This window comes from Helianthus annuus, chromosome 10 (assembly GCF_002127325.2).
Source record: "Helianthus annuus cultivar XRQ/B chromosome 10, HanXRQr2.0-SUNRISE, whole genome shotgun sequence".
Lineage (NCBI taxonomy): Eukaryota > Viridiplantae > Streptophyta > Magnoliopsida > Asterales > Asteraceae > Helianthus > Helianthus annuus.
This window is the reverse complement of record NC_035442.2, coordinates 23,398,141-23,470,229: the sequence shown is the minus strand read 5'-3', so window position 1 is coordinate 23,470,229 and position 72,089 is coordinate 23,398,141. Positions and strand designations below refer to the sequence as shown.

At 39.3% G+C, this 72,089-nt stretch overlaps 2 protein-coding genes across 2 annotated transcripts; one reads left to right on the top strand and one right to left on the bottom strand.

Moving 5' to 3' along the window:
* Positions 1 to 43,831: 43,831 nt before the first annotated feature.
* On the bottom strand, positions 43,832 to 44,800 carry LOC110880792. Its single transcript, XM_022129244.1, has one exon. It carries the CDS (start codon positions 44,798 to 44,800, stop codon positions 43,832 to 43,834), a length of 969 nt encoding a protein of 322 aa, XP_021984936.1.
* A 2,322-nt stretch (positions 44,801 to 47,122) lies between these two features.
* On the top strand, positions 47,123 to 48,124 carry LOC110880959 (nuclear transcription factor Y subunit B-4). The gene has a single exon (XM_022129372.2). It carries the CDS (start codon positions 47,123 to 47,125, stop codon positions 47,693 to 47,695), a length of 573 nt encoding a protein of 190 aa, XP_021985064.1. The 3' UTR covers positions 47,696 to 48,124.
* Positions 48,125 to 72,089: the final 23,965 nt, after the last annotated feature.

Here is a 72,089-nt window from a genome sequence, read left to right as displayed (position 1 = left end):
GAGTTTATAGAACACTTCTGTAAACATTGAGCTTGTAACCGAACCCTCATTGCATTAATACAAGTTGTGTTAATCGGTGAACTTGTGTGTTTGTTTCTCTACTTGCTACTAACTCGGTTTGCTTGCTAGCTTGGATTCCGCACTCGCTAGTAGGTTTGTATAACAAGGTTTAGGTTCGTAATCCTCCGCGAAAAGGGACCTACAAGTGGTATCAGAGCCTCGCTCTTTACCTTGTTTAAAACCGGGTTTTTACAAGTTTTGGTGTGTTGAAACACTTGGTTTTGCACCTGTTTTTACTTGGTTTCTTGCATTTTCTTTGAGTAAAAACGTGTCTAAACTAACCGGGAGTGTTTAAAGTGGGGTTGGGTAACTTGAAAAATTGTTTTAAGTGATTTTGAATTTTCCGGCTATATTCCGGTTCAAAATTCCGGTGACTGGTGTTGAAGATAAGATTGTCATTTTTGGCAAACTTTTTTGGCAAACTTTCAAAGTTGGTGGTGATAGGACAGCCTGCACATACCATCTTGCCGAAAGTTGACCTACCAACCTGTCACCTTTTCACCAACCTTTCACATCAGATCAGTTTGTGTCAGAAGTCTCGAAGGATATCTTTCGATATCGAAAGATCATCTTTCGATCAAGAAAGGGTCGAAAGATTACTATCCTTCTATTCATCTTTCAAAGTTTGAATTATATCCTTCGAGAAAGGAATCTTTTCGAAAGACTAGTGTCCGAAAGATTAGGATCCTTCGTATTGGTGAATCTTTCGAGATCTGTTGTTCGAAAGATAAGGATTTAACACGAAAGATAAGGATCTTTCAAAAGGGAATCTTTCGTGTTCTTGAGTCTTTCGAGATCATTGTTCGAGAGTCAACAGTAATCTTTCGAGTACTGTTGATCCTTCGAACAAGGTTATATCTTTCGATTGTGGTCTGTTTATAGTTCACAAGTTTCTGTGATTGCAGATTTTTCGACCAGGATCTTTCGTTTGTGTTATCTTTCGGATCATTCTTACTTAGCATTTATTTTGCTCATTAATCATGAATCCGAGTTGGTGGGGAAGTCCGGCTCCAGACAGTGGAAAATACATGAATACCAGTCAATCTCCATCATGGGCCGAATCGCCAGTATCTACATCCTCACAAACAAATGCCACTCAAGCTGGTCAATGGGCGTTTGTTTCAAATCAAACTCCGAGTATTCAAAGTCTTCTTCTAAGCGAAAGTGAAACCGGAAGTTTGAACAGGCCTCCAAAGTTGATGCATCTTAATGAATATCCGGGATGGGTTGATCGTTTCCATACATACATTCTTGGTCAAAATACTGAGTTATGGTTGCGGTTCACTACGGAATTCGATCAAACTATCGAGGTTGCTGCTTCTTCGACAGCTACATTTGCCGATCTTCCTGAAGATCAAAAGAAGACGTATGACTTAGAAAAGAAAGCATACGCTATTCTCACTCAAGCACTGAGCAAGGATATTTATCATCAGTTCGTCAGTTTCAAGACTACGAAGAAGCTGTGGGATGCATTGAAGACAAGAGGAGTAGGTAATGAAGCCACACGTCAACTACGACGAGATCTACTGAAGAAAGAATTCGATGGTTTCACATGTATGGATAAGGAGTCCTTGGGAGATATGACAAGCCGTTTCTATCACCTGCTTACTGAGCTGACAAACTTTGAAGTCACAACGACTCCAACAGAGGTGGTAAAGAAGTTTGCCGATGCATTGCCTCCTCAATGGAATAACTTCCTGGAAATCTTGAAGTACAACGGAACGTTGAAAACTACAAATATCAACGATTTCGTGCAGCTTCTGGAGAACAAGGATCGGGAAGAAACGTTGAAGGCAAAGAGAGTTGCAGTGCCACAGAATCCAGAGATGTATTATGGCACCTCCACTACTTCATCTGCAAAAGCCGGTTCACATGCTCCACTTCAAACGGCGTTTGTCACAAGCACGGATATGTATGGCAATCCAGTGCAAGTTCCTGTAAAGCCGCCTCCAACCACAGATCTGTATGGAAATCCAATACAACCACCTCCTCCTCCTCCTGCTCAACAACCTCAATATGCGTGTTATGGAGGAACATCATCTGCTGCAGGTCAACAATCAAAGTCAAGTACAGTACAGCTCGACACGTCAAGCTTCTCTAAAATCAGTGTAGAAGTAGCTAAGGAACACATGGAGCTGCTTAACACTGTAGTGAGCGCGTACTGTGGGTTGATAGAGGGTCAGATTGGAAACATTAATCTGACACAAGAAGATTACCGGCAGATTGATAAGGAAGAGATGGACTTGATGGATATCAAGTGGGCCTTTGCGAGTGCTGTGAGAAGAGCAAAGGATTGGATGGAAAGTACTGGCAGAACCAGCTTGGAAAGTAAGCGAGACACCAAGTATGGGTTCGATAAGCAGGCTGTTAAATGCTTCAACTGTGGTGAACGGGGCCACTTTAAAAGGGAATGTACAAAGCCAGCACAGCACGGGAATCAAAATCCCTTCAGAAACCGAGGCAATCAGCAGAATCAAAACAGAAACACTGAGCGTTCATTGGTGCCTGCAAATAACCAAACCAACCGAGCACTTGCAGTTCAGGTGGATGAAGGTTGTGACTGGTCAATCCAGTTGGGTGGTGATGCTCCTGATGAAACAGCATGTTTTGCTCAGATTGGGAAGGAGCCAGTTCACACCAGTGGTGGAGAATCTTCTGCCAGTGGTGGTGAATCGTCTGAAGATGAAGACTCTTCTGGTTATAGCAGGAGTGTTGATGAAGAGTCATCCAATTCTGGTGATGATTATATGGGTGAGACCTCAAATGCAACAATCGATGCAGATATTGATGAACTCTTGGAGGAAGCTGCAGCAGAAACTCAAAGAAGATCTATTCTGGTGAATCAAGCTGCTTATAGTTCGTCTTCTCTCCATTCAGCCTTTATGGCTAATGTCGACAGTTCATCAAGTCAGGTATGTGTCGATGAACCCACTGCTGTTAATTGTGATGAATGTGCTAGGTTGCATGCTAGATGTGCTGATCTGGAGAAAAATATGTCTGAGTTGCAAGGCAAACATGATGCTTTACAAGCTAGTTTGTTTGACTTGCAAGACAAACATACTACTGTGAATGAGAATTTGAGTGACTTGCAAAGTAAGCATGACGCTTTGCAAGAAAAATATGATGTGACCTTTCTCCACAATCAAAAATTGACTGTGGATCTCTCAAAATGCACAGAAGCCAACATGTTTCATGAAAATCATGAAAAAGAATTTAAGTCAATGATTGAAACATTAAAGAAAGATAAAACTGAATTGACAAAAATGGTTTCAAGAAAACAGACGGACATTAATTTGTATATCTCTCGTCTTGAAACAATGCAAAAAGAGATGGCTTGTGTGAAAACCGAAAGTGATGCGATCCGACTCAAGCTAGACAGTTATTTGAGCTCTAGCTATGTGTTAGATCACATCATTGATGTTCAGAAGGAAAAGAGAGATGTCACATGCATAGGGTACAAGAAGTGTCCACCACCAGTGAGACATAATTATGATGCCATGCCTGATGAAGAGGACAGAGTATTCTTTGAACCTTCTGTGCCTCTGGATGTTAAGGAGTTTGCTGCAGGACTCGGATACCAAAAGGAAGTATCCTCAGATTCAGATGTGTCAGCAGATACATTTGTGAGTGCTGAACAGAATCAAGATCCTCCAGTTGTGATTGAGGATGCTGATTCGTCTGATGATGAATCTGACGATACTGTCCCAGCAAAGTCTGATGCGGTAGCCAAAAATGAGGACATACCTCTTGAGAATCACATTCTATGTGATCCCCCTGTACAACCCGCTAAGACTATTGCAACCGAGTCCTCATCTGCAGGAGAGCCGGAGAGTGTGAATTTGCTGTACACTCTAGTTGGTGATGATAAAATTTACTCAGACAAAGATTTTCCCATTAAGAATGTTAATCAATCCTTAATCTGCAAAGTCTTTGAGAATTCGACGAGTAAGTTCTTGGGAAAGGCAGGACCTAAAGTTACAGTTACACAGTGTCCTCCTATTCCAAAGGCTGAAATTCGAAAACAATTTGGTAACAAGAAATTACCAACAGTACCAACACAGCAAAATCATACCAAACCCAAAGGTAAAACACCGGCTCAAGTTAACAAGAAGCCGAACCAAAAGAAGAAGAAGAATGTTAACTTTGTGAAATCGACGGGAACAGACAAAATTGAAAAGTTTGAAAATCAATCTAACTTAGATTTTGTCAAGAAAACTATTGTCGAGAAAAGAAATGAACCAAGCAGTTCAAAACCTAGTACCTTGGGTTCACAAAGTTCAACATCATCGGCTAGACGATCACATGATTCTTCGGGGTTTGTAGAACGAAGATCATGTTTTGAGTGTGGAACCATTGGGCACATTATTAGAAACTGCCCATATCTTCATAAGCAGAAAGGAAAGGTTGATGATCCCCGTGGCAAAACTGACTGTAAGCCTACTGTTTCCACAAAACAAGATCCCCGCCTTGTAAAAGAAAGGGAAAAGAAACAGAAACGCCAACAGGTCAAGAAGATTGAAAAAGCGATTAAAACCGATGTGGTTCAAAAACAATCTGTTGTTGTAAAACCAGAAAATTCTAAAACTTCAAACCATCAAGAAGTTAAAATTTTAAAGAAAAACACTGGTGAAACCAAACAGACTTGGAAACCAAAAACGGTTGTTGAATCAGGGGGACCATCACAATTCACCAACCATCAAAGACAAGAAGTGATTGTCATTGATGAAAATGGAAGACCCAAGACCACAATGGCTTGGGTCCCCATCTCCAACTAATTCATTTGAGTTCATGTGCAGGGTGCTTCAGGAGGAACTATCAGTAGTCATTGGATTGTTGATAGTGGGGCATCCAGGCACATGACAGGCGACATGAAGCTTCTCTACGACGTTAAATCTATTAGAGGAGGTTATGTTGCTTTTGCTGGAGATAAAGGTGGATATATAACGGGTGAAGGAATGATATCTAACGGGATTGTCAGCTTTGACAAGATCAATTTTGTGCAACAACTTGATCACAATCTTCTTAGTGTTTCTCAAATTTGTGACAAGAAATTTTCAGTACACTTTGATGCTAATGGATGTTATGTGCTGAAACCCGGCTTCAAAATTCCAAAAGAATGGATTCTCTTGTCGGCTCCAAGGATAAATGATTTGTACGTCCTTGACATGAGCCAGGCTATTACTACGTCTGCACAAGCAACTTGTTTCGTTTCTAAAGCCACAGAAAAAGACACTATCTCTTGGCACAGACGAATGGGTCACATTCACTTACGCAAAATGAATCATTTGGTTTCAAATGAATTGGTGAATGGTGTTCCCCTCAAAAATTTCCATCTTCAAGACGTCTGTGTTTCGTGCCAGAAAGGAAAGCAAACAAAGAAGACGCACCCTACAAAGAAGATCAACACGGTGGCAGTTCCTCTTGAACGTTTGCACATGGATTTGTTCGGTCCTGTCAAGCACAAGAGTATTCGGGGTGATCAATACTGCCTCGTTGTTACTGATGACTATTCAAGATTTTCTTGGGTTGCGTTCATGGCACACAAGAGTGAAACCTTTGGCATTATCAAAAACCTGATCATTCAGATTGAGAATTTGTATAAGTTGAAGGTTAGGCGGATACGTAGCGACAATGGTACTGAATTTAAGAATCATTCCATGGCGGAGTTCTGCACTTCAAAGGGTATTCTTCACGAGTTTAGTGCAGCCTATACTCCTCAACAGAATGGTGTCGCTGAACGTAAGAACCGCACATTGATCGAGACTGCTAGGACAATGTTGGTAGAGTCGCAGCTGCCCATTCCATTCTGGACTGAAGCTGTGGCCTCTGCATGCTATACGTTGAACAGAGTCCTTACAGTCAAAAGACACAACAAGACCTGCTTTGAGCTTCTTCAAAAACGGAAACCAGATTTGTCTTATCTCGAACCGTTTGGAGCTCCATGCACAATCATCGATCCTAATGGAAAGTTTGGGGCAAGAGCAATTGATGGATACTTTCTTGGGTATGCCACCCCTAACTTACGAGTCTGGAATCTAGAGACTAAAAGGGTTGAGGAATGGTCTGAGGTCAGAGTACAAAGGCACACCTTGCCAGTCAAAAATCCGGGTCAACCTTGGATGTTTGAGTACGATGACTTCTTCAATTCGATCAATGTTGAAGCCGTTGAAGAAAATGCTGCGGCTAGGATGTTTTTCGAGAGTGACAATGCAACAGTTTCACCGGTGGTTCGTCCAATTCTTGTGAATCAAGAACCATCTTCTTCGGTGAACAATAATACTCTCAACAATGAGGATTTTCATGATGCAAACGAATTGAACGAATCTTCAGAGGATGATGAATTTCTAGATGCAGATCAAGAAGCTCCTACAACAGCAGTTCATGGTACTTCAGAGGGTACTCCTCCAGTGGATACACATAGAACAGCTGAGACTACTGCATCATCCTCTTCGTCAATTCCGGGTCTTGAATTGGTTGTTGATCTTAATCTTAACAACCTGGGTATAAATGTTCCAGTTCCAGATAATCCAGAAACAAGGATTCATAATACCCATCCTCAGCAAAACATCATTGGAAATGTGCAAAGTGGCGTACAAACAAGAAACATGTTGCGAAACAACAACAATGCAGGCTTGTATGCAGCTATTCGAGAATCCGGGCAACAAAACGACTGGTCCTTCGCGTGTTATGTCTCACAAGAAGAACCAAGAACGTGGAAAGAAGCCTTGAAAGATAACGCTTGGGTTGAAGCAATGCAGGAAGAACTGCAACAATTTCAGAAGCTGGGTGTCTGGAAACTCGTAGAGAAACCTGCTGGATACAAGAAGATTGGTACCCGTTGGGTTTTCAAATGCAAAAAGGATGACCGCGGAGTTGTTATCCGAAACAAAGCTCGTTTAGTCGTTCAAGGTTTTCGTCAGATTGAAGGGATCGACTACAACGAAGTCTATGCACCAGTGGCACGTCTCGAAGCAATTCGAATCTTTCTAGCCTATGCGTCCTTCAAAGGATTCAAGGTTTATCAGATGGACGTGAAAAGTGCATTTTTACATGGTGTGGTTGAAGAAGAGGTGTACGTCGAACAGCCTCCAGGTTTTGAAGATCCTATCCATCCCGATCGGGTTTGGTTGCTCAACAAAGCTCTTTATGGTCTTCATCAAGCACCACGAGCTTGGTATGCAACCTTATCACACTATCTGCTGGAGAACGGTTTTCGCAGAGGTCTTATCGACTGTACTCTTTTCATCAAAGAACAAGATGGAGATCTTCTTCTGGTACAGGTATACGTTGATGACATTATTTTTGGTTCTACTAATGATGTCTTGTGTAGGGAATTCGAGCGCATCATGCAGGATAAATTCGAGATGAGTGCTATGGGGGAGATGACTTTCTTCTTGGGCCTACAAGTACAACAAACGGAGTCTGGGATATTCATCCATCAGACTAAATATGTTGGTGACATCTTGAGCCGGTTCCAGATGTCTGATGCAACGCCCATTGGTACCCCATTGCCAACTAATCACGGAATTACTCCAGACTTGAAGGGGGAAGCTGTTAGTCCTTCAATCTATCGCGCTATGATCGGATCTCTTATGTACCTCACAGCATCAAGACCAGACATAATGTACCCGACGTGCCTGCTTGCCAGATATCAAGTTAATCCGAAGGCCTCACATCTTGCTGCTGTCAAAAGGATTTTTCGTTATTTGAAGGCGTACCCTGACACCGGTCTGTGGTACCCTAGGGATAATAACTTTGACTTGGTCGCATTCAGTGATTCTGATTTTGGCGGATGCAAAATCGACGGTAAATCCACAACGGCTGGATGTCAGTTTTTAGGAAATCGCCTAGTTACATGGCAGTGCAAGAAGCAAACGTGTGTAGCTACATCAACATGCGAAGCTGAATACATTGCTGCCTCAAGTTGTTGCTCCCAAGTTCTTTGGATCCAACAACAAATGCGGGACTACGGTTTTGAATTCCTAACTACTCCTATTTACGTTGATAATTCTGCTGCTTTAGATATCACTAGAAATCCTGTGCAGCATTCAAAGACCAAACACATCGAAATCAAATATCACTTCATACGTGATTGCTTTGAGAAAAGGCTAATCGATGTTGTTAAGGTCCACACCGATGACCAACGTGCCGACTTATTTACCAAAGCATTTGACAAATCAAGATTTGACTTTTTATTATTGGTAAACGGCATTAAGGTCAAGCAAGAGTAAAACCAACATCGGAAAATCATTTTTGTAAATATCTTTGTGTGTTTTTAAATTTATCTTAGTTTATTGATTTTAGGGGGAGTAAATCCAAAAATCTGAAAATCCAAAAACATCGAAAAATTTCAATAACACAAAAACAATAGAAAAACAAAAATGAGTTTCCTGGCGAGCAAAAGAGAAAATGATAGTACATCAGTGGTCTATCCAAACCTCTTTAAACCTTAAATGAAAAACGATAAGCAGCTCTATATAAGATGTATCGGTAGGCTCACAATCATTTTAAAGTGTGCAGGGTGATATAAATCTTAATCGACTGAAGACCAGGTGGGAACCATTCATTGGCATATGGTCTTAGTACCGAAATTTCGTTTGATAGATTGCCGAGGTTCTGAGATATTCGGTCTTTATGCTGCTTATCATCTGGGTATCATGGTTGTATCTTTTACCGAAAAATAACGGGGACGCAAGTCTAGATCTTCCATGATACTATACATACGTGTACATATTACATACTGCATTCGACCTCAATAAGTGATAAACAATCACATGTCCATATCAAATAAGTGATAAAAATATCACATTTATCCGGGTGTCAAGTTCGTCTCTCTGCTGTACGGAAGTACTGACCTGTTCACGGACTTGCACCTGTGCCCTCATGCATTCGAAAATCAAGTTCCTCATCAATAAGTGATTATATCACATAGGACTTGTCTTCAAATCAAAATAAGTGAGTATCTCACATCATATACGGTCAAACAGATGATAATCGGTATACTCACCGGTAAGATGAACCCTCGTGCATACCTTGATACGGGAATGTGTCGTGATGTGGATGAACACCGGTCGGTAAGTATAAATCATACATTAACGTATCCTCTAAACATGATTACATCTGATAAGTTGAGCTTAGGTGGACAACAATACCGATAATTGTTATAGGATGCTTATCTTAACCTTAATATTAACTAACTGAACAACAAGAGTGTTTTGGCATGACCGTACACTGATATGATTCTCTTACCCTCGAAACTCGCAAAAAGAATGTCTGTATATATTTATTTACTTACTGCTTAACTTTTATTATTATTAAACAGTTTCGTCGTTTGGTGCATATCAGCACGACATTAGCGGTGATGTCGTTTGATAACACTCAAAGGATTTTAATTTGTTGTCTTTTAATTTCAAAAATACCAAAAAGATTTTAGGCGTGTTTTAATATAAACTTTATAAAAGCCAAAAAGATTTTCTTTCTACTTTATTTTCGATCGTACGATGTTGGAGCTCAAGTCTTCGTTACCTGAAACCTGACTGAAAACCGAATTGACTAAATCTTCATAAACGGTCAAAATTTGCATGTTTGAAAGTTAAAATCTAAAGTTGACAAATTTAAACTTTCAAACTGTCGGACGGTGTTTGATTATGATATGGTCATTCGTGTGTCATGTGTTTATGTTAACTATATTCCAAGCAGTTGTTCTCATTACGCGTTTAGATTTCTTGCATGTGCAGATTCTAAAGGCTGGGAGAACATGGTCGATGACAAGTTTTGGAATGAAGACACAACGTGAAGGCACTCTAGTGATGAAGATGAACGAGTTGCCGCTGGCCATCGTCAACACCACAAGGATCTCACTTCATAAAGATAAAGTCTTATTCACGAGCATAACTCAAGAGGGAGCTTATGTTAAGGGGGAGTTTGTCAACACACTTCCTACATGATACGGGTAGTTTGTTGATACACTCTCTGCTTTCAAGACGTGAAGACTTTGAAGATCCTCCGACATTGAAGACTTGAAAGGACATCAGAGTTTTGATAACTCGAAGACCAAAGACCGTCGAAGTCCAAGACGAGTCTACATTTATTGGAAGACAAAGACAAAGCTACAGCCAAGGGGGAGTTTGTTGGTGCACTTGTGTCTGTACTTTGTCTGTATTCGGTCTGATATAAACGATGTCCTGATTTGTGTTGTAAGTTGACCAAGTCAACCATCCTCCGGTTTGACTTGGACAACAGTTGAAAGATGTTCTGATCGAAGGATAGCCTCGAAGGATACACCTGATCCTTCGAGGTGATCGAAAGATATGGTTCGACCATGGTTCGACCATTAGACCTCGAAGGATGATCCTTCGAGGTCCATGCTGATCTTTCGTGTGAACTATGATCGATAGATGATCCTTCGGACCATCTATCAGATCCTTCGAGCAGACCTGCTGAGCTGGGTATATATACCCATGCATGTGTTGAGTTTCAGAAAATAGACACACAGACAGAAAGATACCGAGAGATAGGTTGAGAGCATTCTGTCCAAAACTCACACACACTTAGAGAGTTTATAGAACACTTCTGTAAACATTGAGCTTGTAACCGAACCCTCATTGCATTAATACAAGTTGTGTTAATCGGTGAACTTGTGTGTTTGTTTCTCTACTTGCTACTAACTCGGTTTGCTTGCTAGCTTGGATTCCGCACTCGCTAGTAGGTTTGTATAACAAGGTTTAGGTTCGTAATCCTCCGCGAAAAGGGACCTACAGACACGAAGGTGGTCGTATGAGGGTTGACGTAGGTAAAGTAGGGACAAGGGAGTATGAAATTTATGGAGCTTTGTGGGGAGAATGTTGTGGAGGTATGAGGACGTATGGAGTGCTTCAACCTAAAAGGGGGAGGGTAGGGAAGCATGTGTGAGAAGGGTAAACATTATTTCATTAAGTCTTTGAATCATACGTTCAGATTTCCCGTTTTGTTGTGAAGTGTGAGGACAGGAAAGACAAAACTATATGCCATGTTTGGTTGCAAAATTTTGAAAATCATTGTTGGCAAATTCACCCCCCATATCACATTGGAGTGATTGGATAGGCATTTTAAATTGTGTGGCAACAAATTGGTGAAAATCGGTAAATTTGGTAAAGGTTTCGGATTTAAACTTTAAGGGATAGACCTATGTATATTGAGTAAAGTCATATGTTAGAACCATGTAGTATTTATACCCAACATGACTTAAAATAGGGAATGTCCACAAATCACAATTTAATATAGCAAAAGGTAATAAAGTACGTGTTGTGGAATTAAGAAACGACAAACTCTTATGTTTAGATAATTGAAAGGCATGACAAACAGAAGATATTTTTAACTTATTAAAAGAAATAAAATTCTTCAAGCGTAAAGACTCCATGACAGATTGACCGGGGTGTCCAAGTCTATGGTGTCACACCCCCAAAATTCACCATGCGGAGTACCACCGCTTGGAGGCGTGACGTGACCAGGATCGAGCCACAATCATACTGAACAACGTATTTAAGTAAATAAAGCCAACCACAATACGATTGGTGACCAAAAGCTAGTTAACCAAGTTTTAAATTAAACAGCGGAAGCATAAACGTAAAATCCAAAAAACATAAGTCCATAGGTTATAAGTTTAAAGTCCATAGCATAAGTTTAATAGGTTCATAAGGATTTAAATATTTAAGCACGGAACATAACAGTCCGTACACCACAACGACTCCTTCCTCGTGCAAGCTCCAAGCATTTAGCGACCTGTAAGGCATGTAACAAAGAGTCAACAACAAAGTTAGGTGAGTTCACGGTTGGTTGATTAGTTTTAAGTTGTTTCTGAAAACGTGGTTTGACTTTCGTTGGCGTAATTGCCGTGGGGGTTACCCCGTAGTTGAAAGTAAAATTAACCAGTTCATTCCTTATTACCCAAACCATATCCATGATTAGTGGGGGCTTCCCCATGTGAACTACTAGACCGTATGATATCGACTACTACGCAAGTAAGTTGTGCCCTACATCAGTGTCTATCATCACTGATGGTTTGCCATAGTCCATTAGTACACGCCCGTCCGACTGGCACAGTGTGAGGTTTGTTAAACCTAATAGCGCTATTAACTAATGACCCGCTCGCCATTGGCCTCGGTGATTAAGTCGATATAAAATGAGGGACTTATGATAGAGTTTTGTCTAGTAAGTTTTAAGGTTGTTGTCCTACCCAAGGAGGACGAACGTACGTAGTTCTCCCAAAGAGAATACGCAGGATTAATATTGGCATCCTACCCGAAGAGGATGGCCATACATATCCTACCTAAGTAAGATATGTGGATTCCGTTTTAATTCTTTAACCCATTCCCAAACCACCGGGAATCCCATGCCTTAGAAAGTGTGTGAACTCACCTCGGTTTGCTCGGTTAGATTCTCAAATACAGCTAACAGTCAAGGTCGGTCAATCACGTCCTAATATGATTACCAGTTAGTCATTTAGTGGTTTTCAAATAGAGCACAAAGTTCCTACACGTATCTATCACATAACATGCATTACTTTAACGATTTATGCCCATGTAACCTCCCCATCTATTCCCATTCACAAATAAACATACGACATTGCACATAACACTTTTATCGACACATAACATGTTAGATCATTCACAGATAGCATGCTCGACATTTAGACACGCAAATTACTACTTATCTCATTTCAACTTAAATATACAAAACTGGGCTGTTTTCGAGCATTATGATCCAAGTATTATTGTGTAAAAATCTCGGGATGTAATTCATCACCAATATTTTATTAAAAATCATTTTCCGGATTGCACTCAGATTTATCTTTTTCTGACTGCAGTCTACAGAATAATTCACTAAAAATTCATTGTAAGTCGGATTGATGAAATTCCAGTGGGATAATTACTACGACATCAGTGTCCATCTACTATACAGATTTCATGGGCTGATTCGACACAGAACTCAAGTTATGACTAAAAACATATCGCCCATTTTCTGCAGTAAAATGCAGCTCTAGCTGCTGTTACAAATCGGGTCTTTAAAAATAGTAAACGAAGTCCAAAAATTACGATTCCGGTGCCATTAGAACCGTATTTCATAATACATAAGTCTAGGCTTCAGAGAATACATTTTTCGTTAGGTTATGGTCTGGTTACAGCCAACTGAAGTTGGCTGTAAACACCAACCAGCTTTCTGTTTTAGTTCCTTAACTTCTAATGCATGTTCGATTGATTTTGTTAACATGTTTAGTGATTACAACAACATCAAACACCAATATTAACCAGCAAAATCATCAGAAAATCAACAAGAATCATAACAACACAAGATCTACATGATTTACACACATATCTTCTCTTTATCCATCTTTTATTCCATATGTTCAAGACTTTAGTGCAAGTTCTTTAGTGTTTCATAAATTTAATCATTAAATCAGCTATTAACCACTTAAATATCATGAAGAATGAACGGATCTAAGTTCTTACCACTAGCTCAAGGCTAGGGAAGTTCGGGAGTAGAAAAGTGATGGTTAATAGCGAATGGAAAAGGTACTTCCACTTCCGAGAGCACCGAGCTTCGTTGTATGACCCGTAGCACCTTTGAGCGTATGTAAAATGACTTGAATGGAAGTTGATGTTGGTGGTAGGGTGGTTAGTGGTGGCTGCCGTGAATGGGGTAGAGAGGAAGGAGAAGGAGTTGTTGCTTGATGTGTGGAATGAAAGAGAGTGAAGAACCCTTGTTCAAATTTATAGACCATGTCTCCATATTATCCATCATACATTGTGTCTACTAGATACTTAGCAAGATTAATAAAATAATCAAGAAAAGGATGTGTGTCACCCGCTTGGGTGACCGTCATTTTGAAGGAGGGGGGGGGTATGGTTGGGTTGTAATGTTATAGTTATAAACTAGTTGGAATCTAAAGGTTTAGTTAGTATGTTTAAGTGTAGTAATTAATATAATGGGTGTTAGGGTATTCGGGGACCCTAGCTAGCTCAGAAAAGTGTAAACTATGTCTTTGGCAATATTTTTTTGTTCCGGGTAAAGTCCGGTTGTTCGGTTTGACACTGTTCCGTTAAAGTGCTTAATTAATCCGTAAAGTGTCTTTTAGATATATTTTACACTTTTAATTTCTAACACTTAGGAAAACACAAGGGACTATTTAATGACTTTTCTGTATACTACTAGTGTGTTAACAAGCGCTTGTAAATATAGCACAGAAATCAGAGAGCAGTTAAGTAATTCCACACAGTTGTCAAACACTTTAATTATCAATAATAAATTGTACGGAATACATGGAATTTTGAGGGTTGTCACATTCTCCCCTTGTTAAGAAAATTTCGTCCCGAAATTTAGCTCGTGGTTACTGAGGAAGCTAGTTAAGTTGCGTTGGTTTCCTGGTTTTCCTGGGGTGTCACATCATCCCCCCATTGATTTGGAATTTCGTCTCGAAATTCTGCAGTAGCTTCGGCCTTAGTAGTGGTTGCATTTTTCTTAAACAACTGGGGATACTTGAGTTTCATTTGGTCTTCTCGTTCCCAGGTGTACTCTGGGCCACGACAGGAATCCCAACGGACTCGGATGAGAGGTATTCTGGTACGCTCGAGAATCTTGACATCTCGATCCGTAATCTCTACTGGTTCCTCGACGAATCGCAGCTGGTCGTCGATAGTGAGCTCCTTGAGAGGAACTATGAGGATCTCATCTGACAGACACTTCTTCAGGTTTGACACGTGGAATACGTTGTGAACTCCGCTGAGTTCTTCAGGTAGATTCAACCTGTAGGCCACTTTGCCAATCTTCTCAATGATTTCAAAGGGTCCAACGTATCGCGGGTTGAGTTTGCCTCGTTTGCCAAAACGAACTACATCTTTCCAAGGTGAGACTTTGAGTAGCACTCGATCCCCAACCTGGAACTCGAGTGGCTTTCTTCGCTTATCAGCATAGCTTATCAGCCCTCGGCCTCGGTTTGACCCGGTCTAGAGCCGCGAGGCAGGAAATCCCGTGGTATCTATTTAAATGACAGCGGAAGTCTTTTTAAACAGGATCTCTTTAATATCAAAACTGCTCGTTTATATAATATAGGGATAAATTCCATAATTTACAATAAGGTGATTTCCCGGGAAATCTTTATTTCTCAAAACATGTTTCTTTATTTATTCACATTGAGCCACTTTTCTAAGCTTGTAGTGCGTTACAGCACTTTTCTTGGATCACAACAGATCACCTGAAACATGTTTGAAAAAGGTTTTGTCAGCGGGGAAATACTGAGCGAATCATTCAGTTTTAACTAAAATGACACGTTGTTATAATTTACAGCATTAAGAGCGATTACAATGTTTCCATATCAACCAACTACCCACAGTACTTGTCACTCGACCGGATCTGTGACTGTGGTCATATCACTGTTGGGTCCGTTCACCCACAAGTGACGTAAATCACTATTTAGGTCCGACTACCTAATAGTGAATATCATGATTTAGGCTCGCTCACCTAAAATGATGCAAACAATAGTAATGTGCACAATACCCCACATACCGGCTATAATTTGGTGATTACAAAGACTTAATCCCAGTAATTATAACTTTTGGAAAATAATTTGGAGTATTGTAAAAACAGTTGATAAAAAGAGAATGACTCACATTGCAGATTTTAACGAGCAGAGTATAAGCCTACTGATTATCCTTGATTAACCTAATTAAAATAACAATGCACACACAAACGGGTTAGTAACTAATACAGCAGTTACGACAATTCACGAGATTAAACCCTCACAACGATTTACAAGTGCAATACTTAACAATTCAGTGGATTCACAACGAATGACAGAGTATAGTCCGAGTTCGAACAGCACTCAAACATTCAAGTCGAAATCACGGTGAATAACAAAGTATAAACTCAATTTGAGCGGCACTTAAACAATCGTTGGATAGTTATAATATATCGGACGTTGAATCGCAATAGCGGTCGAGTTATTACCCTGATTGCAGTAGCGTTTCGAGATTAGTGTGTGTTGTGTAGTAATCGAACTATAACTCAGTGAATATTATGAATTTGTACGTCGAACGAACAGTAAACTTCAAGTGCCAACCCCACCTATTTATACTGAATTTTTGTTCCCCCCACGTGTCGCGACAGAGCCATAAGTCCTGTCGCGTGTCGCGACGGATGACAATTCTAGGGTAGGGTAGGTTCGTGTCCAGGTAGCTTGGATGAGTTGACAGTTTGTGAATTTGAAAGTTAGACAACGAATTATTATGATAATTATCAGCTAGGGTTATCCCCCCCCCCCCTGAGTTTTAGGGGCCCTGATCCTGATTTCCGATTGTTATAAAAATTTTAGGGTTTATGCAGAATTGCTTGGGTTTCTCAATTAGGGTTTCCTTAATAGATAATTAACCTACTAAGTATTAATTTTAGTGAGAGTTGTTACATCCTCCCTACCTTAAGAAAAATCTCGTCCTCGAGATTTACTGGAATAAATGAGGATATTTCTGCTTCATTTCTGATTCCAGCTCCCAAGTATATTCCGGTCCTCTCTTTGAATTCCATTTGACTTTGACTAGCACTAGTCGCTTGTGTTTGAGAAACTTGACTTTCTTGTCTTCTATTTGCAGTGGTTTCTCTACGAACTTTAACTTTTCATTTACCTCTACATCTTGAAGAGGTACTACCAGGGATTCGTCTGATAAACATTTCTTGAGATTGGATACATGAAATACATCATGTACTCTAGCTAGTTCTTCTGGTAGTTGTAAGCGATAAGCAACTGGTCCTATTCGTTATATTACTAAAAATGGTCCTACGTATCTTGGACTCAGTTTTCCTTTCTTACCAAATCGTACTACTCCTTTCCAAGGAGAGACTTTCAAAAGTACTTTATCTCCGACTTGAAATTCTAGTGGCTTGCGGCGATTGTCTGCATAGCTTTTCTGACGATCTCTAGCAGTCTTTGGTCTTTCCTTGATTTTAGTTATCTTGTCCGTAGTTTCTTGCACAATTTCTGGACCTGATAATTGACTTTCTCCTATTTCTGCCCAACAAACTGGGGTTCTGCACTTGCGTCCATACAGTGCTTCGAATGGAGCAGCTTCGATGCTTGAATGATAACTATTGTTATAGGAGAATTCAATTAAGGGTAAGTGGTTATCCCAATTACCACCAAAATCTATTACACATGCTCGAAGCATGTCTTCCAGGGTTTGTATCGTCCTTTCACTTTGTCCGTCTGTTGGTGGATGATATGTCGTACTTAAATTTAGTCGAGTTCCCATTGCTTTCTGGAAACTAGTCCAGAAATGGGAAGTGAAACGACTATCCCTATCTGATACAATGGAGAGTGGAACTCCATGTAAAGATACCACTTCATCTACGTACAACTTTGCTAACCGTTGCATGCTAAAGGTTTCTTTCATAGGTAGGAAATGAGCTGATTTGGTTAATCGATCCATGATTACCCAAATCGCATCATTACCTTTTCTGGTTCTGGGTAACTTAGTAACAAAATCCATTGTTATAAGTTCCCATTTCCATACAGGCATTTCTAGCTGTTGTAGTAATCCTGAAGGTTTCTGGTGTTCGGCCTTAACTTGTGAACAAGTAAGACACTTTGATACATAACTAGCTATATCCTTTTTCATTCCTATCCACCAGAAATGGTTTCTTAAATCTTGGTACATCTTACTGTTTCCTGGATGTACGGTATACCTAGATTTATGAGCTTCTTCTAAAATTTTATTTCTTAAATCTCCTTGCTTAGGTACCCAAATTCTCTTCTTATGGAATCTCCAAATTCCATCACTTCCTTGTTCCAGTTTCTTTATATATCCTTTCATGTCTTCAGCATCGTCCTTGATTGCGGTTTCTTGAATTTTCTTTAATTGCTCCATTAAATCTATTTGTAAATTTAATCTAAGAGCACGAACTCGCTTTTGCTTCTCCTGATACTTACGACTTAAGGCATCTGCGACTACGTTTGCCTTTCCTTCGTGATATTGAATATCACAGTCGTAATCGCTTAAGATTTCCATCTATCTTCTTTGCCTCATATTTAACTCTTTTTGCCCAAATATGTATCTTAAGCTTTTGTGATCTGTATAAATAGTAAACTTACTTCCGTACAGATAGTGTCTCCAAATCTTAAGGGCAAAAACTATAGCTCCTAATTCTAGGTCATGAGTCGTATAATTTTCTTCGTGCTTTTTTAATTGTCTAGAAGCATACGCAATTACCTTTTTGCGTTGCATCAACACACATCCAAATCCTAATTTTGAAGCATCACAATATACTTCAAAATCTTCTGTTCCTTCGGGTAAGGCTAAAATTGGAGCATTCGTCAATCGGTGCTTTAAAATTTTAAAAGCTTCTTCTTGTCTAGGTCCCCATTCAAACTTAACGGCTTTACAGGTCAGCTTAGTCAAAGGTACAACTATCTTAGAGAAATCCTTAATAAATCGTCTATAGTATCCGGCTAAGCCTAGAAAACTTCTAATTTCCATAGCTGTTTGCGGGACCTTCCATTTGGTGATTGCTTCTATTTTAGAAGGATCTACGTGAATTCCTTCATGGTTCACCATGTGACCTAAGAATTGTACTTCTTGTAGCCAGAATTCACACTTTGAGAATTTGGCATAAAGCTTTTCCTTTCTTAACAACGTTAAGAGTGCATGCAGGTGCTTGCAATGTTCTTCCTGACTTTTGGAATAAATAAATATATCGTCGATGAATACGATTACAAATTTATCCAAGTATGGTTTACAGATCCGATTCATCATGTCCATAAATGCTCCTGGGGCATTTGTTAGTCCAAAGGGCATGACTGTAAACTCATAATGACCATACCTAGTTCTGAAAGCAGTTTTAGGTATGTCTTCTTCATGTACTTTCAATTGATGATATCCGGAGCGCAAGTCTATTTTAGAAAAATACCTAGCGCCTTGAAGTTGATCAAAAAGATCGTCAATCCTAGGTAATGGATATCGATTCTTAATTGTAACTTTATTTAGTTCCCTATAATCGATACACATTCTCATCGATCCATCTTTCTTTTTCACAAACAACACTGGTGCTCCCCACGGGGATGAACTAGGTTGTATAAATCCTTTGCTTAGTAATTCATCTAACTGCTTTTTCAATTCAAGCATTTCAGTGGGTGCTAAGCGATAAGGTGCCTTGGCTATCGGTGTAGTACCTAGAATTAGATGAATTCTAAACTCTACTTCTCTATCGGGTGGTAACCCAGGTAATTCTTTTGGAAAGACATCTGGGTATTCTGAGACGATAGGGATGTCCTGTAGTTCCTTACTTTTAGTGTTAATGATTACAGAAATCATATACACCATTTCTTGTTTTCTTGAATAACTAGCCAACTTCATTACTGAAATGAATTTCAGTGGCTTTCGAGGTTTATCTCCTGTAATTAAAATTACCTCTCCTGTGGGAGTACGGATTTCTACGGAATTCTTATCACAAAGGATTCGAGCATGGTTGGCTACTAACCAATCCATTCCTAATACTACATCGAATCCGGCTAATTTCATAGGTAACAGGTTTGCAGAGAACTTATGTCCTAAAAGTTCTATTTTTCCTTCTTGCAAAACTTTATCTATGTTAATAGAATTCCCATTTGCCGTTTCGACTGTAAAAATCTGCCTAAGGGTGGTTAAGGGTAAGTTAAGAGCTTGGAAGAATGAAGTGTTGATAAAACTTTGGTTTGCACTAGAGTCAAATAATACTTTTGCATAAACGTTATGAACTAAGAATGTACCGGCTATCACATCTGGAATGAGTTCCGCTTCCTGCGTAGTCAACTGGAATGCTCGTGCATTCTTCTTAGTAGCTCCGTCAGCCGTCTTAGTTTTATTATCTGCTGGTTTTGCTAGCTTAGGGCATTTTGTTTGAAAATGTCCAGGTTCTCCACAGTTGTAGCAAATTATTGTTTTCCTTCTACATTCTTCTTCCCGGTGTCCTATAGCTTTGCAAAAGTTACAGGTCACATTACACCTTCCAAAGTGATTCTTTCTGCAATTTCTGCAAAAAGGCAGATTTGCAGCTTGCCTCGTTCCTCTCTTCTTGAATTTATTGCTATTATTACCCTCACGAAATCCTTGGGTAATCTTTTGAGCCAATGCCTTCTTTCGATCTTCTTCTCTTGCACGCACCAGTTCATCAGTTAGGGTATTAGCTAATTCCACAGCATCGTCAATAGTGCGAGGTCTCGCAGCTCTAACGATGTTACGGATTTCACTAATTAATCCCCAAATGTAACGGGAAATGAGTACCGGTTCAGGCGAAGCCAGTGTTAGTACCACTCTAGCATATTCAAAGAATGTCGAAGTATAACCCCGACAATCTACGCCTATCATACGATGACTCAGGAACTTGTTGGCCATTTGTTCCTTTTCGTATTCGGGACAAAATTTTCTTTCTACAAGACTCTTAAATTCTTCCCAGTTCATCGCATAGGCCACCGTTCTTCCTTTTGCTTGCAATACAGTGTTCCACCACTCTAACGCCCCTTCTTTGAACAAATTTGACGCATACATAACCTGATCTTCTTCGGCACATTTACTTATTGCAATTACTGCTTCGGTTTTCTCTAACCAACGCAGTACTGCAGTTGCTCCTTCGTTACCTGCAAATTCAGCAGGTTTGCAAGCAAGAAATTCTTTGTAAGTGCAACCAGGCGTTGCAGCTTTCATTTTCTTAGGAGGTGGAGCCTATCGTGGATTATTATTGTTATGATTGCCGCCTCCATTTACATTGTGACTAAAATTGTCTTCCTGGGTACGTTTACTAGGAATGATTTGTTGCGGTTCGACAGGTTTTTGAGTAGCAGCCATGATTGCAGGAATAGCATTAGCTATCCCTTGAGTGATGATATTTTCAATATCTTGTCTAGTCATGTATTGGTTTTCCTGATTTTGCTCAGATTGATTCTCTTCATTAACTGGTTCATTACTAGCGTTTTCCATCTGATAATTATTGTAGATATAACTATTAGTATCAAATGATTGTAAATAAAACAATGGCAAATAATCACATAAATCTTTTTGGCAACATATATATACAGCCAAAATTGTCGATGTTTCGACTTCTATTTTGTTTTATAGATTATATAGGCATCCATACACACTGTTTATCTCACATTGTTTTATTTCCCATTTTACAGAGTTAGATTTACTATTACTATTACTATTATGATACAGACACACTTCCCACCCTCCTATCCTTTAGTCAACTGGCAGTTTTAGTAGCGACGCTCCCTCTCGTCGTACTTCCAGGAGATTTGTTCCCCCATTTCCAGGATCCTATTCCCTGTACCTATCAGCTCTTCACCAAACTGACGAAGTTCGGCTAAGTTTTCGTTGCTCATTGGAGGATTGGGGATAGGTTTTGGATCAAACTGTGGGAGGAAGGAATAAGGACTGTTGATCATATTTTGGAATTGCCAGTCATTTGTCCACCATTCTTCCATTTGGCCTAAAGGTCGAGTGTGGATTAGTGGGTCCGAAATGGCTGGTTCCAGATTTACAGGAAGTTGGTTTTCGGTCGGGTAAGGATATAGATTATAGTGGATAGGGCTGATGACATTACAATTTGACAGTAGACGGTCTACTTCGTCTTGAAATGTGATTTCTTCACGTTGTCTAGAGCTCTCTCCAATTTCTATTCCTTTTTGTTTAGAATCTTTCCTGACTTCTATCTCTGCTGGCTTAGAGCTTTCTCCGGTTTCGATTCCTTTTCCTTTGTCTATAGGGTTTTCTATTTGGGGAGTTTCCTAGTGGCTGGCTTTCTCCTGCGCACTTTCCTCCATCCTACATATCTTCTTCAATTTTTAGGTTTTGCTTTTTCCAGCGGTGGAGCTTGGAATTCCAGAGGTTCCTCTATGTCAGCAATATAACCAGTAAAGTCGTGGGAGACTTCAATTGGTACTGGATATAGGTTGAGATTCTGAAATGCTTCTGATATCTCATTCATGCTGGATAGCATATATGCAAAATGCATAAAAAGGCTAAGTTAAAACTTTGGAACAAAGTTTTACAAATAAACATTGCAGTTTTATTGCATACTAACTTGTACAAAAGGCAACAGGAAAGAGAACACACTAGGATTTATTTATTTACTAGATAGTAGTTTTCTAATAGACCAGGCTTATTGATGGTTTTTAGAGGTTTGCATTTTCTGCTACGGTAGCTAGCATATAAAGATTTGCCCATTTTTCATCTAATTGGTCTTCCCAAGGTGGACTATTGTCTAATTCCTGGATTTCTGGATTAAACCTCACTTTCTTGACTTGGGGTTTCTGGCTTTTCCTAATGATCGAATTTCTTTTCTCTGGGGTGAGAGGATTCTCATATTGTGCTTTCCGAACAAAAATCCCTTCTTTCGGATCTACTGGGTATTTGGAGGAAGAGGTTCCTTTTTCTGTGGGTGTAGTATCTAACTTGTGGTAGATCGCAGAAAGCTTTTGTTTACCCATACTGTAACTCAACAATTAATCAGTTAATAAAACATATATTCACATAATGCTAATTAGAATTAATCAATAGGCTAAAATCAATAGTAAGCTTAAATCAGTGGCTCTGATACCACCTTTTTCCTGTCACGGCCCTCGGCCCCGGTTTGACCCGGTCCAGAGCCGCGAGGCAGGAAATCCCGTGGTATCTATTTAAATGACAGCGGAAGTCTTTTTAAACAGGATCTCTTTAATATTAAAACTACTCGTTTATATAATATAGGGATAAATCCCATAATTTACAATAAGGTGATTTCCCGGGGAAATCTTTATTTCTCAAAACATGTTTCTTTATTTATTCACATTGAGCCACTTTTCTAAGCTTGTAGTGCGTTACGGCACTTTTCTTGGATCACAACAGATCACCTGAAACATGTTTGAAAAAGGTTTTGTCAGCGGGGAAATACTGAGCGAATCATTCAGTTTTAACTAAAATGACACGTTGTTATAATTTTTGAAGTATTAAGAGCGATTACAATGTTTCCATATCAACCAATACCCACAGTACTTGTCACTCGACCGGATCTGTGACTGTGGTCATATCACTGTTGGGTCCGTTCACCCACAAGTGACGTAAATCACTATTTAGGTCCGACTACCTAATAGTGAATATCATGATTTAGGCTCTCTCACCTAAAATGATACAAACAATAATAATGTGCACAATACCCCACATATCGGCTGTAATTTGGTGATTACAAAGACTTAATCCCTGTAATTATAACTTTTGGAAAATAATTTGGACTATTGTAAAAACAGTTGATAAAAAGAGAATGACTCACATTGCAGATTTTAACGAGCAGAGTATAAGCCTACTGATTAGCCTTGATTAACCTAATTTAAATAACAATGCACACACAAACGGGTTAGTAACTAATACAGCAGTTGCAACAATTCACGAGATTAAACCCTCAAAACGATTTACAAATGCAATACTTAACAATTCAGCGGATTCACAACGAATGACAGAGTATAGTCCGAGTTCGAACAGCACTCAAACATTCAAGTCGAAATCACGGTGAATAACAAAGTATAAACTCAATTTGAGCGGCAGTTAACCTATCAGTGGATAGTTATAATCGATCGGACGTTGAATCGTAATAGCGGTCGACTTATTACCCTGATTGCGGCAGTGTTTCGAGATTAGTGTGTGTTGTGTAGTAATCGAACTATAACTCAGTGAATATTATGAATTTGTACGTCGAACGAACAGTAAACTTCAAGTGCCAACCCCACCTATTTATACTGAATTTTTGTTCCCTCCGCGTGTCGCGACAGAGGACGTAAGTCCTGTCGCGTGTCGCGGCGAATGACAATTCTAGGGTAGGGTAGGTTCGTGTCCAAGTAGCTTGGATGAGTTGACAGTTTGTGAATTTGAAAGTTAGACAACGAATTATTATGATAATTATCAGCTTGGGTTTACCCCCCCCCCCTGAGTTTTAGGGGCCCTGATCCTGATGTCCGATTGTTATAAAAATTTTAGGGTTTATACAGAATTGCTTGGGTTTCTCAATTAGGGTTTCCTTAATAGATAATTAACGTACTAAGTATTAATTTTAGTGAGAGTTGTTACAGGGTGATAAGTGGTGCTCATATCTAAACGTGAGCCAAACGACTTGTGCATAGCTTGCCACAGTTCAGAGGTAAAACGCGCGTCACGATCAGAAATGATGGAGGTTGGCACTCCGTGCCTTGATACCACTTCCTTTAGGTAGATGTCTGCTAGAGTGGAAAACTTATCCGTTTCCTTGATGGCCAGAAAATGTGCAGACTTGGTCAGTCGATCCACGATCACCCAAATGGTATCATTTCCACGTTGAGATCTGGGTAGGCTAGTAACGAAATTCATGGAAATTTGCTCTCATTTCCATTTAGGTATCTCTGGTTGTTGAAGTGGGCCTGATGGTTTCTAGTATTCGACCTTGACCCTAGCACAAGTCAAGCATTTACTGACGTAGGTTGCTATGTTGGCTTTCATATCAGGCCACCAATATGTAGTCTTTAGGTCGTGGTACATCTTATCTGAACCAGGATGTACTGAATAACGAGACTTATGTGCTTCATCCATCACAAGCTCGCGTAAGTCTCCAAAAAGTGGAACCCAGATGCGTCCGTTAACATAGTAGGCGCCGTTTTCCTTTTGTTCTAGTCGTTGCCTCGATCCTCGTAAGGACTCATCCCTGATATTCTCTGCTTTCAATGCTTCAACCTGAGCATCGCGAATCTAAGCGGGAAGGTTGGATTAGATGGTAAGCTGTAACCCACGTACATGCTTAGGTATAGTATCCTTTCGACTGAGGGCGTCAGCCACAACATTGGCTTTGCCCGGATGATACTTGATCGCGCATTCGTAATCATTCAAGAGCTCGACCCATCAGCGTTGACGCATGTTTAATTCCTTTTGCTTGAAGATATGCTCGAGACTCCTGTGATCGGTGTAAATGGTGCACTTGGTACCGTACAGGTAATGTCTCCATATCTTAAGTGCTTAAACAATTGCTCCCAATTCCAAGTCGTGAGTAGTGTAGTTCCTTTCGTGAACCTTAAGTTGGCGTGATGCGTAGGCAATGACCTTGTCGCGTTGCATCAACACGCAACCAAGTCCTTGGATGGAAGCGTCGCAGTAAACCACAAAATCTTTTGTGCCTTCAGGCAATGAGAGGATAGGCGTGCTACAAAGTCTATCTTTTAAGTGCTGAAACGCAGATTCTTGTGCATCACCCCAACGATAGGTGACACCCTTCTGAGTCAGTGAAGTGAGAGGTTGCGCAATCTTTGAGAAATCTTTGATGAATCTTCGGTAATATCCTGCGAAACCCAAGAACAGGCGGATTTCTGTTGGTGTACGGGGTGCAGGCCAGTTCTTGATCGAGTCAACCTTGGATGGATCTACATGAACCCCATCCTTGTTTACTACATGGCCTAGAAAGTGGACTTCACGAAGCCAGAAGTCACATTTCAAAAACTTGGCATACAACTGCTCTTTTCGAAGAAGTTCCAGAATAAGCCTCAGGTGTTGCTCGTGTTCCTCCTGACTCTTAGAATAGATCAGGATGTCGTCGATGAACACTATGACAAACTTATCCAGGTAAGGCTTGCACACTCGGTTCATGAGATCCATGAAGACCGCAGGTGCATTCGTTAATCCAAAAGGCATAACCAGAAACTCGTAATGGCCGTAACGAGTTCTGAATGTTGTTTTGGAGACGTCCTCCTCTTGGACTCTCAGCTGATGGTAGCCTGACCTTAGGTCAATCTTAGAATAGAAACTCAATCCTTGCAACTGGTCGAATAAGTCATCAATGCGTGGAAGAGGATAACGATTCTTCATAGTCACCTTGTTGAGCTCGCGGTAGTCAATGCACATTCTGAAGGTACCGTCTTTCTTCTTTATGAATAGCACTGGAGCACCCCAAGGCGAAGAGCTAGGATTTATGAAACCCTTTTCCAAGAGTTCTTGTTGTTGCGTAGACAGTTCTTCGAGCTCTGATGGAGCTAGTCGATATCAAGGGCGCAGGATTTAAGGGGCGGGGAGGGGCTCCCGACCCCCCGAACTTTCCGATCAGTAGTGTTATATATGTACGTTTCGTATAGGATTTTGTAGGTATATACGTTTTCGACCCCCCAGTTTATAAAAAGAAATTTAGATATATACGTTTTCGACCCCCGGTTTTAATTGTTTGATTTATATAGCTCAAATAAAATATTTAATTGGCCCAAATATTATAGCCCAAATCATTATATTTGGTAGAATACTAAAATGTATATTATATAACCCAAATCAAATCATTATATAGCCCAACTTAAAAGCCCACCCTATAAAAAAACCCAAATTCATTTACTTTGGACATCGACCAGAAGGACAGAAGCCACAAGCCAGAACTGCAGAAAGGAGGGGGGGACGCGGGTTCCAGAACTGTTCGACTTCATCTTGTTGTTCGCGAAGAGAAGTCAAAATGCTGCTCGTTGTTGTGGTCTTGTACTCTTGTTCGACTTCTTCAATCTTCATAAGGGTAAAGGTATGTGTTTTTTATCTTTAGGTTTAATTTAGGGCTGCAATTTATGTGATTTAGGTTGAAATTAGGGGTGAAATTGGTCCAAATTTTTGCCCTAAACTTGTTGAATCTTTCTGTAACTATGTCTAATTTTATTTGTTTAATCTTATTGTGATTTGATTTAGATTGAAATTAGAGTTTGAAATTTAGAGTGATTCGTTAACTTGTTTTGTTATTAGATTATGCTATGGGGAAGAATAAAATGATAACTTCTTTTTTATGTTTAAGAACGTTTTTTATTTGATATTAATGTTTGACCCGACCCGAATCGAATCACCGACGTCTGACCTGAACATACACCTCAAAACTACGCGATAGAAATTTTTTTCTAGGTATGTTACCTTCCGACCCCCCCCCCCCCCCCCCCGAACTTTTTTTTCAAGCTTCGCCGCTGGTCGATATGGTGCTCGAGCTATGGGCGCTGCCCCTGGAGCTAGCTCGATTTGAAACTCAACTTGGCGATGAGGCAGAAGACCAGGCAATTCCTCAGGAAATACCTCAGGAAAGTCGCGCACAATAGGAATGTCTTCTATCTTCCTTTCTTCCGAGGATGAATCAGAAACGAGAGCTAGGATAGCGGTGTGGCCCTTTCGCAAACACTTCTGGGCCTTAAGGAAAGAGATGATGCCTACAACAGCACCACTCTTGTCGCCACGAATCACGAGGGGTTCTTTATCAAAACAAGGGATACGGATGATTTTCTCCTTGCAAATAATCTCCGCTTGGTGTTGAGATAACCAATCCATCCTAATAATGACGTCGAAACTACCCAGAACGATAGGAATAAGATCGATGGAGAAGGTCTGACCAGCTAGGATGAGGTTACAGCCCTTAACTACGTGTGTGGCTTCAAGACCTTTACCGTTTGTTATTTCTACCATGTGTTTGGTGTTCAGAAGCGTTGGAGTGGGCTTAAGCATTTGGCTAACTTTTAAGGACACATAACTAGTATCGGCACCCGAATCAAATAACATAGTAACAAAGAAGTCGTCCAGAAGAAACTTATCCATCACAACGTTGGGATCGTTCCTTGCTTCTCCCTGACCAATCACGAACACCCGACCTTGGGCGCCATTGCCATTATTGTTACCTCCGTTGTTGCCTCCATTGTTGTTTCCATTGTGGTTCCCGTTTCTTGGGTTGTTCTGATTCTGGTTTAACTGAGGGCAGTTCCTCTTAAAGTGGCCTTCAGCGCCTCACTGAAAGAATCCTTTATTGCCCTGCTGTTGCTGCTACTGGTGGTTCTGTGGGGCTTGTTGTTGGCGGTTCTGATTTGCAGGACGTGGGCTCCTGCAATCTTGGGCTTCATGACCCAGCTTGTGACATCTCTGAAATCGGCCCTTGTTGCACTGCCCGCTGTGGTGCAAATTACATCGATTGCACTTAGGGTGATTTCCCTTGTACCCACCCTGACCTTGATTCCCAGAAGACTGCTGACTGGGGCTCCAGTACTCGTCTGTCTTTCGCTGCTGGGATAGAGCTAAAGTAGAACCCTTACCCAAATTTCTATCTCACTTGCGCTTATTATCATTGGGAGCATCAGAAGTAGTAGCGCTAATACGTTTGGGCAGCCTGTTCTGCTCAACTGCCTGATCGGTGAGACGATGAGCCAACTTGATGATTTGCTGAATGGTGCCAAGATTAGCTGAGGTTACATGGCTTTGAATCTCTGGTACAAGACCCTTGAGGTACAGCTCAGTACGTTTGATGGGAGGATCCACCATAGTGGGACACAGGATGGCCAGCTCGTTTGACCTCTTCGTGTATGCCTCGATCTCAGACCCCGTCATCTTCAGATAGAAAAATTCCACCTCCAGCTTGTGGATGTCGTCACGACTGCAGTACTCTTCTTTAATCAGTTCTTTGAAACTGTTCCATGGGGTGGCATTAGCAACCGCCAACCCAAGCAGTTGAACCTGTGCCTTCCACCAGGTTAATGCAGCACCTTCGAGTGTTCCAGTAGCATACTTCACCCTACGATCTTCAGGGCATTCACACATCTCGAAAACAGACTCAAGCTTCTCGAACTAGTGAAGAAGACCTACAGCTCCTTCTGTGCCGCTGAAAGTACTAGGTTGGCAATCCATGAAGGTTTTGAACGTGCACACAGGAGGCTGAGCATGTTGTCCTCCTGCAGGAACAGCTGCGAGTGCCTCAGCAACTCGTTCATTGATCAAAGCCGTCAGCTGGGCTTGAGTTAGGTTGATACGTCCTTCGCATCCGTTCATGATCTTCATAACGAGGCAACGTAAGTGAGGAAAGTGTCGCGTAAGTGCGTAAGTGTGGGACGACATTAGAGAGTAAGCACACAAGGTTCATTTAGCAATTATCACGTTATCTAATGCACAGTGTAAACTATCTAACCGACAATATAACATAGATCATACCACCTATTGTGTCGAGTCTTGCACGTGGAGCGAAGCGTCGTTATGGATCGTTGAGCACTGTACAGGTTATAATCTGGTTTTATCGAAAAGCTTTCCTCTTTTTAAAACCAAGTTCACTATAACCAATGGCTCTGATACCAATCTGTCACACCCCCAAAATCCACCATGCGGAGTACCACCGCTTGGAGGCGTGACGTGACCAGGATCGAGCCACCAATCATACTGACAAACGTATTTAAGTAAATAAAGCCAACCACAATACGATTGGTGACCAAAAGCTAGTTAACCAAGTTTTAAATTAAACAGCTGAAGCATAAACGTAAAATCCAAAAAAGATAAGTCCATAGGTTATAAGTTTAAAGTCCATAGCGTAAGTTTAATAGGTTCATAAGGATTTAAATAATTAAGCACGAAACATAACAGTCCGTACACCACAACGACTCCTTCCTCGTGCAAGCTCCAAGCATTTAGCGACCTGTAAGGCATGTAACAACGAGTCAACAACAAAGTTGAGTGAGTTCACGGTTGGTTGATTAGTTTTAAGTTATTTCTGAAAACGTGGTTTGACTTTCATTGGCGTAATTGCCGTGGGGGTTACCCCGTAGTTGAAAGTAAAATTAACCAGTTTATTCCTTATTACCCAAACCATATCCATAATTAGTGGGGGCTTCCCCATGTGAACTACTAGACCGTATGATATCGACTACTACGCAAGTAAGTTGTGCCCTACATCAGTGTCTATCATCACTGATGGTTTGCCATAGACCATTAGTACACGCCCGTCCGACTGGCACGGTGTAAGGTTTGTTAAACTTAATAGCGCTATTAACTAATGACCCGCTCGCCATTGGCCTCGACGATTAAGTCGATATAAAATGAGGGACTTATGTTAGAGTTTTGTCTAGTAAGTTTTAAGGTTGTTGTCCTACCTAAGGAGGACGAACGTACGTAGTTCTCCCAAAGAGAATACGCAGGATTAATATTGGTATCCTACCCGAGGAGGATGGTCGTACATATCCTACCTAAGTAAGATATGTAGATTCCGTTTTAATTCTCTAACCCATTCCCAACCCACCGGGAATCCCATGCCTTAGAAAGTGTGTGAACTCACCTCGGTTTGCTCGGTTAGATTCTCAAATATAGCTAACAGTCAAGGTCGGTCAATCACGTCCTAATATGATTACCAGTTAGTCATTTAGTGGTTTTCAAATAGAGCACAAAGTTCCTACACGTATCTATCACATAACATGCATTACTTTAACAGTTTTTGCCCATGTAACCTCCCCATCTATTCCCATTCACAAATAAACATACGACATTGCACATAACACTTTTATCGACACATAACATGTTAGATCATTCACAGATAGCATGCTCGACATTTAGACACGCAAATTACTACTTATGTCATTTCAACTTAAATATCCAAAACTGGGCTGTTTTCAAGCATTTTAATAAAATAGTTATCTTATTTCAAAAATTCCCAACTTTTTGCAGAAGGTGCTAAACAATCTAGATATTATTGTGTAAAAATCTCGGGATGTAATTCGTCACCAATATTTTATTAAAAATCATTTTCCGGACTGCACTCAGATTTATCTTTTTCTGACTGCAGTCTACGGAATAATTCATTAAAAATTCATTGTAAGTCGGATTGACGAAATTCCAGTGGGACAATTACTACGACATCAGTGTCCATCTACTGTACAGATTTCATGGGCTGATTCGACACAGAACTCAAGTTATTACTAAAAACATATCGCCCATTTTCTGCAGTAAAATGCAGCTCTAGCTGCTGTAACAAATCGGGTCTTTAAAAATAGTAAACGAAGTTCAAAAATTACGATTCCGGTGCCATTAGAACCGTATTTCATAATACATAAGTCTAGGCTTCAGAAAATACATTTTTCATTAGGTTATGGTCTGGTTACAGCCAACTGAAGTTGGCTGTAAACACCAACCAGCTTTCTGTTTTAGTTCCTTAACTTCTAATGCATGTTCGATTGATTCCGTTAACATGTTTAGTGATTACAACAACATCAAACATCAATATTAACCAGCAAAATCATCAGAAAATCAACAAGAATCATAACAACACAAGATCAACATGATTTACACACATATCTTCTCTTTATCCATCTTTTATTCCATATGTTCAAGACTTTAGTGCAAGTTCTTTAGTGTTTCATAAATTTAATCATTAAATCACCTATTAACCACTTAAATAACATGAAGAATGAACGGATCTAAGTTCTTACCACTAGCTCAAGGCTAGGGAAGTTCGGGAGTAGAAAAGTGATGGTTAATAGCGAATGGAAAAGGTCCTTCAACTTCTGAGAGCACCGAGCTTCGTTGTATGACCCGTAGCACCTTTGAGCGTATGTAAAATGACTTGAATGGAAGTTGATGGTGGTGGTAGGGTGGTTAGTGGTGGCTGCCGTGAATGGGGTAGAGAGGAAGGAGAAGGAGTTGTTGCTTGATGTGTGGAATGAAAGAGAGTGAAGAACCCTTGTTCAAATTTATAGACCATGTCTCCATATTATCCATCATACATTGTGTCTACTAGATACTTAGCAAGATTAATAAAATAATCAAGAAAAGGATGTGTGTCACCCCCTTGGGTGACCGTCATTTTGGGGGGGGGGGGTATGGTTGGGTTGTAATGTTATAGTTATAAACTAGATGGAATCTAAAGGTTTAGTTAGTATGTTTAAGTGTAGTAATTAATATAATGGGTGTTAGGGTTTTCGGGGACACTAGCTAGCTCAGAAAAGTGTAAACTATGTCTTTGGCAATATTTTTATGTTCCGAGTAAAGTCCGGTTGTTCGGTTTGACACTGTTCCTGTCACACCCCAACCGATGGCGGAATCATCGGGGCATGGCACTGAGCGAAACAGATTGTCCAGAAGTTTCCATAACAATTATCATTACTATTCAGTGTAAATAACACGTCCCATACCGTGTCTCAAATAACAAACAAATTATTACAGATAACAACCGGTCAAGTATTCTGTTCCGACAACTCAGATTTAAATAAAACAAATAAATATTGTTCAAATGGTCCTAAAGACCCAGCCTGACAAGATCTACAAACAACTATGCTCTAGTTGCTCTTTCCTGACAGACAACTATTTGTTGGGGGCCTCTAGAGCTTTATACCAGCCTCGCTTTCCTAGCAATCAAACATCTTAAACACCTGTCACATACGTTAAAATAAAGTCAATACATATAATGTAAAGGTGAGCATACAAGTTTGATAATAGCATAATAGAGTTCGAATAGTTTACGCATAACCAGCACGCAAACAGAGGAAAACGAAGCATGTTAATTATCGACATGGATCTATCGATACCAATGACTGCGGGTTGACTGTCCGAGACAGTTCGCAATACATGATTACCACCGTAATCCATGCAAGTAATTGTCCTTAACAACCCCCGTGTACGGGTGCTGAGTCCAAACTATAGTACTACGTCATTAAGGCAGGTAGACAGCATTCCACGTGTAAACACAATCAACAAGCATTCATTTAGTCACGTAATACATGCATATTGGTCAGCGTTCAAATAACTTGAGTAGTGTGATCGTTTGTGTTTTGATATAAGTAACGTATGTAACACCCAAAAGTGCTAAAAGCAAAAAGGGATCGAGTATACTCACAGCGATTGATTGATTGATTGAAGGGAGCGCTTGAGAGTAGGGTTAGCCTGAACAGTTCAGTAGCATAACGATGAATACACGTAAAATGGAAACAAGTGTAAGTGGGTCGAACAGCCTGGTCGATCGAACAGCAGGTTCGATCGGACGAGTTGTTCGTTCGGCTGGACAGTCCGTTCGGACAGTCTGTTCGATCGGCCGGTAGGCTCGATCGGTTGGACTGTTCGAGTGGATTGTTTCTTCCTTTGAGTAGGACGTGTTTGTGTATGATGGTTGACCTTTTGAAGTTTTCGTTGTAGTATTTGAGAACACTGAAGTGTTCTTACCTTTAAGGTCGATCGATCGAACGGTCTGTTCGGTCGGCCGGCTTAACCGATCGGTTAGGAACTTCAGTAGTAGTTCTCAGCAGGATGTCACTCGATCGTGCAGCATACTCGATCGAACAGCATGCTCGATCGGGTGGCATTCCAATACGTCAAACGAGTTGAAAATCGATTAAGGGTTGAAGCATAGTATCTCATGATCCGATGAGTAATGTTATCAAACGGCTCGTTCGATCGAACATCACCTCGTTCAATACTATACTTCATGAAATTGTCAAAGTGTGGGTCCATATGCTAGCCGATCAACTGGCCTGGTCGATCGGGTGACATGTCCGATCGGTTGGGCTGTCCGTTCGGACAGCCTAACCGTTCGGCCAGCATCCTGACCTGGTCGGCCTGTTCGTCTAACACTTGGTTGTTCTGTTTATTTGACGTTATATTGAGGTAGTTTGACAACGAGCTGAACCATGGAACCTTCGTTCTTACTTGTTTTCCCTGCTCGGACAGGAATCACCCAAGTCCGGCCGGTAAACTGTTCGGAACGGTAGTTTGGTGTCCAACCCGAAATCGGTGAACCTCGTAGATAGAATCCGAATCTTGAACTACTCATCCACTAGAATGATTGGTGAGTCGGCTCAAGCTCCGTTCCTATCGGTTTGAAGGCATTGAGTGTAAAAGAGTTGAAAGAAAGTTGGAAATCCTTCTTTCAATCCTTCACACCATGTAAATGTTCAGATCTGTGAAAGATCTTAGCTTGTTTATGTGGAAAACGGTTAGATCCGAGCTATTCATGGTAGATTAGGGCCAAAACATGATGTTCTTGAAGAACACCATGATGACATCATCCTAGAATGCTTATCTTGATGATTTCACAGTTAGAAATCAAGATTTGAAAGATAGAAAGGTGTAGGAGCATGTTTTGATCAAGAAAGTACCAGATTTAGGATGAAAACTTACCGGAATCGGAAGAAATCTGAGAAAAGGTGAGGAGCACGAGCTAGTCGGTCAGAGGGTTTCCAAAAGTGGAAAGAATGACAATGACAACCCTATTTATAGGCTCAAAAGAGGAAAGGGCTGGCCGATCGGACAACCTGCTTGATCGGACAGTCCGTCTGATCGGCTGGGCTGTTCGATCGGCTGACAGCCTGATCGATCAACAGCCTGGTTCGAGTGTTCGGTGCGACGATTTTCGATATTTCGGTTTCGATTGAAGACGATACGAGTACGATAGAGTTTCCTATTCAAATTACTTTCAGCCCCAATCACTATATCTAACATACAATCATCTATATTTCACCCTATCCTTACGTTACCATTCATCACAATTCAATTTCGATTGCATTCAATTTGAGTTTCGAGTTTCGATTGATTCGATTGATCACCACACAAAAACATAAAGTAAACACGCACAGGTATGGCACACACACACGTATAACAACAACCAAAGTTCGCGTAATTCGAGATTCAAGTTCGATGATGGTTAGATCGGTTTGATTACTGATTAGTTAACTTTATCGCATTATTACTTCCTACTATTCACAGTCGGAAATCGGTTCGCGTTGATTAAACATTCGATTACTTCGATTCATTCATATTAACAACACTTACTCCACATAATGCAAGTAATACATAAAATAGACTAATTACAGTCAAAGAAGTCAAAGTTGACTTGGACTTTGACTTTGACTTTTACATTCGAAAACACGGGGTGTTACAGCCTCCCCTTGTTTAGGGAATTTCGTCCCGAAATTAGGCTCGAAGCTGCACAGCACCGTGAATGATTTTTACCATTTTCTCGCTTCAGATCTTCATTTGAACAACTGCGGGTACTTGGCCTTCATGTCGCTTTCGAGTTCCCAAGTGAACTCTGCGCCCCGTTTGCCTTCCCATCGGACTTTCACGATAAGGATGCGTGAGCGCCTGAGTTGCTTGGTTTGGCGATCCATGATTTCGACAGGCTTTTCCACGAAGTGTGGCATTTCGTTTATTTGAAGGTCGTCGAGCGGTACAATCAGATCATGATCAGCTAGACACTTTCGGAGGTTCGACACATGGAAAGTTGGGTGGACGTTACTAAGTTCCTCCGGTAGTTCGAGTCTGTAGGCGACTTTTCCGATCCTTTCCAGAATCTTAAAAGGTCCAACATATCGAGGCGCTAGTTTCCCTATCTTGCCGAATCTGACCACACCCTTCCAAGGTGATACCTTTAGGAGTACGTAGTCGCCAACGTCAAATTCAAGGGGCTTGCGTCTTCTATCGGCGTAACTCTTCTGTCTGTCCCTAGCTTTCGACAAGTTGTCTCGAATCTGGAGGATTTTGTCTGTCGTTTCTTGTAATAACTCGGGACCAGTTAGTTGCGAATGATCGATCTCGTGCCACACAATAGGCGAACGACATCTTCTTCCATATAAAGCCTCGAATGGTGCCATTTGTATGCTGGCATGATAGTTGTTGTTGTACGAGAATTCGACTAACGGTAGGTATTTGTTCCAACTACCACCGAAGTCTATGACACACGCGCGGAGCATGTCTTCAAGAGTACGGATCGTTCTTTCAGTCTGTCCGTCAGTTTGGGGATGGAATGCAGTACTCAGGTTAAGCAACGTACCAAGAGCCGCTTGAAACGTTTCCCACAATCGCGAAGTAAACCAAGCATCACGGTCTGAAATGATGTCACGAGGCGTACCATGATTACAAATGATCTCATCGGTGTAGATTCGGGCTAGTCGTTCTACCTTGTAGTCTTCCCGTATTGGTAAAAAGTGGGCTGATTTGGTCAGACGATCAACTATAACCCAAATGTTGTCGTGACCTGATGGCGTGGGCGGAAGTTTGGTTATGAAATCCATAGCTATACTCTCCCACTTCCATATGGGGATTGGAGGTTGTTCGAGTAAGCCAGAAGGTCGTTGATGTTCAGCCTTAACTCTCGCACAAGTCAGGCAACTTCCAACATAGAGGGCGATATCCCGTTTCATACCCGGCCACCAGTACTTGTAACGAAGATCCTGGTACATTTTATCGGCACCGGGATGAATAGAGTATCGGGATTTGTGGGCTTCGTTCATTATAATCTTTCGCAAATCGGTCCGCTTAGGGATCCAAATTCGGTCCAGATAATAGAAAATCCCATCTGCTTTGCTTACAAGCTGAGCTCTATCGTGATAGATTCTCTCCTTCTTCAAGGTGCGTTCATTGAAACATGCATGCTGGGCTTCGCGGATGAGAGCTTCGAGGTTGTGCTGGGCTTGGGTATTGCGAATACTGAGCAAATAACTCCGTCTGCTGAGTGCGTCAGCTACAACATTTGCCTTGCCTGGGTAATAACGAATCTCCCAGTCATAATCGCTAAGAAGTTCTACCCATCGGCGTTGACGCATGTTAAGTTCTTTCTGATTAAAGATGTGTTGTAAACTCCTATGATCGGTGAAGATCGTACATTTGGTACCATACAGGTAGTGTCGCCAAATCTTCAATGCAAAAACAACTGCGCCTAGCTCGAGATCGTGGGTTGTATAGTTCTTCTCGTGGATTTTGAGCTGACGAGATGCGTAAGCTATAACCTTGTCCCGTTGCATGAGAACGCAACCAAGACCAAGGTTGGAAGCATCAAAGTAGATAATGAAATCATTGTTTCCGTCTGGCAATGTGAGAACAGGACATTGCAGAGCTTGCGCTTGAGGGTTTGAAAAGCATATTCTTGTTCAGTTCCCCAAACAAAAGATCTGTCTTTATGAGTAAGAGCGGTAAGCGGCATGGCGATCTTAGAGAATCCTTCGATAAATCTTCGATAATAGTCCGCTAGTCCGAGAAAAGAACGAACTTCAGATGGGTTCTTTGGCGTAATCCAGCTTTTAACTGCTTCAATCTTCGCGGGATCGACATGAATACCCTGATTATTCACGAGGTGACCCAGAAACTGAACCTCCTCCAACCAAAATTCGCACTTGGAGAACTTAGCATAGAGTTGGTTCCCCTGGATTAACTCGAGAACCAAACATAGATGTTGTCCGTGTTTGGCTTTCGACTTGGAATAAAGCAAGACATCATTGATAAACACGATGACGAAACGGTCAAGATAAGGTTTACACACGCGATTCATCATATCCATAAAAACCGCGGGTGCGTTGGTTAAACCAAAAGGCATAACAACAAACTCATAGTGGCCGTATCGAGTGCAAAAGGTTGTTTTGGGTATATCTTCCTCTTTAATGCGCAGTTGATGATAGCCTGAACGTAGATCGATCTTCGAGAAGCACGATGCACCTTGTAGCTGATCAAACAAATCGTCGATTCGAGGTAGGGGATAACGGTTCTTGATGGTTAGCTTATTCAACTCCCGATAGTCGATGCACATCCTGAACGACCCATCCTTCTTTTTGACGAAAAGGACTGGTGCGCCCCAAGGAGAGGTGCTGGGCGAATAAAGCCTTTTTCAAGTAACTCCTGGAGTTGGTTTGAGAGTTCCCTCATTTCGGATGGTGCGAGTCGATAAGGGGCTTTGGCAACAGGGTTAGCTCCAGGAATGAGGTCGATACGAAAGTCGATATCACGACTTGGCGGTAGTCCGGGAAGATCATCAGGGAACACCTGAGGAAATTCACGAACCACTGGGACGTCTTTGACTTCAACCTTCTTTTTCTTTTCCTTCTCCGCTACTACAATGTTGGCCAAGAAAGCTCTGTATTCCTTGCGGAGATACTTGCTAGCTTGGATACACGACATGAGCTTGAGACCTTTGAAGCTGTTTCACCGTACACACATAATAGATCACCACTCACGAGCGAGAATCGAATCATCTTCTCGAAACACACAACTTCAGCATGGTTTTCGCGAAGAAAGTCCATGCCTACTATGACGTCAAAACTTCCGAGTTGCATCGGAATAAGATTGATTGGGAAGATGTGATTGTTGAGCTCAAGGGTACAATCACGAAGAACAGAATTAACGGCGACGGTTCTTCCAGTAGCAACTTCGACTTCGAATGACGAGGGGAGATAAGAGCGCTTACGACTAAGGAGCTTCTCGAATTCAAACGACACAAAGCAGTTATCGGCTCCAGTATCAAACAAACATGATGCATAAATACCATTCACAAGGAATGTACCATTAACCACGTTGTTGTCAGCCTGGGCTTGATGGGCGTTGATGTTAAAGGTTCTGGCACGGGCTGCTTGTTGTTGCTGCTGAGGCTACTGTTGTTGCTGCTGCAGCTGGGGTTCTTGTTTCACAACCCGGTTCGGACACATGTTTGCAAAGTGGTTAGGGTCACCACATGCAAAGCAGACTCGAGCATTGAACACTGGTGCTTGAGCTACAGGTTGGCCTTGAGGGGCTGGAAGTAGAGCTTGATGAGCGGCGGCTTGAACTAGGGCTTGACAGGGACCATAGCGACAGTTCGCAGTGAAATGCCCGTAGAGGTTGCAGTGGGTGCAGAAACGACAGGCGATTCCCACCGGATGATGGTAAGAGCATGTCGGGCAGAGCGGGTAGGGACCTGTGTAAGCGCGCTTGGCTGGCAGCGCATTAATCACTGGAGCTTGTCGGTGGTGAGACTGCTGCTGAGCCTGTACGGCTTGCAGAGGGGCAGCAGTCGTTGCCACAGCACAGTTCTTGTTGCTGGAGCTGTTGTTCTTGTGCTTCTTCTTTCTTCTTGATGACTTGGAGGGTTGGGCAATGGTGGTGTCGACGGTCGATGCGGTGGTGGCTTGGTGCAGAGACTTGGTATGCTTATCCTAAAAACCTGACTTTACCCGCTTGTCATTGATCTCAGCGGCAAGCAGATAAGTCTCTTCAATCGATGATGTCTTGGCGGCGTGAACAAAATCGGCAACACAGTCGGGTAGAGCTCAATATACTTCTTGATGGCCATGTCTGGCGTCTTGACTTGATCGGGACAGATGATGCTAAGCTGCTTGAAGCGAGTAGTTAAAGCAGCGTTGTCTCCGTCCTTCTGCTTGATGTTCCAAAACTCATCCTCCAGCTTTTGGCGTTCATGGGGAGGGCAGAGTTCGTCCATCATAATGGCCTTCAACTCCTCCCAAGTCAGCTCATAAGCTGCATCATTTCCGCGCTTGTTTCGTTCGGCCGTCCACCAGTCTAGAGCTCGGGACTGGAAGACGCCTGTAGCATTGAGGGTGCGGAGATTTTCAGGACAGCCGCTTTGGCGCAGAGTGACTTCAACCGAATCAAACCATTGAAACATGGCGGTAGGGCCATCTTCTCCGGTGAATTCTTTAGGTCCGCATGCTTTAAACTGTTTGAAGCTGAAACCAGTCTTGTTGGCATCCTTAGGAGCATCGATTCGTGACTCCTCAGATGATTTGTTGGCGTTTTCATACACATCGCTTACAGCTTTGGCCACACTCTTGGCGATGATAGCAGCGAGACGTCTGTCTCTCTTCTCTTGGCGAGTAAGTGGGGTTCGGCGTCCAGATGACGACATGGTCTGCAACAGACATCGTCGTAGGTCTCAGACACATTAATTGAATCTCACCTCACACGTCTACTACTTACTAAAGCTTAGAAATACGTCGAAACACGCATCACATAAGCACATAGTCACAGATTCACATAATCACAGAAGCACATAAGCACGTAGGCACGTAGAGCACAGAGACACCTAAGCACAGAAGCACATACACATTTAATCACAGATGCAGTCAGAATGCAGAAACCTATCGTTCAAAGCTCGCGTGTCGTTCGTACATAGTGGTCGCGTATAGTATTCCGAATAGTATCGTATAATCGTATGGCATGTCGAGTATAGTATAATCATTTTTTCGTAGCATGATATCGTCTAGAATTGCAGCGACTTGTTAGCGTCTTGAGATAGAATAGCAATACGAGTTGTGTGTGTCGATCGACGTGATAGCAAAAATCGAATAATCCTCAAAATCTTAAACACAATAAACAGTTAAACACATATAATATTTAAAAACAATGAGTCATCAGAGTCGGCGGCTGCGGGCTCAGAATCAAAACACCTAAAAATCGAGAGATAGATTGTCTGCGGCTACTAGACATCGACTACCCAAAGTGATTCGACTATTCACAGTAGACTTGTCGTAACTTTCTAACTTTCGGGCTCGCGTTGCTGCCTCGATTCTTGGGCATTCAACACGTATTCCCTAGGTCATACTTGGGAGTTCAGGTCGTTGGAGTCCGTCGGGGCTTTGGTGAGATGAGTAAAAGTCGGAATAAGTTGCCAAGGTTCGGGTTTCACCCCTGGCTTAGCAATTTCTTCCTTGTTTTAGTAAAATTGGGGAGATTATTCATCAAATATGGATTTCACTCCTGATTTGGTACAATTCTTCTTGTTTGCTATCGAAAATAATGGGGAAAACATAGATAAATTGATAAAATCGGCATTAATCAAGTAATTTAGTCGGGAGTTTGCGGTTTTCACACCTAATCCTAACTAAATCGCTTGATTCTATTTGAAAATTCGAGTGCAGTGATAGTGAAGAGTAGCTGGCTACGGCACCTAAACTTGGTCCATTGGTTCCTAACTATAGTCTAGGTCTCTAAGACAGCGACCCGGACTAGGTCGTGTCTTGCCTAATTCCCTATAGTTATGGCTCTGATACCAATCTGTCACACCCCAACCGATGGCGGAATCATCGGGGCATGGCACTGAGCGAAACAGATTGTCCAGAAGTTTCCATAACAATTATCATTACTATTCAGTGTAAATAACACGTCCCATACCGTGTCCCAAATAACAAACAAATTATTACAGATAACAACCGGTCAAGTATTCTGTTCCGACAACTCAGATTTAAATAAAACAAATAAATATTGTTCAAATGCTCCTAAAGACCCAGCCTGACAAGATCTACAGACAACTATGCTCTAGTTGCTCTTTCCTGACAGACAGCTATCTGTTGGGGGCCTCTAGAGCTTTATTCTAGCCTCGCTTTCCTAGGAAGCAAACATCATAAACACCTGTCACATACGTTAAAATAAAGTCAATACATATAATGTAAAGGTGAGCATACAAGTTTGATAATAGCATAATAGAGTTCGAATAGTTTACGCATAACCAGCAGGTACACAGAGGAAAACGAAGCATGTTAATTTTCGACATGGATCTATCGATACCAATGACTGCGGGTTGACTGTCCGAGACAGTTCGCAATACATGATTACCACCGTAATCCATGCAAGTAATTGTCCTTAACAACCCCCGTGTGAACGGGTGCTGAGTCCAAACAATAGTACTACGTCGTTAAGGCAGGTAAACAGCATTCCACGTGTAAACACAATCAACAAGCATTCATTTAGTCACGTAATACATGCATATTGGTTAGCGTTCAAATAACTTGAGTAGTGTGATCGTTTGTGTTTTGATATGAGTAACGTATGTAACACCCAAAAGTGCTAAAAGCAAAAAGGGATCGAGTATACTCACAGCGATTGATTGATGGATTGAAGGGAGCGCTTGAGAGTAGGGTTAGCCTGAACAGTTCGGTAGCATAACGATGAATACATGTAAAATGGAAACAAGTGTAAGTGGGTCGAACAGCCTGGTCGATCGAACAACAGGTTCGATCAGACGAGCTGTTCGTTCGGCTGGACAGTCCGTTCGGACAGTCTGTTCGATCGGCCGGTAGGCTCGATCGGTTGGACTGTTCGAGTGGATTGTTTCTTCCTTTGAGTAGGACGTGTTTGTGTGTGATGGTTGACCTTTTGAAGTTTTCGTTGTAGTATTTGAGAACACTGAAGTGTTCTTACCTTTCAGGTCGATCGATCGAACAGTATGTTCGATCGGCCGGCTTAACCGATCGTTTAGGAACTTCAGTAGTAGTCCTCAGCAGGATGTCACTCGATCGTACAGCATACTCGATCGAACAGCATGCTCGATCGGGTGGCATTCCAATACGTCAAACGAGTTGAAAATCGATTAAGGGTTGAAGCATAGTATCTCATGATCCGATGAGTAATGTTATCAAACGGCTCGTTCGATCGAACATCACCTCGTTCAATACTATACTTCATGAAATTGTCAAAGTGTGGGTCCATATGCTAGCCGATCAGCTGGCCTGGTCGATCGGCTGACATGTCCGATCGGTTGGGCTGTCCGTTCGGACAGCCTAACCGTTCGGCCAGCATCCTGACCTGGTCGGCCTGTTCGTCTAACACTTGGCTGTTCTGTTTATTTGACGTTATATTGAGGTAGTTTGACAACGAGCTGAACCATGGAACCTTCGTTCTTACTTGTTTTCCCTGCTCGGACAGGAATCACCCAAGTCCGGCCGGTAAACTGTTCGGAACGGTAGTTTGGTGTCCAACCCAAAATCGGTGAACCTCGTAGATAGAATCCGAATCTTGAACTACTCATCCACTAGAATGATTGGTGAGTCGGCTCAAGCTCCGTTCCTATCGGTTTGAAGGCATTGAGTGTAAAAGAGTTGAAAGAAAGTTGGAAATCCTTCTTTCAATCCTTCACACCATGTAAATGTTCAGATCTGTGATAGATCTTAGCTTGTTTATGTGGAAAACGGTTAGATCTGAGCTATTCATGGTAGATTAGGGCCAAAACATGATGTTCTTGAAGAACACCATGATGCCATCATCCTAGAATGCTTAGATCTTGATGATTTCACGGTTAGAAATCAAGATTTGAAAGATAGAAAGGTGTAGGAGTATGTTTTGATCAAGAAAGTACCAGATTTAGGATGAAAACTTACCGGAATCGGAAGAAATCTGAGAAAAGGTGAGGAGCACGAGCTAGTCGGTCAGAGGGTTTCCAAAAGTGGAAAGAATGACAATGACAGCCCTCTTTATAGGCTCCAAAAGAGGAAAGGGCTGGCCGATCGACCATGCATCCCGATCGGACAGCCTGCTCGATCAGACAGTCCGTCCGATCGGCTGGGCTGTTCGATCGGCTGACAGCCTGATCGATCAACAGCCTGGTTCGAGTGTTCGGTGCGACGATTTTCGATATTTCGGTTTCGATTGAAGAAGACACGAGTACGATAGAGTTTCCTATTCAAATTACTTTTAGTCCCAATCACTATATCTAACATACAATCATCTATATTTCACTCTATCTTTTATATATATATATATATATATTTGTAATACTTTTAATTTCTAACACTTAGGAAAACACAAGGGACTATTTAATGATTTTCTGTATACTACTAGTGTGTTAACAAGCGCATGTAAATATAGCACAGAAATCAGAGAGCAGTTAAGTAATTCCACACAGTTGTCAAACACTTTAATTATCAATAATAAATTGTACGGAATACATGAAATTTTGAGGGTTGTCACATATGGTGCCAGAGTGGAGGGTCTTTGGTAGAGGCAAAACAAGCAGTTGCGGAAGCATTTGGAGTGAGCGGGTAGAGAACACTGGTACTGTTATGACGACTCAGGATCGTGCCATCCTGGAAATCCTTCACAAAGAAGCTAAAAGGGTCAAATTCAATTTATGTGTTATTATCAATATTAAATTGACGCACGGAAATAAGATTTTTGATAATGTTGGGGTTAAATAACACGGATTTTAGGTGTAAAGGTTTTGACGGAGTGTGGATAACCGTTGATCCCGAACCCATGACTGGAAGTTTATTGCCATTACCCAAAAATATTGACTCTATAGGTGAGTGTGTGGAAAACGTGTTAAAGTTATTCATATCAAAGGTAATATGTGAAGAAGCACCTGTATCAATATGCCACTCTCCATTGGTATTGGAACTGGAATTCATAGACAACGCTTGTACAGTATGGGCAAGACTGGTGGGCTCCAAAGGATCTGCTGCTCCGAAGTGGGACTGGGCTTGAGAGTGTCCTAAAGAATTAGATGGTGCACTGTTGTTTTATCTCGAATTGGGCCTTGGATCCCATGGTTGATCCCAAGCTTGTGTAGGAAATGGGCAAGGTGGTGGAGCCCAGTAACGAGCAAAAGGTTGTTGTGGGGCCCAGTAGGGCACATAAGGTGCTTGAACCGTGAAGTTTTTGTATTGTTGTTGACTTTGAGAGCCATTATTTCTTGAAGAGTTGGGGCTGTGATGGGTGTTATCCCGACGGTTTTCGGAGTTATTTTCCCGGCGATTTTCACGGCGTGGAGCATGGGACTGGTCACGGTTAGACGATGGTGTGCGTTCGGATTGGGATGAAACTCCGGCGGCGATGATGGGTGTCGGATTGCGAGCTTCTCGTGCCGCAATCCGACGTGATTCTGATTGCAACTGCTCGACGGCCTGCTCCCATGGTGGTAAGTTTTGGTTTATGATGGCTGCGGTGGTATCGTATTCTCGGCGAAGACCATTGACGAGATGTAGGATCCGCTGAGTATTACTGAGCGGGCAGTCGGCGGCTGCAAGTTGGTCAGAAGGCTCCCGGGTCTTTTGGCAGTAGGCTTCAAGACTGGGCATAGAGGCAAGGGTGAGGTCGGTTAATTCATGTTGAAGAGCCATGGCACGAGGGCCTTTGTTGTTTAGAAAGAGAGTTTTGACCCGCATCCATGCCTGATATGCTGTAGATTGTTCTTCAAGAACTCGAACGAGGAGATCGTTACTAAGGGTGCCATAGATCCATTGAAGGACCACAACGTCTATCTTCTTCCATGAAATGTATTCTAGTGCAGTTTTCTCGAGTGTCGGCGAACCGTCGATGTGGTCAACCACATCGTACCCGGTGGCGTGGAGCATAAAAAGCTTAACCCATGTCGGGTATGAGACTCCGATACCATTAAGGACACGAACCTTATGTTGTATGTTCGTTACGGTGTAGACGGGGTGAAGAGATTGGGGTTTGGGATCGGTTTTATCAGCCTTGTCTCCCATTATTGAAGAGCAGACAAAGGAAAAAAAAAAAGTAAAGGATAGGGCGACAGGTTTGGCGAGATCGAAATCAAGCCACGGTATGTGATACCATGTCAGATGGAATAATTCCTTGATGTTTACTTACACAAATCAATCCATAATAATACATAAGAGATGAAAGTAATTCTAGGATCTATCTATGGTGAAAATACAATTCTAACCAACTAATAAATATTGGAAATCACATATATTCCTAATAATATACAATGATATTATTAGCTAACACTATGTCTCCAGAGGAAGATGATGTTAGAGACTATGTATCTCTACAAAAACCTAACTCGTTAAAACCTATGACTTTGATACAAATCTATCACACCCTGCAAAATAAGAGTTGGGCGTGACGACTAGTATCTTCATTGACACACCCTCTAACCTAAGTATTAGTAAGTTCTATATGGGTGTAGCTATAATTTTTTTTTATACATACTTTGTGACTAACTATAATGTGTTAACTATGGTTATAAAGTTTATACTTTTGTAAAAATAATATGATATTTCTTTAACAAAAACTAACCTGAGAGAATTCGTAAATTATAATACAACTTGAATGCCTTTTAAATTTCAATACATAGAAAAATACATGTAATACAAAACTATATATAATAGATAAATAGAAAATATTACCGGGCTACTTCATATGAGAGTGATAAAATCAAGGGTAAATATGATATATGAAAAGTATCATATATGAATAAATATATACATCGTCAGGTTCAATACATAATCAACTTAGAATATATAATCACGAAAACAATATATTATATCTTGCAGATATAGTAGTGTGAGATAGAGAGAGCAAAAGAGAGCCAATAAATAGTTGTTTTATGTATTAGTAAACAAACAAAATGTATGAGTGTTATATGAATCTTGTGATTCTCTACTTAAAATTAAACTTTTATTATTAACTAACTTGCCTATAAATATAAATAAAATAAATAATTAGATTTATGAAATAGACATGTGAATTAGTCAAATTAAATTACAGATTCCCAGCTGAGAAGTCACTAGAAGTGAATATTTTTTTTTTCATCACTATATGGGTGTCATAAATGTTAAACCTAATATTAATTTGGTAATTCTGGCAACCTAAGTTTTGTAAACCAATAGTTTATGAAGCTTTAGTTAATTCTTTTTAGGTTTTGTTTGATAGCACTCATGTTACGAGGTGGACACGTGCTTCTCCTCAAAATTAAGATCAATTTAATATTCTTTTAATCCAATAATTATTGATACCATTACCAAATTACAAATTAATTAGTGACCTAATTAGCGGGGACCATTAAGTACTTGGATGTTATTGCAAGTCATTTTCTGACTTTCCAGGGTTTTATAAAGTAGTTATTCTAATTTGAATTAAGCATTTAAAATAACCTAACTTACACAATTCTTTCAATTATTTTAGTTATGGGTTTCTGTTGCTTTTATAAGATTCGTTATTCTATATAATTTTATACTCCCAGTTGACAATTATAAGTTATTTTTTTGACGGCAAATTTCTTTTATTGCATGTCGTCTATGGGACTTAAAACCAAGACCTCACTCTTCCAAAGAGTTTAAAGGCTTTGCCTTTGCCAATGGACCACCACCCCATTGGTACAATTATAAGTTATTTGATATTAATATTCTCTGAATCTCAGTCGTTGATTTGAAGATGTCGTGAAAAATCCTAATTAGTGGTAATCGATTAGGTTTAAGTGGTGGGTCTTCATAACCTATTCGGTTGTTATAGTTTTAATTGGGTTGTATTAAACGTATTTCATCTTATCACTTTTTTACTTGTTATATGATCTTCTTTAACTTGTCAAATCAATAAGATTATACCATTTCAAACTAAAGACAACATATCTTACTGATTTAATGTTTTTCAGCGAGTTAGGTAAAAATTTAGGGGTAGGGTACGTTTAGCTAACTCAGAGATTCGGTTAAACGTACACATTCTCTTAATTTTTACTATACTCCCCTCCTCCTCCGATGTTATTAAATCATCAACTCTCGTCTTTTTACCATAAAAGACAAAAAAAAACAACCCTTTTAATTTTGTTGATTTACTGTTTTCATGGGGTACGATGAAAAATCAAGAGGAGAGGTTACGTTTAGTCAACCCCTTATAGAACCCCTTATAGACTTGCGGAACGTTGTATTTGTTGAAAGTCTAAAAGAACCGAATCCACTATAGATGGATGATGGCATAAAGATATTACTATCGTATTGGAGACTTTTATTTTGATATAAAAGAGCAACGTGTCTGTGTTTTAGAGGATCAAGATTTACTTAACCAACATGGTTCACAATATAGGATCTAACTCAGGTAGAGAAGTCATAAACTTCTCATATAATGCTAGCACTAACATTGCAGCTTCTCAACAAGATCCTGATGTGATCAACGAACAAGATCGGTTGCTACCGATCGCGAATGTAGGTCGTATCATGAAGCAAATCCTTCCCCCCAACGCGAAAATCTCAAAAGAAGCTAAAGAAACCATGCAAGAATGTGTATCAGAGTTCATTAGCTTTGTGACTGGCGAAGCATCAGATCATTGTCGTAAAGAAAAGCGAAAGACGGTCAACGGAGACGATGTGTGTTGGGCAATGTTGAATCTAGGGTTTGATGATTATGCTGAGCCATTGAAGAGGTATTTGCACAAGATTAGGGAGCTTGATAGTGAAAGGGCTAACCAAAATAAAGTGGCTAGTAGCAGTAGTAATGAACAGAAAGATCATATTCGTCATCCTCATCAAGAAACTTCATCAAATTACAGATCTGCAGGTAACCAAGATGCTCAAAAAGATACTGTTTCACCCTCCCCAAATCCTTTTAAGTTTACTGTTATAGATAAAAGAAATAAATATTAATTAGGGTTCATGACGTTGTTACTTTTATGGGTTGGAGATTCAGGGTGTTTTTAACTGGGTCAGTAAAATTTTAAATACTTGTATGATAGATGATCCTGACCCTGAATAAATTTACATCTAGGGTTAGAAAATGAGACTGAAAGAATAACATATTAGGGTGTGCCTTTGTGGATCATGAAGTTTTTGTATCATATTCGAGCTTCTATCGATACCGCAAATGACAATTTCAAATTTCAACTTTTGTATGTTTAAGGTTAATTTGTACCTCTATGGTCATTTTCTTATATGAATTGCATCAAGTTCTAGTGTGTGCTTAATCATTTGATCTTGTTAGAGCATTCCTATATGAGTGTTTTGCATAGTTGTATTTTTGTTGTTAGTTATTTTTATTTTTTTATTTTTTTGTTATGAAGATGATCTTAATTTGGATGGGCCTTAATTTGTGGATTATGAAGTTTTTATATATGTGATTTGTTCAGATTTGTGTCAAGAACTTAACAACTTTGAACTGGTGAACTTATAAACACGATCAAAATAAATAAGATAAACGCGTATTATGATTGACGTGAACTTATTATGTTTTAGGCGTACTATAAGGGCGCACTGCATCCTCAGGTGGAGTGGTGCTCGCTCTCCACACCCCCTATGGTCTAGTCCTACTTTTACTGTTTCTTCATTTCAGGATGCCCATGCCAATTGATCCATCTCGCATCCCACGCCATATCAGCATAATCTCCTTCCCGCTCTGCTCCCTTCCTACTTCCCGAGCTCATTCCGCCTAGCCTAAATGCCATAAAAAAGTTCATCTCCCTCGTGATAAAAGGCAGGAACATGATATATATATATATATATATATTGCTAGATTGCTTGTAACATTTCATATGTTAGATTTTTTTGAACAACACAACCCCCCCCCCCCCACACACACACACACAACACTCAACCTATTGTCCACTTTTAGGACATGAACTTACACCAATTTTACACCAATTTTGATGATGATGAGTACCTAATATCACTAAGCTAAAGGGCTATCAGCATATGTTAATTAAAAACAGAAAATCCAATAATAAAAAAAAAAAACAAAATACATAAGCAGGTAAAAGTAGTTTTCATTTGATTATCTTTTATATATAAGTTTATTTGTTAGTAACTATTTTATCTATAGTTTTAATATTATGATAGTTTTTTTTTCTATTTTCATTATTATTATGGTTTATCATTTGTTTATTAGCTTTATTATTATTATTTTGTTATAATTTCTCTATATTAAGACATTACTATATGATAAAAAAAAAACACAATGAACAGTGTTTGAACAGTGTTTCTTTTTTTATCATATAGTAATTAAAATTAGGATGGTATCGGGTATAGATACGGGTCTCAAATTTATCAAATCGGTGTATTTTCGGTACCGGTTTTGCACAGGTATTCACCGGTTTTTACCCTCAAATACCGGTGCCGTACCAGTACCGACCGGTACCGAACCGTACCATGCTAGGTATATTCGGTACCGGTACCCACTTTTGGGGATTTCGGTAACGGTATTTTCGGTACTGGTTGGTACCAAGCTCATCAAATCCTGTAGCAACGCAGCAATGCAAGTAATTGCACCGTTTATATTATTTTTAATACACACTGTAAGTAAACTGTATTTCGTTTGAATGAAGTTTTATATACACAACTTATTTTGCTTTCTTTTTTGTCTTTTTCTGTAATGAATGAATTGTAGCATGTAAAATTAACTTGGATATTTAGAATATTGATGAGCAAATCGTACCAAATCCTGTAAACGAACCGGTATCATATCGGTACCAAATTTACTATACCAAATCATTTACGGTACCAATTTGGTACCCACCTTTTGGCGTTTTCAGAATCGTTACTTTCGGTTCGACATCGGTCTAGCACCATATCTGTATTTATTGATTTTTACCTTCAAATACCATACCGTATTGTACCGAGCATTTTCGATGCCGGTACCTAATTTCGATGATTTTCCGGATCGGTACTTTCGCTGCCGTTACCGGTACCGAGCTCATCCATATTTTAACGTGTTAGCACCGTAATAACTGAACTGAAAACAACCGAATTTCCAACATGGAGGACGTGTGGGTCCTATTATTATATATTAGGTTATTTAAAATCGATTTTTTTATGACGGAGTGACTATCCTTACCACGTCTTTTTATTTATGATTTGATATTCGGTATCTGTTTGCCGTTGCTGGCATGTCTTTTGTAGTCATTGGGTTCCGCCGCAACGCGCGGACGGAAAGTAACTAGTTTATTCAATACATAGAATAGAATATATAATCACCAATATCCTTTGGCTCTTTGTTTCGACTCTTTTGTGGTATCAAACTGTTCCTTTTTTTTAACGACCAACGAAATAAAAGTCTAGCTATCTGGGGTAACTCAATGGCAAAAGGCGATCTAACACGCCTGCGACTATAGACAACGTTGGGTAGTTCAAGCCCACCTACACCAATTCTGAGGAAAACTCACCGCCCGAAGGCCTGCTTCAATAGAACCCTATTGGGATCGAATTCGAACTTAAGATCTCTGGCCACAAACCCAAATTTTAACTTCCACTCCAATATCAATTGAGCTATAGCTCATTGTTAGTCAACAATCTTTTGCAAATATATTAACCCATCCATTTAATTGATAATTGGACAATACAAGAATGTGAGGTCATAGGTTATCTAAACAATACTCGTTAAGTATTCAACAAAATTCCAAGCAAAAAGAGATTAAGATTATTTTAGTATAATTTTGGAGTAAGATATATGCTACGTTTGGCCATTAGGCTATGTATAATAAGACTATAAGGGTGTGAAAGAGTTTGATAATACCCTACACGATTTCTATGAGTATTATACAGACATGAAGAAGAAGAAGAAGGGACATTATTATAAGAATGCCCAATGAAGGAAAAACATAAAAAGTAATGAATAAAATGTCATTAAGGTGACTTAACAATTGCATGGGGTATTCTGATGCTAACATGGCGAAAAAATGTCGCAACCCCCGACCCCTGCCACGGGAGGCGGGCAACCGCGAGCTACTCAGAGCTGGTGGTATCGGTGCTTATTAATTTGGCAGCGCAATTTACATCAGGACCGTAGTTAGGAAATAGTTTATCAGAGTAAAACACCACGATTTTATAATTTATAATAATAAACATATGAGATAAACCCAAGTTTCCATTACAAACATGTTTTTAGGGATAAACCCTAATTTATTGAAATAAAACTTTTTCTTTATTCAGGTAACTTTTATAGCCACTTTTCCAAACATTCAGTGCTATCCAGCTGGCTTCTAATTGGCTTTCACATTTTTTTACCTGCAACGTGTTTAAAAACATTTCATCAGCAAGAAATACTGGCGATTGAATCTCAGTTTAATCAAGAAAAGTTATATCATTTTACATCATTAAGGGCAACCCGCAATTAAATTTGTTTACATCTACTTTAATTACCACCCACGGTACTGTCAATCCTGACTTGTGGTAATGTTACTACTCACAGTGTAGTAACAAGTTATGTAAACAAAACCCCAACATACCGACGATAATTGTAGATTTACAAATACTTAATCACTGTTAAATTTCAATCAAAACAATTGAGGTTTTGTAAAAACAGTTTACAAAAAGAAGGATTAACTCACAAAAGGGTTTATAAAAAGAGAAATCACTTACATGGCTAATTTAGGTATTTCCTTATGATTTCCTGGTTATAATCTATTAATTTAAACAATGCACACGTGTTAGTATAATAACCCAATTTACATTAGCTATACCCTCTCCGAGACAGAATTCCAACGACTGAGTCAGGCAGAGCCTTGACATGCGTTACGGAGCAATAGATCAATCGGGCAGCGTAACTAATACGTAACCGGGGGTTATGATACTTACATCGAGGCATAGCTTCGTTATTTAGTGGGTATAATGCCCAGGAATTACTTTTACTATTTAGAGAATTGAGAGAAAGAGATCGAAATTTTGAACGAATTCTCAACAGAAGTCGATCTTCTCTATTAATAGGGCTGATCAGCCTCTTTCTCGCGCCCCGCAAGAGAAACAAGGGGGGTCTTCACGCCCCGCCAGAGCCTCTAGGGTAAGCCCTAGCTTGGCTAACTCAAGGGCTAGGCTTGACACGATTGGGACACGTGGCGGCACCGGGTTGCGCCTGGTGGCCACCTAGGCGCGGCCCGCGACGGATGTAGTCAAGAGGGTCGCACCCCGTATTTCTTGTTTTTTATTTAATTTTGTTAAATTAAAGGTATTTCGGGCATGTTTTTCGTATACGAGGTGTATTTTAGGACATATAGGGGTGTTTTAAGACTTTTAGAAGGGTTGTTATAAAAAATATCATTTAAGAGACATTAACCATTACAGATGGTATTAAAAAAGTATTCAGATGAATTGAATCCACTATGATTAATGTAACTTGTAACATTTCTAGCCACTAGCTTCATCTTATACTAGTGTGTGTTTTAAATATAATCACGCAATAAAAAATATAATCCCAGCTAGATGTTAACTTTTTTTTTTTTTTTTGAAAAGCTAATTTCATTAGAAACACAAAAGACGACTTATCTCCAAGACGGAGACAAGCACGCCCCAAACTAAAACGAACTTACATAATCTCAAATTTACACCACACTTTCCAATCTACACAACTTGACTTTGATCTATTCCTATACCATAAAAAACCAAAAGCTTTAATATCAGAGACAATCTTGACCACACTCCCTCTCTTAGAAGAAAACAACAACTCATTCCTTGTTTTCCAAAGCCTCCAACATGTAATTATGCCAATACCATACATAATCTTTTTCTTCACATTATTTGTCGCCCAATGATTATGTAATTCCAATACATCGTTAACTGAAAAAAGGTATGGATTTGGAATCCCACACCAAGCCGCAACACCATGCCAAACACCATATGAAAAGCCACAAGCCGAAAAAATATGATTCGTCGTCTCTTCATAATCTCCACAAAAGGGACACAAAGTATTCCCCACATCAATATTTCTCATACTTAGAGCCACTTTAGTTGGAATACGATCTAGCACTGCCCTCAACATGAAGATGTTCTATTTATTTGGGACCCACTTACACCAGATAAATTTGTTACCTGTATTGGATGATTCACCACTTTTCAACCATTTTTTGATCAAAGCAACCGAGAAAGCGTCATTCGAACCATCATTCCATTTCTACGTATCGACCTTTACCGATAAATGAACATTCATTAGACAACCAATCAACTGCTTAAATTTTAAAGGCTTGTACTGTTGTAATGTGACAAATGAGTCTAGTTTGACATATAGAAACAACTGTTTTTTTTTTTTTTTTTTTTTTTTTTTTTGGTGTGTAGTAGGATATTGTTTATAGGTACATATTTAGTACTGCAATGTTTTGGGGTTAGGGTTCTTGTGAAACCCTAGATGGGAACTGGACTTGCTTTATTCATCTTTGTCATAAAAAAAAACCCCATCTGCAAACACTTTATCCCACAAATTTAGCTTCTTCGAAGCACGTTTCATAGTATTTCTGTTTTTTGTATAATAATATTTTAATCTGTGTTTAATAATAAAATCAAAACGATGTTTGAAATAATTATTGTTGTCCAGAAAATAAGATTTACAATTAATTAATTCCAATAAAAAGTTTTAATATTCTCTAGTCTTCGATCCTTGACTTAAAAAACGTTGGAAGCTAATCAAAATGGCACTCTCTTATATGAGAACCACAAAGGTTTTGACTATTGTTTTATATAAATCAAATGCACATTAAAAACGTTTTCATGAGTGCAAGTATATGAAACTTGGGCATAATATATATAATGTCAATTATAAGCATTTATTACAGATTTTCCCAGTTTCTTAGTTTCTTACATAAGATTAACAAGCTTATCATTTGTGATTTCCTGCAATATATAGATGCTGACCATTGTGATAAACTTATGCGAATTTGTTAACTGTGGATTTTAGTTTGTAACATGCATGTGTCAACCGAAGGCCGACAACTCAAACGGTTGGCCTGTATGTGGATCAATGTTATACGACAAAAGAGTGAAAAACAGATCTTACAATTCATAAAAAATAATTCTCCTATATATTAAAAACCTAATGCTTTGAACAGTAATAACAATAAATAATAATAATAATAATAATAGTAATATAATATAAGTATATTAAAAAGGCAATGTTTTGAAGAGTAAGACTCTCGGGTATGGTGGGACGGGGTTTGGGACATGGGTTGACACGTGGACTTCGAGGGACACCGCTGATCAGTTGCATATTTGGTCGGTATGGCGGGGCGGGGCGTGACTAGCCCGCGTGGGTTGGCCACGTGTTATACATATATTAAAAAACAAACTGAATGAACAGTAATATAATATATATTTTACTCAACATATACAAAGACCATAGTAGGGAATAGTATCACATTGCCATTGGTTCAAATGGGCGGCCGCCCCTCCTCTATTGGACCAACCAGTTTCACCCTGCCATTGGTTTAAATGGGCGACCGCCCCTCCTCTATTGGACCAACCAATTTATTATTTTATACACACTTTAAAATTATGTTCTTTCCCTGGAATAGTGTTTCTCTGTCATTGGTTCAAATGGGCGGCGAGCAATACCCATTTGACCAACCAGTTTATTATCTTATATCCACTTTAAAACTACGTTTTTACCCACAGTCAAAAAATACGGTTTTGCGTCAACTTCAAAATACATTTACCCTTTTGCCCCGAGCTAAAAAATACGATTTCGCCCTCGGTAAAAAAAATTACGCTTTTACCCTCAGCCAAAATTACGTTCTCGCATCAGTTCAAAATAAAATCCCCCCCCCTCCCGGCTCAAAATTACGATTTTACACCAGTTTATTTTTTTATACCTACTTTAAAATTACGGTTTTGCCCATAGTTTAAAATTACGTATTTAGCCCCAGTTCAAAATAAATTTATGATTTTGCCTCCAGCTAAAATTTACGAATTTCCCCTCGGTTAAAAATTACGATATCACCCTCAATTCAAAATTACGTTTTTGCCCCCAGTGCAAAATAAAAATACGGTATTCCCCTAGCTAAAAATTAGGATTTTACTCTCGGGAAAAAACATTGATTTTTCCCCCAAGTAAAAAAAAAATATGACTTTGCCCCCAGCTAAAAATCGTGTCAAAGAGCTGCCTAACACTCTTTTTACTTTTTATTTCTAGCAAAACTATAGTACTGTTTTTTAAATTGGTTGAGAATCATTCGGCCATCGCCCGCAGCGCGGGCGGTGCTTCACCTAGTTTGTTTAATAAATTAGTTTTGGTTTAGATGTTATTTCACTTATTCAATTCAGTTACCTTTTCTATTTCTCATATATGTTCGGGTTTATATGTAGGTTAATTTGACAGAAATTAACGCTTCTCACTAGCTTGCTAGAATAACGTGTTCGTAGTTACATTTATTGGGTTTCCTTCTGAATTGGTATATAAGCATATTATGTCTAGTGGAGATGGATATGATTAGGTGGTTCGCTGGTGACACGATGATACTCCAGTGGTCCGTCAATGATCTAAATTTGCCGTTCAAAAAAAAATGTTTGTATCTAAGTTTAGGATTATGTATTTAGCTTGAGATAAGAGATATCAAATTAAAATGATTAAAGAATCATGAGGAAGTGAGAATTGATAGTTGTGCTGTAAGGAATAGTATAGTTAAAATTTAAAAGTATAAAAAATTCTAAAGGGAAAAAACTAATTTCACTTCTAAATATAAAACATAGATAACACTGTTTAGATAACTTTTCTCTAAAATTTAAACACAAACTTGCAAAAACAAAAACCCTAATCTTAAAACATGTACAATGTGTTTGTTAAACATGTTACCCGTTTAATAAACATGTTATATTGATTAACTCAAATTCTAATTATTTTAGTGTTGTGTTTGTTTTGTGGTAGGATTTGTTAGCCTTAGCTAAAACATTCTTGTCCTTTGTAAGGACTTATAATTAGGCCTGCAAAAAGAATATATCGTTGTCTCCGAAAACATGTTCCTACTAGAATCCCTATTTTTTCCCTGTAAGAAGTTTTGTTCTACAAAGGAGGCAATTTGGTGCAATTCCCTTTTAAAGCCTCTTATGAATTTCATATATGTTTTTAGGAAACTTAATTAATCAAATGTAATTTCTTTTATTTAATGCCTAGCTCTCGCTATATGCTTGATTATATTTATATCATTGTTGCACTTGTAAAAGAATATAATTAAACAAAAGCTAAATCTAAAGCATCGTTAAAAGATAGTACCTTAGCAACCACTTTTATATGCTTGTACACATATTACTAAACACGTTAGGAGAATATTTACATACAATCTTTATGGTAATGGTATGGTCACTTGACCTATATTTTCATTATTATACTTTTCTTTTTTTCTTTTTCTTACTTTTTTCAGTTTACTACTTCAGATCAATTTAAGAGCTAATTACACAGATATGCCTAGGAAAAGAGCAATGGAGTCTAACTTTAGAATATTACATGTTGGTTGTTTAACAATAACGATAGTCAAAATGTATATTAAGTGTAGGTCCCTAGAGGAGGATCTAGAAAACCTTATCATTGTTATTTAACACACCCGAAAGTGCGGAATTCAAATGGGTATGCAGCCAAGCCAAAGAACACAAGATACAAAACAAAGATTCAAAGTTAAAGCTCACTTGTAGAAATTTTAGCAGAGTTTCAATACAATGTTTACACAAGAATAACCTCTAAACTCAACTGCAGTGTTCTCTCACTGTGTTCTCTAACCTTATATGTTTGTGATACAAATCTTTTTATAACCAACCTTATCTGCAGCATAACGAAGAACTTACTGGGCCTAAGCCAAAGCCCATGAAAGATGGCTGACCACGAAAGACTAAGTATTTCGTCCATAAGTCAAACCAACGAAGAACCCATAGATGAAAGATATTCTTCGTTGGAATGAGTTCTTCGTGAGATGTTGTCAGCATACATGTTGGGTTCTTCGTCCAAGGGTTCTTCGCCATGCAAGTTATAAGCAATGCACGGTCTTTCGTGGGATATGCTGCAACATGCAGACTTGCAGAATAACAAACAGACAATTAGAAACAATATACTATCAATTATCAACCTGCAAACATGCAGCTGATTTACATCAGATATAATCAAAACGTCGTACCGAGTCAAGATAGGAGGATACCTTGACCTCGGCCTTCACTTCGTAGCGCGGGCGAACCGAACGAGTCGTATCCACATTAAATGTATCAACAAACTCCCCCTTGGATGCTGCTCATGAGGGTTCATTCTTCACATTATCGGATCTTGAGATGTCTTCACTTGTCACTGTTCGGAGATGTATCAGCAAACTCCCCCTTGAACGTTGCTCGTGAGACGTTGATCTTCATATTTTAGATCCTTGTGGTGTTGATGAGAGGTCAGCGGCAACTCGATCATCTTGATCCTTTGATTGCATCCATGTCGTGTCTTCATTGCAAGCTTGTCATCGAACACGTTCTCTTCGCCTTTAGCTGGTTCGAATGTCGCATCTGCACATACAAGAAAGCTAAACGCGTAATGAGAACAACCGCTTTGAATATAGTCAGTATAAGCAAATGACACACATGTGACCAACTCTCAATCAACTACCGACAGACAACAGTATGAAAGTTGTAAAGATTTGATCAATTTAGATTTTGACTTTCAACACTTGTTAACTTCGACCGTTTATGAAAATGCAATTGTTTTAGGTTTCAATCAAGTTTCAAGTGGTAATGACTCGAGATCCAACATCAGGCAATCAAAAATAAAATAGAAATAAAATATTTTTGGCTTTTATAAAGTTTATATTAAAACACACCTAAAATCTTTTTGGTAATTTTTGAATATTTCAAATTTAAAGACTGAAAGCAGTAAATAAATGTAGGTCCCTTTTCGCGGAGGATTACGAACCTAAACCTTGTTATACAAACCTACTAGCGAGTGCGGAATCCAAGCTAGCAAGCAAACCGAGTTAGTAGCAAGTAGAGAAACAAACACACAAGTTCACCGATTAACACAACTTGTATTAATGCAATGAGGGTTCGGTTACAAGCTCAATGTTTACAGAAATGTTCTATAAACTCTCTAAGTGTGTGTGTGAGTTTTGGACAGAATGCTCTCAAAGCTCTCTATCTCTCGGATGTGCAAATGGCAGAACTAACTCACACAAACACTGCATGGGTATATATATACCCATCCCATGATGCCAGATCGAAGGATCCGATAGATGGTCCGAAGGATCATCTATCGAGGATAAGTTGTTCGAATCATCAGCATTGACCTCGAAGGATCATCCTTCGAGGTCTAACAGTCGAACTATATCTTTCGTGCACCTCGAAGGATCAACAGAATCCTTCGAGAAGCTATCCTTCGATCAGAACATCTTTCAATGTACAAACTGTTGTCCAAGTCAAACCGGAGGATGGTTGACTTGGTCAACTTACAACACAAATCAGGACATCGTTACATACAGACCGAATACAGACCGAATACAGACAAAGTACAGACACAAGTGCACCAACAATAAATATATACAGAAATGCAGAAAAATATTTACAGACATTCTTTTTGCGAGTTTCGAGGGTAAGAGAATCATATCAGTGTACGGTCATGCTACACTCTTGTTGTTCAATTAATTAACATTTAGATAAGCATCATATAACGATTATCGGTATTATTGTCCACATAAGCTCAACTTATCAGATGTACTCGCGGTTAGGGGATACGATTAAGGTATGATTTATACTTACCGACCGGTGTTCATCCACACACGACACATTCCCGTATCAAGGTATGCACGAGAGTTCATCTTACTGGTGAGTATACCATTTATCATCTGTTTTCAGCGTATACGAGAAATTAGAAAACACAAATATATATTTACAAAAATGATTTTCCGATGTCGGTTTACTCTGGCTTGACCTTAACGCCGTTTACCATTATTAAATAGTTAAATCGTGATTTGTCAAAAGCTTTGGTAAAAATGTCGGCACATTGGTCATCGGTGTGGACCTTAACAACATCGATAAGTCTTTTATCAAAACAATCACGTATGAAGTGATATTTGATCTCGATGTGTTTGGTCTTTGAATGTTGCACAAGATTTCTAGTGATCTGTAAGGCAACGGAGTTATCAACTAAAAGAGGAGTAGATAGGAATTCAAAACCGTAGTCACGCATTTGTTGTTAGATCCATAGGACTTGGGAGAAACAACTTGAGGCAGCAATGTACTCGGCTTCACAAGTTGATGTAGCGACACAAGTCTGCTTCTTGCACTGCCACGTGACCAGGCGATTTCCTAAAAAGTGACATCCAGCCGTTGTGGATTTGTCGTCGATTTTGCAGCCACCAAAATCAGAATCACTGAACGCGATCAAGTTGAAGCTATCATCCCTAGGGCACCAGAGACCGGTGTCCGGGCAACCCTTCAAATAGCGGAAAATCCTTTTTACAGTTGCTAGATGTGAGGCCTTCGGGTTGGCTTGATATCGGGCGAGCAGGCACGTAAGATACATTTTGTCGGGCCTCGAGGCTGTGAGATACATGAGAGATCCGATCATTGCGCGGTAAAGTAAAGAGTTAACGCTTTCACCCTTCAAGTCCGGAGTAATCCCGTGATTCAATGGAAGTGGGGTACCAATGGGCGTCGCTTCGGACATCTAGAACCGGCTCAAGATGTCACCGACGTATTTAGTCTGATGGATGAATATCCAAGACTCCATTTGTTGAACTTGTAGGCCCAAAAAGAAGTTCATTTCCCCCATGGCGCTCATCTCGAATTTCTCCTGCATAACACGCTCGAAGTCCCTACACAAAACATCGTTAGTTGAACCAAAAATAATATCATCTACGTATACCTGGACCAATAGAAGATCTCCATCCTTTTCTTTGATGAAAAGAGTGCAATCGATAAGATCCCGGCGAAAACCATTCTCCAGCAGATAGTTAGATAAGGTTGCATACCAAGCTCTCGGTGCTTGATGTAATCCATAGAGAGTTTTGTTGAGCAACTAAACCCGATCAGGATGAATAGGATATTCAAAACCCGGAGGTTGTTCGACATACACCTCTTATTCAAACACACCATGAAGAAATGCACATTTCACGTCCATTTGGTAAACCTTGAGTCCTTTGTTGGAAGCATAGGCTAGAAAGATCCGAATGGCTTCAAGACGTGCAAAGACGTGCAACTGGCTTCAAGACGTGCAAAGACGTGCAACTGGTGCATAAACTTCGTTGTAGTCTATTCCTTCAAGTATAGGCCTATATGCCACGTATAAGCCTATTTGGACACCCTTTGCCTCGTATATGCCTCGTATAGGCCTATAGGGGCGTATAGGGTTACATCAACTCAGTGTCTGACTCATGTCAGTTCTGTTTTGACTGCTCCTATATGCCTCGTATAGGCCTATACGGGGGGCGTATAGGTCTCGTATATGACTCATGCCCTATATATGCCACGTATAGGCCTATATGGGGCGTATATAAGGTTTTTTTTTTAACAAACATTTAACAAAGCGTCGAGAAAGAAAGATGGATTTCACACTTTATAGCACATGCCATATTCTAGTCCATCTCAACCGTTCAAGAAGGCATGATCAATGGATGTTATGAGCTCTTTTGATTTTCTTAATTAAAGACAGTTTTCATTTTACCCTAACCTGTTTAAGTAAACTACATTATAATCCATATAATTTTAACAACAATGGTAAAATTATAATTTGAAACATAGTTAACATAATTTTAATGGAAGTTGGTGTAAGACCACAAAGATGTCTCAAACATGCAACTTTTCAAAACATGCCATAAAGGCAATTGTATTTCATACTTTGTATATTTTTTAGTTTAGTACTTGAAAATTTACAATATACAAATCAAATAATTTTTTTATAGTTTTGTAATCATATCAATTACAAAGATTGTGTTATATTCTAGTTAATTAACTAATATGTATCTACGATAAGCTACTAGTTTGTGAGAGAATAACAGTGTAATACAGAACGTACTAAGCTTCAACTTTTTAGTTTCATTGTCAATCTACTAGTGATTTATGAAAACAATTTATTAAACTTCGACAAAATAACTTATTTAACTTAAGCTGGTTTAAAACTAAGTATCTATATTTTAATTTTAACAAACTAATAAACAAATATAGCAATATAACTGCTATAGTGGATGATGTCAAGTTGGTTTTATTAAACCAAAGTAGATTCTCAATCTACTCGAAATATATTTAACTAAAATCGGACAAATGCGCAGTTTGGTCATCTCCCATGAACTATGGAAAGGACTCATGTTTCGAGGCCGTTCAAAGTCTTCTATGTGTGTCTCCAAGGAAGATATTTTTTTCTTTTTTTTTTAACGGCAAATTTGGATCACTGACGGACCACTGGAGTATTATCGTGCCACCAGAGAAACCACCCGATCATATCCATCTCCACTAGGCATAATGCCACACCAATTCAGAAGAAAACCCAATAAACATGGAAAAACCCCCTTATGGGAATCAAACCCAGGACCTATTGATCCCAAAGCCTTATCTCACCACCAAGATGCCACTAGGCTATAAAGCCATGGGCAAGATATTTTTTTGTTACTCAATGCCATTATTAACCAACTAATAGTATTCATATAGCTGTAAATCAGCAATAGCTAAATTGGTATGGAAGGGGTAGTGAAGATTTAAATTTAAGGTTATAGGCTTCAAGTTTACAACCAATTTCAATTGAGTTTTAACGAGTGGGCCTTCGAGCGGTGGGTTTTTTTGAAACCGTAGATGGTGAGCTTAAACTATCCAGCATTGTCTACGAATTGTCTTTTGCCATTAAATTACCCCAGGTAGTCGGGCTTTCATTTTGTTAGCCATTATAAAAAAAAAAAAAGGTAAACAACATAGCATTTCTTTTTTTCATGGCTTTTAATTCGTCTCTCACCATCAAAATAACAAAAATTCTCACTGCGCCATATTACAAGGAACTTATATATTAATGTTTTATATTTGTGACATGACTCGAAATGTCACAGGCATCTAACATGGAAACGATTAAACTTCTGGTTAGTTAGTTAATTTATTTAATAAATGAATTGTGTTTTGAGTAGAAGTGCATGTATATAGCATGTTTAACAATACGTCGCGGTACTAAAATTAAGTATTCATTAGATTGTTTAATTTCAATAACAAATTTAAAACAATAACATTTATAGGATTAACAAGTTAAGCCGTTCATTATTACTCATTTAGAACTCAATTACAGCTCATTTAGGGGCTGTTTGGTAACTTCTGAATGGTTAAGTGCTAAACCAGTAAAATGTCTGAACCATTAAGTGCTAAACCAGTAAGATAAGATGTCTGAACTATTAAGAGTCAGTATAATGCTTAACTGTTCAGAGGCAAATGTCTGACCAAATCAGATTAGATGTCTTAACCATTCAGACTTAGTATAATGCTTAACCATTCAGAGGCAAATCTCTGAACCATTCAGACATCTGTTCGCGAAACAAACAGTCTGAACCATTAAGTGTTGAATCAGTAAGAGATCTCAACCATTAAGAGCTAAACAAACAGTCCCTTAGTGCAACCAGTTTCTTTATGAAAAAAAGGTTACATGGATGGATGGCGGTTATATGGTTTAAATGGTTTAAATCGTGTTTTGTTTCATAAATTTTAATCCTTCAACCCACCCCAATCCGTCTACCGAATTACCACCCTTTTCAACATAGGTAGGCCTAATCAAAAGAAATACTACAGACCGCACTTTATATACATATTGGGCCCAACAATATCACTTCACCATACTATACTTGATGGCTTGTAAATTGTAAAAAGACCAACATGAATACATTGAAATCGTTAAAGAAACCCACACACCAAATTGATGGAAGCAAACACAATAACTTTTTCTTTATTGGCAAACACAGACCCTTCTAAAAACTACTCTCAAAATCCACCTATTACATATTTTTTAGGACTCGAACTCGTACCATTTTAATCGGAATAAACACCTTTTATCACTAGACCAAGAGGCAATAAGCTATAACTTACTCTAATGTGTTTGCAACAAAAACAATAACCGGATGTAATTCAAACTCCGCATTTCGGTGGGGCTAGACGTGAAATTGGATCTACACAAATACAGAGCGTTTTATTTATAAAGACAACGGATTATTCATAAACACAACGGAAGTCTGAATGTTTACAATATGTGATTTACATAAGGTTATCAAAGGCCTTGGAGCATCAGAGTTCGTAATGCCATCAATAAATCTCTGCCAGAGTCGTTAGAATGTAATGAAACACTCAATGGGAGAATTTAAATCTAGAGATCTTAGGTGATACCATAGGTTCTGGTTAGTAGAGTTATATGTCCTAAAGACAATAGAACCGGACCATCCCAACACCTTAGCGGTTACGATCACCTAGGTGTTGATCTTTAAAAATGCGTCAACTTTCGCTGGTAAATACAAATAATATACGCATTTTATAAAGCATTTAAAAAGCATTCATGAGATTAGTCTTTTGATTTACCAAATTCACAACTTGTCACACATTTAAGTCTAGACTAATGCTAGATCTACCAATCACACACATCACAACTCTATCAGGTGTATGTCAACACCTCGCGTTTTTGTGACTTATTTGTATAATGAATACAACAAGGTACCCACGTATGTGTGCAAGTTGGCTCAAAGTGTTTTGTTGCAAGCATACTAAAGTAAATCATATTATCACATGGTTGAACATGTATAATACATGCAACACGAATTAAGTGATAGCATACCAAGGGTTTTATTACTGGCACCTTAGGTATGTAAAGTAGTTAAATTTGTTTACTTTTAACTGCACCTGGAACACAACATATTACAATCGTATAAAGTCTATTGTTCACAGGTTTGTTTTATGCTAGAAGCGCTATAATCACGGAGTAAAATGTAACAATCTTCCAATAAGATGGTTACAGATCGTTAACCATCTTTTAAGACTGATCATTAGTTAAAGATTTGTATTCGTATAAACGGGTTCGAATGGGAAACGGATCCGTACCAAGTCGAACACGGTTGATATATTTTAGTGAAGTGTACAAACTGATTTGGAAGAGTTTTGGTCCATTACGAATCATTTTTTTCCGGTTAAACCGTCTTAACGGTTGGTATCCCGTACATGCGGGTTTTGGACGGAATCCAACCCGTTATGGAATGAACCAGAAGGAAATCCAAGAAATAGAGTTTATAAACTAACATGATCAAATAACATGGACTAAAATGCAATTTACATCCTTTAATTATGAACCAAATTGCAGGTGTTGTCCTTTAATTAACTAAATTACACAGGTTGTCTTTTATGTTAATGTTTCTCATCAGACGGTGTTCTTTTGCCCTAACCCAATTAATATTTTCTGTTAGCTCTTAGAACATGCCACTCACATAAGGGCACAATGATCATTTTCACTTAATATCTTTCGTAAATTGCATTTTGCGTCCTTTAAGTTTCAACCAGATTTTAGGCGTTATCCTTTGACTAACAAAATTACAATGGTGTCTTTTATGTTTCAGATTCTATACATGTCGTGTCCTTTTGCTTTAAGCCATTTACATTTTTAACATTAAGTCGGGTCACGTGCGACTCAAATAAGGGCATAATGATCATTTTGGGTGTTTATTTTACAAAAATTAGAGTGTTTCTGTTGGTGGGTAGGCATGGATTGTTCAAATCTGCCTCTATGATTTGGGGTTTGAAGTAACGATGACGGTGGGAGTGGATGGCAGTATCGACGGGAAAGAAAGAAGATGATGAAGGTGGTAGCCGACAATTACATGTTTCCGACGGTGATGGTTGTGAAAAAGAAAAAGAACGGAGGGACATATATATATATATATATATATATATATATATATATATATATATATATATATATATATATATATATATATATATATATATATATATATAGGGGCCGCTAGAATGAGAACCACCTCGAGTTGTAAGAACCGCGAGAACTACTTGATCCGGGGCGAGGTGGACCAATTTTTTTTTTCAAAAACGTAGATGCATGTATTATAAACACATTCGTAAAAAAAATTTTAAAAAATGTCGTGCGTGTAGTTTTTTACACCACAAGTTTGTGGTTTACGAGTTCCGTAAATTTACGGAACTCGTAAACCACAAACTTGTGGTGTAAAAAACTACACGCACGGCATTTTTTCTTTAAATTTTTTTTTTACGAATGTGTTTATAATACATGCATCTACGTTTTTGAAAAAAAAATTTGGTCCACCTCGCCCCGTACGGTGTGGTTCTCGCGGTTCTTACAACTCGAGGTGGTTCTCATTCTAGCAGTCCCCTATATATATATATATATATGGGGTTCTAGAGTGAACACTAATGTATTTGCGAACTGAGTGAATAAATCTTGACCATTGATTTACACATTTGTATGGCTAGGATTTTATCAGCAAATCGTAAAATACACAAGTGTATTTAATCATCAAATCTTAGCCATTGATTTACACACGTGTATGGCCAGAATTAGTTCGCTCAGTTCGTAAATACACTAGTGTTCACTTTTGAACCTAATCTTTTATATATATATATATATATATATCCCTGTATTCATGGCTAAACAAAAACAAAACAACATGACGTATCAAACAACAAAACATGGCAATCAAATTTGTTGTGTTATGTCAACTTTTCCTACATCCATATCCATTTAAGGAACTCTAGATGCACACCTAATTATGTTAATTTGTCTTTTATATTGCAAGAATATGTAAATACTTCTCAGGGGTTCATTGTTTGTTTTGGGTTTATTTTGTTTGTGTTCACACTAGTTCTCAAGTTCTCTCCTTAAAGCTAGTTCTCGTATGAACTCTACCCTATATAATATATATATATATATAACAGGATGTTACATGACGACTCTAGTGTTATGGATTATGGAGCGTTATTTCATGCCATGCAGAGTAGTGAAATGATGGTGAATGTAAAACAGAGGGACTTTGGGAAGGTAAGGTTCGAGGTACCTGCTGAGGTAAATAAGATCGTCCCTGTTAAGTATATTAAAGTTTGGTTGACTGAATCTAGTGATAAGAGGGCTCATTCTGTGTAGGTGAAGCCTGGAGTCACAGGGATGTCATGTGACAACCCGAGTTTTCAAGGTCTTTCCTCGACACGTCACTTGTTTGCAATTCAGTTTTCGTAATTTGTTTGCGATATAAGATGTGTATGATTGTTGCATGATTAAGGTTGTGTTATATGAGATTGTTAATATAGTTGTGTTATATATGATTGTTAATATAACTTAGGGCTAGTTTATGTCTCATGTCCTTGGCCAACTCCACCTCGGCGAAACCCCACCCGACGAAACAGGATCTTCGTCACAGCCCTTTACTCGACGAAACATTGGAGTTTCGTCGCCACCTTTCGACGAAAAATACTTCTTCTCCGTGTGGGCTTATGGCCCAGGTGAGGCCCAAGTTTGCATCAGTTATATTTACGTTATATTCTCATAGTGTACGCGAATTTTTCCAGTTAGCAAAACCCTAGCCCCTCCCTTATTCTTCTTGGAAGCCGACGGCAATCCTTTCAGTCGGAGCTCTCATCTATTGTGCGAAGCATCCTATTCCTCATTCAGTACACTTCGGCAATCTCTCGGTTAGCATAAACCTACTTGTTTTAATTCTTGATTGAATGATTTCGGCCATGTACTAATGTGATTAATTAAACTGCATGAATAATCATTGTTCTCATGTAACCTAGGGCTATTGCTAGATCATTCTGTTGATATTAACAAGGCATGATAATACTATATGGTGATCTAGGAACTGAGGATGCACTATAAAGCCTGTGAACTTTAAATGGTTTATGAGTCTGGATATATATTTATATGTTGGACTTCCTCTTATTGGTAATGCATATTTGATAGAAAACTTTGTTGGTCTATTTGCTATGAACACAGGATAGATCATAAAATAATTATGTTAGTCGGATCTAATCGAAGGATGATGATAATATGGGTGATATTGATCGTATGATTAGGTTCATAATCTTTGAACTATGTAACTGTCTTGATCGAATTGTGGTGTAATTGGGAATTGATTGCCTGTAATCATGGAATTTAGTTGTTAACAAAATGTCAATGTAACCGACTGTTGATAGGGCGACGAAAGACTGTTAGTGCATTACGTCTATTGACTTCGTCTTGTATTATGTAATAGAATAGGATAGGATAGAATATCCAGTGCACGAGGTTCGAGAACTGAAATATGGTGGAATAGCATGTAGGTCCGCTTATATGGACATTGACCATATAAGCGAACCACTATCAATCAAGCAGGTCCGCTTATATGGACGTCCACATAAGCGAACCCTCCACACTATAAATAGTGCACTTGATTAGTTCATTTGGCACAGATCTGATTTTGTAACGAAGTGCTGCCAAATTGCTTCCAGGTTGTAAACATTGTCAAGAATCAATCTAAGAAGCATTATATTTAGTTTGAGCGTCTAATTCACTGTTTCCGCCTTTGAATTAGATAAACGACTCTTCTGATCGACTCATTCAGGGTCAACGACGATCCAACAAGTGGTATCAGAGCTCAGGAGGAAGAGTTTAGCTCAAATTTGATCCGTTTTCTGTCTTCTACACCTTCTTTTTAGATTTGGACAAGTTTCCACGGTTAAAATTGGACAAATTTTTCACAGAATGTGTATTAGTGGATAATAACAAACCCTTGAATGTTTCATATCAAAATACGGCTTAAAAATGGTTAAAATCAGTTAAAAACGTAGCTCCGCTCGAGCGGTCATCACAGGTTCGCTCGAAATAACCTGTTAGGTTCGCTTATTTGGACAAGTAGATCCGCTCATAAGAACAAGTTTGGTCCGCTTATTCGTACATTGTGGTCCGCTTATTCGTACATTGTGGTCCGCTTATTCGAACATTGTGGTCCGCTCATTCGGAAATTGAGTAGGTCAGCTTATTCGGACATTGAGTAGGTCAGCTTATTCGGACATTGAGTAGGTCAGCTTATTCGGACATTGAGTAGAGCTTCGCTCCAGTGTCATATTTCGCTCGTTTGAAGATTAAAGTGAGAGTTGCCGAAGTGGAAGCTAAAACAATGACTACTGAAGTAACACTTACTCGTGAAGAAAGACATGCACGTATGAGATTGGATGATGTGTATGATGCTTACAAAGAAGCAACACTAGCAGGTAGGTGGAGCAAAGAAAAGGAATGCTATGTTGATCCTCAAGGAAACCCAACGGTTGATCCGAAGACGGTGGATCTTGATGCATTAGTTGCTGCTATACCTACTGTGAGTGTTTGGTGCAAAGGCCTTAGGGAAATTCCAAGGTACAAAGAGCAGGTGGAAGAAGGAATTCGAAAGGTGATATTTGCAAGTCTGGAAAAGAAGAGAATAGAAGAAAAGGTGAATAAGATGGTTGAAGATTTGAAAAAGAAAGCTTTAGAGGAAGTCAAAGCTGATGCAGATAAAACCGAAAAGAGTTTGGAAGTTAAAACTGAAAAAGATGAAGAAGTTTCAGAAGATATTTCAGAAAGAGCTCCAGTTTTTGATCATTCATGCTCATCTGATGAAGAGTGTGATGATGATAGTAAAAAGGCAGATAATGAACAGATTCTGGAGTTACGCTTGAGTTGTGAAAAGCTAAAATCTGAGAATGATAAACTGTTAAATGATTTGAACAGTTTATCATTAGAAAACAAAATTTTGAAAGAAAAAGAAAAAGACTTTGAAAGCAAAAGAAAATCTTCAGAAAGTGAAGATTTCTGGATAAAACTGGAGAACAAGAATTTGAAAGAAAATGAAACAAAATTTCAAGAACAATTAAAAGTTTTGAAAAATGAAAAATCTGTTCTTGAGAATGTTAAAATTGAAAATGAAAAATTAATCAAGTCACATCTTGAAAGAATATCTCGGCTTGAAAACGAAGCTGAAAATTCAAGAAGCAAGATTGGTGAACTTGAAAAGACGTTGAAAGGTTTTGTGACTTCATCAGATAGGTTGAATTTTCCCTGTCCAAAACCAATCAACTCTGTTCCAATAAGTGACAAGGTCACAAATTTTGACAAAGTCAAAATTGAAAATTGTGATGAAATATCTGATGATGAAAAAGAGAAGAAAAGGAAAATATTTTTAGATTTACAAGAAAAATTTCAAAAGACTGTTTTGCAATCTACTGAAGTAGGTGAATGCTCGAAGCAAAAACCTGTTATGAAGAGTGCAGAACAGAAACAAAAAGATAAAAATTTGAAAAAGTCTAAAAATGAAAATAAAAGCTCATCAGATAAGTCATCCAATCGGTATGAAAAAACACAAAAATTTAAAAATGAAAACTCACAAAGTGTTGGTAATAAGTGGTGCAGGTTTGACCACAGTGCTTCAAAGCCAAATCCAATTTTTCGGAGGAGTGATGACTACCACAAAGCCGGACAATGCTATGATCTGAGCGTTTGGTGTGAAGGTGGTACATGGTATGATAACAGGGTGTGTTACAATTGTGGTTATCAAGGACACATCGCTGTTAACTGCCAAAGATGGAACTATGAGACGAGAAGATGCTTTAATTGTCAAATCAAAGGCCACATTGCTAGAGATTGCCCAAGGAAATCGATGGGAAGATCGAGGGTTGAATCTCAAAGAATGGCAAAGAAACCAGTCTACGTCAAGCCCAAAGAACAGAAGGTTCAAGAACCTAAAGTTCAGGAAACAAAAGTAAAACTTTCTCAGGGGCAAAAAGACAGACTGCGAAAAAAAAGGAAGAAAACACAAGAGTATTTGGAAAGAATCTTGTCCTCGGATTCTTCGGTTGGTAAGAATAAGAGTTCTGATGAATCGACTTCCTCGATTGCACAGTCAAGCAAGATGGTTTCATCAGATACAAATTTGAGGACAAAAGAGAAAAAAGGAGAAAAAGAAAAGTGTCGGCGATGAATCTGACAGATCAAAGTCAGACAAGCCACACTCGGGCAATGAATCTGATTCCACAAAATCAGAAGAGCCACAACTTGAAGAAAAAAAGGAAGAAACAGTTCTTTTAATGAATGATAAGGATTTTCCACCATTACATGCCGCGAACCAAAAATCAAAAGGTGTTGATACTGGAAAAATGTTTAATAGTAATGTTAAACATATTTTTAGTAAGATGGCTGATGGTAAGGAAAAAGGAGTAACAGAATTTTATGAAGAAAAGAGAAAAGCTCAAAATACGCCTAAGACTGGTCAGGCTTGGGCGTCAAAATTGGTTGGTTAAAATTCTGACTTGCCGGAGCTTCCAGGTTGGTAAGCGAGAAGCAGGTATCGGCATTTTTCTTGAGAAATTCACAGGATGGTAACTGTGATATTTCGATCTACTAGTGGGTAATCAAGGACATTAATTTGTACTTGATTTTCTACAAGTGTTTGTGAAAATTGATCTTATATTGTTAAAATTACAAGATGATGATGTAAACCCCTAACCTTCAATGGTTGGAAAGCAAACTACTTTTCCGGAAAAACCATTTTGATTAAAACAAACTTAAGTGTTTTGAAATCATAATGGGGAAATAGTTTGTTGTAAGAGGGTGTGTTGATTGAATATGCCGAAACCCTCACGGCTGAACAAGCATGATTACTGTCACAGATTGAAGCACGGTTTTCTAACTGTCAAAATCAATGGGTTGTAAATCATGGGGGTACTTGATAATAGATTTTCTACAAATCAGAGCACTTTAAGCAGAAAATGGATAGCGAGACAAAGCTATCAGTATCGGGTTGTCAAATTTTTAATGATTTTGCATTTTAGGGGGAGAAAAATTGTCAGAAAATACAAAAACATTAGAAAATTTGAAAAAGCCAAAAACATGATAAAATTCAAAAATTTTTGAGTTGTGCGTAAAAAGAGGAAATGATAGTACATCAGTAGACAGTTACAGTATGCTAAAGAATTGTAAAGAATTAATAAGCGTTAAACAGTCTCACTGATGATATGCCGATAGGTTTTTATACACTTAGTAAACTTTTTCGGGATATACTCAGTGATATCTGGGGTATTATTCCGGGACTTCTGCTGTATGGAAGTACTGACCTAGTCCCCGAATAATACTTTCTGCAAATGCTTGAAACACAGCATCGCCCTCAGCAAGCTGATGAAACAATATAATTGATAGTCGCTGCTGTTGTAACTAAAAGATCCTCTAAAGGGGACACACCAAAAGTCGAGCCGTCATCTCTCTGCTGAATGGAAGTTCTGACCTGAGCTCTCACGGTTTCGCATCTAACCCCGTACAGATATCATCTGTGGTATACTCACCTGTAAGACTGAATATCTGGGATTCTGGATACGGGAGTATATTCAAGAGGTGGGACACATGAATGAGTTTAAGTTCTTAAAAACACCTAAATCGTATCCTGAATTAGTTGAAATTTGTATGAAAATTTAAGTAGATCAGTATATCGACAATCTGAGTGAATTGTTTAATTCTTAAAGTGAAATTAAGCTCAACGATACTTGTAACTTGTCAAAAACTGATATGATCCTCTGTCGCATACTCAAAACAAAAATATTTTTTTGTAAATATGTTTGTACATATTTCTTTACTGCTTTATATTTTCAGAAAATACAAAAAGATTTTGATTTCTGCTTTATTTTCGACAACCGATGTCTGAGTTGCTGAGTTTCAAAATCTAAGTAAGCTGATTGTGTTTCTGAAAATAAAACAAGTTCATTAAGTTGTAACTTGATATTATAAATCAAAAATTTCAAAAACAGTTTGTGATATCTCCAAGGTCATTAGTTTGGACTTGGATGATAAACTGTGAGGGAGTTGGATTCTTTAATGCTGCAATATCTATAAAGTTTGTTGATAGGGGGAGTGTATTAGAGAATTTGATTAATGGTTTCAAAATGTTGTACTTATAAATGTTTGAGGATTGCAGGAAAGATCCAGACTACGATCCCAAGAGCCGAGTCTAAGGGGGAGTCTGAAGACAAGTTCAACGCAAACGAAAGCGTGCAAAGAGCCAGGTATCGTTCCTGGAAGAGCTTGTAGTTGGAAAGCTAGGTGTCGATCCCGAAAAGCACGGAAGCTTGACGAGAGGGGGAACCAGCTGACGATGAAAAAGTTGATGATAAAGCCAGTGAAAAGATCTTGGTGAAAAAGTCAATGAGAAGATGATCAAAGAGAAAAATTGAAGGATATTTACATTGTTACAATCTGAATAAGATGGCAAGATGATCAAGACTGAAGAGGTGGCATAACAGAGAATGGTCACTGAAGACTTCGTCAATATCCGAGGGGGAGTCTGTTAGTGCATTACGTCTATTGACTTCG

What these genes read in the sequence shown, in the direction of transcription:
- LOC110880792 (XM_022129244.1), bottom strand. Translation starts at nt 44,800, where the DNA reads ATGGGAGACAAGGCTGATAAAACCGATCCCAAACCCCAATCTCTTCAC.
- LOC110880959 (XM_022129372.2), top strand. Translation starts at nt 47,123, where the DNA reads ATGGTTCACAATATAGGATCTAACTCAGGTAGAGAAGTCATAAACTTC.